This window comes from Dendrobium catenatum, unplaced genomic scaffold (genome assembly GCF_001605985.2).
Source record: "Dendrobium catenatum unplaced genomic scaffold, ASM160598v2 fragScaff_scaffold_1685, whole genome shotgun sequence".
In the NCBI taxonomy this organism is placed as follows: Eukaryota; Viridiplantae; Streptophyta; class Magnoliopsida; order Asparagales; family Orchidaceae; genus Dendrobium; species Dendrobium catenatum.
The window spans coordinates 1-65,697 of record NW_021320147.1 but is presented as its reverse complement, the minus strand read 5'-3'; the positions used below and the strand labels follow the sequence as shown (position 1 = coordinate 65,697).

The 65,697-nt window shown below is 34.6% G+C and overlaps 1 protein-coding gene across 3 annotated transcripts; it reads left to right on the top strand.

Moving 5' to 3' along the window:
• The first annotated feature begins 12,490 nt into the window (after positions 1 to 12,490).
• On the top strand, positions 12,491 to 54,629 carry LOC110106419 (protein GDAP2 homolog). Of its 3 annotated transcripts, XM_028701403.1 has the most exons (15): positions 12,491 to 12,806; positions 12,889 to 13,040; positions 13,150 to 13,227; positions 13,357 to 13,412; positions 23,855 to 23,974; positions 24,058 to 24,128; positions 24,296 to 24,389; positions 24,574 to 24,786; positions 36,843 to 37,094; positions 51,250 to 51,358; positions 52,731 to 52,798; positions 53,062 to 53,131; positions 53,261 to 53,335; positions 54,047 to 54,138; positions 54,228 to 54,629. In XM_028701403.1, exons 2-15 carry the CDS (start codon positions 12,933 to 12,935, stop codon positions 54,307 to 54,309), a joined length of 1,488 nt encoding a protein of 495 aa, XP_028557236.1. In that variant the 5' UTR covers positions 12,491 to 12,806; positions 12,889 to 12,932; the 3' UTR covers positions 54,310 to 54,629. The 3 variants fall into 3 exon arrangements, with proteins under 3 accessions (XP_028557236.1, XP_020691982.1, XP_020691981.1); XM_020836323.2 differs by having other exon boundaries at positions 12,492 to 13,040; positions 36,846 to 37,094; XM_020836322.2 differs by having other exon boundaries at positions 12,492 to 13,040.
• The last annotated feature ends 11,068 nt before the right edge of the window (positions 54,630 to 65,697 follow it).

Here is a 65,697-nt window from a genome sequence, read left to right as displayed (position 1 = left end):
GGAGAAAGAGTCGGACATGAGGAAGTCGTACCCGTACTTGTTTTGACTGAGTTCTGTTTGGGCAATGTCGAGGACGACATTTTTCTGAAGTTGGGGAGATTGTAACATTAAAATCTGCTCCAGGATCGTCCGGGCCGATCTGGATCGTCCCGGGACGATCAGTGCAATTTTTGTTCCAGTTTTCTGTCCAGAAGTTACAGGAAAATTTCCTGTATGGATCGTCCAGGCCGATCTGGGATCGTCCCGGGACGATCAGTGTACGGCAAAAGTCAGAGAGCAAATCGTCCTGGAAATTAATTATCGTCTTGAGAAATTGACCCAGGCCGATTGGATTTTGTTCAGATCGTCCAGGATGATCGTGCGATCGGCCGGGCCGATCAGTGTATTTTAAAGCTTAAATCAGCTCATTTTGAAGAGAGAGAAATAAAAAATAAATATCTTAAATATTTTGAGGAGAGAGAAAGTCGAGAGACAGTTTGGAAAAGTTGATTTTCGGGCAACGCTGGGCCGTTTTCGTCCGACAAGACTGTTCAAGAAAGTGTTGTACGCAAGATAAGGCACATTCCGCCTTTCTCAATTTTCAGAACGGTGCAATTTGAACGACTTTTCTGTCCGGATTTCGTTTTTGTTAGCGAATTTCGTCCGTATTTTCTGATTGGTTCAGTTTTTACCGTGTAACTTTTGGTATGTTTCTGAGGTGCCGAGTGTGCACATTTTGATTGTTTTTTGGAGAATTTTGACCGAGTATTTTTGATTCCGCGGTGTTTTCTTTCGACTACAATTTTTGATGATGTCTAAAAATATTGTGGCAGTAGAATAAAAGTCTTGCAATGTCGTTGTGAACATTCTGTGATAATTTGGAAATTTGTGATTTTTAGGAAATTTTGTGTAAATTCCGTATACTGCCGTTACGTTGCCGGATTTTCATATGAATTCTGAAATTGTCCGGATTTGTTCTAAAATGAATTGATATGATTGTGTACTATAAAAAGGGAGTTATAAGGGGTCAGGATCCTATGAGATCCTGTCTGTGTCAGGGAAAATCTGAAATGAGCTCTGAAGTCTGTTTCTGAATACAAGTTCCGGATTCGATGATAAGTTCTGTTCTGGTGCTATAAGCACATCTGTTCTGGTGCCGTGAGCACAAAGGGAGACATAAGGGGCTAGAATCCGTTGAGATTCTGTCAGTGTCAGGGAATCTGTTCTGACTTCTGATATGTTCTGAATTGATATGATTTCTGATTTCTGATTTGTATTCTAATTCTGATATATGATTTTGTTCTGATGTGATCTGACTCTGATTTCCGTACGGTTCTGTCTGTTCTGATATGACTTCTGATTTGATACGATTTTAATTTGATTTCTGATTTCTGTACATTCTGTCAGTTCTGATGTGATGTATTTCTGTTCTGTTCTGGTTCTGTTCTGATTTGATCTGATCTATACGATTCTAATTCTGTTCTGATTTGATATACGATTCTGTTCCGATTTCTGTTCGGATTTCTGTCTGATGTGTTTGATGTGGACTCTAAGGATTTTGATTGGAGGTTTGATGTCTTGCTGGGCTGTTGTAGCTCATCCTTGTTTTCTGCGTGGTTTTTAGGTTCTGGGAAGGGGAAGGAAGTCCAGGAGTAGAGTTCAGAGTCTGATTCAGTATAGGTATTTTGTACTTTTGATTTTTTGTACAGTCATGGCTTTCCTGTTCTGTCTTTCTTTCTGTTTAAAAGCCATGACCTGTATTTGTACATGATTCTTTTGAAGAAGAAAAATATAGATGATCTGTTCCGCTGCATTTGATGTTTATAGTAGCTCTGTGTGTGTGTCTGTCTCTGTGTGTAATGTTTGGAAGAAAGTTCTGAAACAAATTCCAAAGCCAGATCCTGGAATCAGTTCAGTCAGTCTGAAAGTTCAGGCACTCACGACCCGGTGCGAGCGGGACCCGTCCCTGTCGGGTTGGGTCGTGATAGTACTTGTGCCACACAACTTTCTAATGCAATGTATTTAGCTTCAACAGTAGATAGGGCCACTGAATTTTATTTTCTATTGGACCAAGAGACTAAAGAATTTCCAAGAAACTTATATATTACAGAAGTGCTCTTTCTATCAATCCTATAACCTGCAAAGTAAGAATCTGAAAAATCAATTATTTCAAATGAAGAGCTAAACCTAGGATACCAAATTCCTAAGTTCTGAGTTACTAACTGATATCTTGAAATCATTTTTACTGCTGTCAAATGTGATTCTTTTGAATATGATTGAAATATAGCACACAAATAAACACTAAACATGATATCGAGCTCGCTAGCTATCAAGTAAAGCAAAGATCCAATTATCCCTCTAAATTTCTTTTGATCAACAGATTTTCCCTTAGGGTCCTTACCCAACTGAACTGAGGAACTCATAGGTGTACTATCAGGTTTAGCATTATCCATTTTATTCTCTTTGAGGATGTCCTTAACATAGTTTGACTGACTAAAAAATGTACCCTCCTCAATTTGCTTAATGCTAAAGCCTAGAAAGTAGCTTAAATCTCCCATTAGATTCATTTTAAATTCACTACTCATTATTTTAGAAAAATTATCACAAAAATTCTTTTTTAAAGATCCAAAGATGATGTCATCAACATAAATTTGTACAATGAGTATATCCTTTTCAATTTTTTTCAAAAAGAGAGTTATATCCACACTTCCTTTTTCAAATGATCTTTCAAGTAAGAAGGTACTCAATCTCTCATATCAAGCCCTAGGTGCCTGTTTCAATCCATATAATGTCTTTTTCAATTTGAAAATATGCTTTGAGTGTTTAGAATTTTTAAAACCTGGAGGTTGTTCTACAAAAATATTCTCTTAAATTATCCCATTTAAAAAGACACTTTTTACATCCATTTTGTACAGTTTAAATCCTCTAAAATAGGTAAAGGTTAACAAAACTCTAAATGCTTCAAGTCTAGCTACAGGGGCAAAAGTCTCCTCAAAATCAATCCCTTCAATTTGATTATACCCCTTAGCAACTAATCTAGCCTTATTTCAAATGACTACTCTTTAGTCATTTATTTTACTTTTGAATACCCACTTAGTTCCAACTACACTTTGATCCTTTGGCCTTACAGTTAATTCCCAAATTTTATTTATTACAATTTGATTTAACTCTTCTTGCATAGCTAAAATCCAAAATTCATCCGAAAGTGCTTGATCAATATTTGTGGATTCTATTATTGAAATGAAGGCTGAATGATTGACTTCTTTGTTTAGTCCACGCCTAATCCTTACACCCTTATTAGGTTCACCTATAATCAATTCCTTTGGCTGGTTTTTAGAAAATCTCAATTCTCTAGGTGAACGGTTTTCTATCTCCAAATTTTCTTCCAAATTTATTTTATCAATCTTTTGGGAGTTAATCTCAATTTCATCTTCTACAATATTTGGCTCTTCCAAAATTCCAAATTCATCAAATACAATATGTGTGGTTTCCTCAATTATCAAAGTTCTTTTATTGAATAATCTATAAGATTTTTTAACACTTGAGTATCCTATAAAAATTCCTTCATCTGATTTTGGATCAAATTTTTCAAAGGCAGATTTTTCATTGTTATGAATAAACACCTTGCATCCAAAAACATGCAAATATAACAAATTAGGTGTTCTTCCTTTTAGCAACTCATATGATATTTTATTTAATTTTTATCTTACATTCACTCTATTCAGAACATAACATGCAGTGCTAACTGCCTCAGCCCAAAAATATTTAGGAAGTGAATATTCTGCCAACATGGCTCGAGCGGCTTCTATTAATATTCTGTTTTTTCTTTTGATTATCCTATTCTGCTGAGGGGTTGTAGGTGCAGAAAAGTTATGAACAATCCCTTTCTCTTTACAAAAATTTTTAAATTTTTCATTCTCAAATTCTCCTCCATGGTCACTTTGAATAGTCATAATTTCACATCCTAGCTTTCTTTGAATCCAAGTCTAAAAGTTTCTAAATTTCTCAAATGATTCACTCTTATGAAATAAAAATCTAACACATGTGAATCTTGAGTAATCATCCACTATCATAAATCCGTATACCTTCTCTCATAGACTTACAGTTCCAACTAGTCCAAAAAGATCCATATGCAAAATCTCCAATGGTTTACTAGTTCTAAGATCCTTATTGGATTGAAAAGATGACTTCACCTGTTTTCCTAATTGACATGCATCACAAAGGTGATCCTTAAGAAAGTCTAGTTTTAGTATACCTCTCACTAGGTTCTTTTGGGTAATCCTCCTAAAATTTTTCATACTAGAGTGATAAAGTCTCCTATACCAAGGCCATGACTCATCAGAAATAGTTTTTAAACAAAAAGTATTAGGAGTTTTAATGCAATTCAAGTCTAGCATATACACATTATTTACCCTTATACCATTCAAAACATCATTTCCATTTAGGCTTAATATGCAGCTATTAGGAAAATTTTTTACACAGTATCCTTTATCAATAGCTGGCTTATACTTAACAAATTATGCTTTAAACCTTCTACTAATAACACATTTTTAATAAAAAAATTCTTAAAATTTCCAATCATACCTGACCCAACCACCTTCCTTATGGTGTTATCTCCAAGTGTAACCTTGCCTCCACTCTTGGCTCCAGCGATATGAATTGAGCAGTATCTCCAGCATATCATATGCTTTGAGCATCTGATATCTAGGTATCATATGCTCTCACGAGGTCTTGTGTGAGAGCAACCCTACAAAATTATCAAACGTTAGACCTAAAAATTCAAACAAGTTTGTGTTCTCCTTTTGGTAATTTATAAATAGATGCATGTATTATATATCTAGGTTTATGCATCTTAGGTTTTCACACCAAATAAGCTTTCTTCTTCAAAGTATAGGTGTGAGCTATATATCCAACTAATACACAATTATTAATTACATTTGACTTTTGGAAATGGATTCCTAAGTCTTCTACTATTCATCTATCTATTAAGGGATTGCATAAATTTATGATTTAAAATAGGATTAGTGAAATCTTCAAGTTTATGGGGTATCCTATTATCCTCGAGAGCTTTTATCTTTAATCTGTAAAATGAATTCATATCTTTCAAAATTGGATTTGTATAATTGATTATATATATTTTGCTCTCCAATTCATCCTTATTATTCTTGATTTTAATTTGAAGTTCTACAAAGGATGTCTTTAATATTTCATGATTTTTATTCAAGTTATCAAACTCTTCAAGTAATTTCATATGATTGTCATCAATTAAAGCATGATCTTTCTTAAGGATTTTATGTTGCTTTTATAGTTCTTAAAATTCTGAGCTTAGATTAGTATGCATTTTATTTAATTTCATGTATGCATTATGCATGTGTTCAGAAACTTTAAAAAGTTCATTGTAAGTTAAGTCACATACCTCTTCCTAATCTGATTGATCAAGATTATCATCCATTAAGCACAGATTAATGACTTCCTCTTCCTTTTCCATCTCCGATGAGTCCGAAGCTGAGTCCGCCTAGAAAGCTCTTTTGAATTTCTTCTTGCCCTTCTTTATAATTGGTTTTTCCTCTACCTTCTCCTTGTTATGAGTAGCTTTGAGTTTTAGGCAGTCTATCTTAATATATCCAGATTTCCTGCACTCATAGCAAATAATATCATTTGAAATATTGGCATTTCTATTAAATTTACCTCAATTCTATTGCTGGCGTCTCTTCTGCTTCCTCTTCAAAAAGCTTCTGAATTATCTAGTCATCAGTGCGATGTTGTCTTTATCCCCAGGTTGTGAGTGTTCACACTTTGACTCCTCCACTTTTAGTGCTATGTTCTTCTTCCTTCGTGTTCCACCTACATCAATCTTTTTTTGGCTAACTCCTTGCTGGTAAGCAATTAGCGAATCAAGAAGATTGTCAATAGAGTAAATATTTAGATCTTTAGACTCTATAATTACAGTAATTTTAGCATCATAAGCAGTAGGCAAATAACGAAGTATCTTATTAACCATTTCAGTATTCATTAGTTCTCTACCCAATGCATGTAAAGATGTGACTATTTATGTGAATCTTGTGTACATATCAGAAATGGATTCATTTGGTTTCATGCAAAATAGTTCATAATCATGCAACAAGATAATAAGTCATGATTGCTTAACCTCATTAGTCCCCTCATAAGTTATATAAAGTCTATCCCATATGTCCTTTCTACTCTTGTAAGTAGAAACCCGCATGTAATCTTCTGATTTAAGAGCACAAAAGAAACTATTCAAGTATTTGGCGTTTAGTTGTGCTAAGTCATGTTCTTCTATTATCTAGTCCACAAAATGTGTTTCAACTCTAACTCCGTTAACTAATCTAGTTGGTTTTGTATACCCTTCATGAACTAAGATCCACATACAGTAATCAAGTGACTGTAAAAATGTAGACATGCGTGTTTTCCAAAAATCAAAATGAATATTATCGAATAATAGAGGTCTAGTTATAGAGTAACCCTCATATGTATTTCAGTTTCCAAATGTAGCCATATACGTTAATCAAAAAGTAGTCTAAACTTATGATTTGGAAATAAAGCTCTAATACCACTTATTGAAACTTGTTCAATATGAATTAGGTTGTTAGACATAAGTTTATGTCTTAATGGCTAATCAAGAGGGGGTGAATTGGTAATTAAAAAATTTATCCCTCTTTTTGAAATTAAAAACTGAGAATTACTTTAGTGAATTTTATAGAAAATATTTTTCAACCATAAATTAAAAAGCTAATAATAAAAGCAGTGGAAAATAAAAGACACAAGATTTATAGTTGTTCGGTCAAACACGGCCTACATCCACTCCCCGGAGCCACCCTCCGAGTATTGCACTAATACCACTAGTGACTCTCCTTTTGCAACCACAGTAAGGTGGAGAAGCCTTTACAAAACTCTCTTCCATCACTAGCCGCACAAAGAACCATCATCCTTTTATACTCTTTAAGTATTGGCAGAGAACCATCGTCCTTTTACACTCTCCAAGTGTTGGCAAAGAATCGCACGTCCTTTCATACTCTCCTAGTGTAGGTAGAGAACCCTTCAGTTGTTCACACTCTCTAAGTGTAGGCAGAGAACCCTTCGGCTATTCACACTCTCTAAGTATCGGTAAAGAACCCTTCAGCTATTCACACTCTCCAAGTGTCGGCAGATAACCGGATCTTTTTGACAGATCTTCTCACAATAAATCTAGAAGGACGAGAGAAAAGAGTGAAGAAATCACAAATCACAAGTGGAGATTCTTACCTTTGAGTACCAAGTGAATCCTTCACGCTCTAGTAGTAAGAATCCTCCTTCAAATACTCTCTGACACTCTCTCATTCACTCTCCCTTCAGTTAACATGAAGATTAGTAGGCAAAAAGATTAAGAGGCAGCTTTAATTGGACTTTATATAGGAAAGACACAAAAAATCGTCCAAAAACTACTGATTTTTAAGTATGTACATAGTGGATCGTCCCGTACGATCGTTAGATCGTCATGTACGAATATACTTAAATTAGTTGCATACGAACCCAATGTATATTGGTACAAACTGACTTCATACCCGATCATCTTCCCATACGAACTAAGTTTGTCCGGTACGAACAATTATATCATGGGTTAGTTTAGATGAACTGCAGGACATTCTCAAAATTTCAAGAGACAGAATAATTCATCCTGGTACGAATAAGAGTTCGTCTGGATGAAAATTTTCTAGAGAGTTTCGTCCTAAAACAAATATAGGATTTTGTCTGGTCGAAAATTTTCCAGAGAGTTTTCTCCTGGGACGAATATAGGATTTCGTCTAGATAAAATTTTTCTAGAGAGTTTCGTCCTAGGATTAATATAGGATTTCATATGGACAAAAATTTTCTAGAGATTTTCATCTTGGGACGAATATAGGATTTCGTATGAAAGAAAATTTTCCAGAGAGTTTCATCCTGGCACAAACAAGATGAATCATTTGGACTATCATCACAAAGTGAGAATCCAGAGCAGATCATCCCGGGCTGAATTAGGAAATTCGTCTGGACGATCAGGACTTAAAAAATTATCTCACTTCACGTTTGTTCCATTGCTATTCCAAGGGGATTAACTGACTTGATCGTCCCGTACGAACATGGTTCATCCCGTACGAACATGGTTCGTCCCGTACGATCAGTGTGATTTTTAAAGATCTCCCCAAATGTGTGTGTGCTAGGCTATTTAATTAAAATCATATTTTTTAAAACTTAATTACAATAAAAATTACAAACTTCAATTTATAAACTATCTCATGCTGAATTTGATTTGAAGTCTTTGTTAGTCTGGAGTTCGATTATCCAGAAATGTTAGTCCATACAACTGCAAAGACAATTCTTCTAAAAAGTGTTAGGAGAAAATAAAAATTTAAAATAATAATATTTGGAATCATCAAAACTATACAAGTTACAATAAGATAAAACATGCAAATAGTAACTCTCTCAATACGGGCAATGGAATTCTTATTCTTGACAGAGCAATTTGATCCCTTACCTTGACTGTAATTTGAATGGCATGCATATAGAGCTGTGATACCATGAAAGAACCAAAGAATAAGAGGAGAACCGAAGGGAAGAAACCAGAGGAAGAAAAGAAGAAACGTAGCAGATAAGAAAAAGAAATAAATGTGATGTATTTGATCTATGCAAGGTGTTAAGAGAGTTGCTACTTAACTTTTGCATGTTTTATATTCTTGCAACTTGTTATTTTGATGATTCAAATTATTATTATATTGATTATTAATTTCTCCTAACATATTTTGGAAGAAATGTTTTTGGCTCTTATGTGTACTAACATTTCAGGGAAATCATACTCCATATTATTGAAGACTTCAAATAAAGATCTGATTATAATATTTTATAATTTGGACTATGTATTTTATTTATCTTTGAGTCAGAGAGTGTGATTATAATTGAGTAACTTACCATACACACACTGGAGGAGATCTTTAAAAGTCAAAATTTTCTTATACTAATCGTACGGAACGAATCAAGTTCGTACGAGACGATCAGGTAAGTTATACTCCTTGGAGAGCAATGGAACGAACAGAAAGTGAGAAAAATTTTCTAAGTCCTGATCGTCCAGATGAATTTACCCAGTTCATCCCTGGACGATGTCCTATAATTTCTCACTTCGTACTGTTCATCCAGATGAATTGCCCAATTCATCCCTGAACGATGTTATATGATTTCTCATTTCATACTGTTCGTCCAGACAAATTATCTTATTCGTCCCTAGATGATTTCCTTTGTATTCTCAACTTAAACAGTTCGTCCAAATGATTTTGCCCATTTCATCCCAGGGCGATGTCCTCTGGACCCATGACTTGAACTAATCATCCAAACGATTTTACCCTGTTTGTCCCTGGACGATGTTCTCTGGACTCATGCTTCATACTGTTCGTCCAGACGAACTTATACATTCGTCCCCGGATGATGTTCTATGTTCCTTAAATATATGGATTGTCCTGCAATTTTGTTTCAACGAAGATTGGAAAAAACCATTCGTACCGGACGAACTATGTTCTTACGGGATGATGATCGAGTATGAAGTCATTTCATACCAATGCATATGGAGTTCGTACGCAACAGTTTTTACACTGTTCGTACGTACGAATTTTGATCATATGGGATGATCGAGTATGTACAAATTTGAAAAATTATAGTTTTTGGACAGTTTTTCATGTCTTTCTTATAAAATGTTCACTTAAAACTGTCTTATAATCTTTTTGTTCACTGGTCTTCGTGCAAATTGAAGAGAGATTGAAGGAGAGAGTGTGAGAGAGTGTTTGAAGGAGATTTCTTACTACTGGAGTGTGAAGGGTTCACTTGGTACTCAAATGTAAGGATCTTCATTTGTGAAATGTGTTTACTTCACTCTTTTCTCTTGTCTTTCCAGATTTTTCGTGAGAAGATATTGTCAAGAAGTTTCGGTTCTCTACTGACACTCGAGGAGTGTGAACAGCGGGAGGGTTCTCTGCTTATACTTGGAGAAGTGTGAAAGGACGAAGGGTTCTCTGCCTACACTTGAAGAGTGTGAACAGCGGAAAGGTTCTTTGTCTATACTTGGAGAGTGTGAACAGTGAGAGGTACTCTGCCTACACTTGGAAGGTTTAAAAGGATGACGGTTCTGTGACGCACCAAGTAGTGATGGAAGAGAGTTTTTGTAAAGGCTTCTCCGCCTTGCTGAGGGGGCAAAAGGAGAGACACTAAGTGGTAATAGTGCAATACCTGAAGTGGGAGACTTCAGGAAGTGGATGCAAGTCGTGTTTGACAGAACCACTATAAATCTTGTGTCTTTTTATTTTTTTACTGTTTTTTACTTTACTGTTTCTATTTGATTTGTGGTTAAAAAGTATTTTTAGAAAATTTCATTAAAAAGTTTGAATCAGTTTAAAATTATAAAAGGGAAAATTTTAAATTATCAATTAACCCCCCCTCTTGGTTAGCCGCTGGGACATAAGCTTAGGTCTAACAAGCTAATTCATATTTAACAAATTCAACATAAGGGTGAGTGTTGACCTCGATTTTCGCTCAAATATCCTCGAGCATCCTCAATCGATTCAATTAGACCTCGTCAAGCCCAATTTGAACTCGGATATGTCCGAATTAATTTAAATTAGACTCGACTTTTAAGATCGATGTCAATTTTGAATTCAATTCGCATTTTAAATTCATAGCACTGGCTCGAACCCGAACTGACTCGAATTGAATCAAAATTGGACTCAAGTCTAACTCAATCTCATCCAAATTTGTCCTGATTCAGCACAATTTAGTTCCACTAAAATCCATCTGGCTTTCTAAATAGTTTGAATCTTTTTTTTTTTTGATCCGGAATGGCCTTGACGGTCTTGATCTTTCCGAAATTCGGATTCTGTCGTGGCTGCAAGCTCCTGTCGCACAAGTCCTCAAACGAGCAGTGAATTCGAACAACTTTAGGTAAGAACAGAGCGTCGCAGTGCCGTTTTGAGCTTTTGAACAGAGTAAAGCGTCGGTAGACGTTAGAAGGCGAGGAGGAAGGGTTAGGTTGGCTGATTCTAACGGATGTCCCGGACTCTCCCCCCCTCCTCTGGGCTCGATCTTTCGTTCTCACGCCCTCTCTCTCTCAGACTCTCTCCCGCACTCACGCTCTCTCCCTCTCTGTCGCTCTCGGTCGGCACCGGCAAGAGGAGCCGAAGCCCCTTTGGCGTTGGCGAGCCCCAGCCCTACACCAAGCCTCCTCTTCCTCACGACAACTCACTCTCCCTCTCTCAGGCCGGTTCCGCCCAGCTCTCGGGCTTCTGCACAAGACCCCCTCTCCAGCTCTCGATCCCGACTCCATCTCCCACTTCCGATCTCTCCCCTTCTCGCTCTGAATCGCGCCCTCTCAGTTCCAAGAGCTGAAGCCCCTCTTTCTCTCTCGCTCTCCCTAGTGTTCGCGGAATCCAGCCAAGGCCGAACCTCTCTTACACTCCAGCTCCCTCTCTTGCTCTTGGGCTCCTTCTCTCTCGGTCTCTCGGCGACGAAGCCCAAGAGAGGTTGGAACCTCCGACCCCCTCCTCTCTCATGAGCGCCGGAGCCTGACGCCATCCTTGCTCATTCCCCTTTGGTCGTGAGCTCCAGGCGAAGTCCGACCCGTCGCCGTGTTCGACGCCTACCCGAGATCACTGCTTCCAGGTGAATCTTGCTTCCACTCGCAGCCGAGTTCCATATCAGTCCGAGACTGCCTTCTTTAGCCAACTGACGCCTCCTCTACTTTTTCTTTAGGGCAGGTAACCTCTTCCATTTCTCCTCTCCCTCTCATTTCCTCTCAGTTTTCTATTCTTCTCCTTGGTCTATCTCTTTCCCCTCTTCTCCTTCAAGAGTGGCAACGGTTGAATGAATATCTCATGGAATGAAGTTATGTTAAAGTTGTTTTTCTTCCTATTATCTCTCTGTTATAATGTCTTTTTCTCATATGGCTCTTGTGAATAGAGTTTTCCACTCATGAATACTTCATTTGGGAAAGGTGAACTAAATGGTTTTATAAAATGTGGGTGTACCTTATAGCAAGGACTATGTTGTTCAAGTTTTTCTTACACACAATCTGTAGGGATTCATGCTTGTTGATGGTTGGAATGAGAGATTTGTTGTTGTTTTTTTTTTATTATATGGTATATTTATTATTTTAAAATTAATTATATATAAAAATAATAAAAAAATCTTTTAATTTCTTTAAAAATTAAAAAATAGAGCTCAACAATCGAGAGCTTTTCAAACAAAACAATCAAGTCAAACTCGTACCTATAAATTTTATAACAGTTGAGGTTGAACTTAGTAAATAAGCTTGATCTCAATAATAACAATATAAATTGATTAGGCAGATTTTTGGCTTGGACTTTTTAACAACCCTAACCCTATTCACACTCCAAAATCTTCTGGTACAAAAATTTTACTCCTATCCGTGGGCCCCGATAGTCACGTGCTTGTCTAGCCCACCTCCTTGACCATTCGTTTGCAATCTTTGCTCGTTTCATCCTGGCTTCGGAACCCAGTTTTAGGCTTTTCGTTCCCCTTCATTCTAAGCAGATATGTATTCCAAGGCCTTAGGGTTTCTTTCTTCTCCAAAATCTTGATGCCCATTTATGACTTCAACTTGAGATTAATTCAACGTGCGGGTTCTGTTGATTCTGTGTTAGAAAGCTGGCTGTCACCTGAAAAATTGGATCTTTTTAGGTTTCCGTCTGTTGGATCGAGCGGAATCTATTGGTTTCGATATGTATCGGAGCGTGGCTACGCGCGGTGGGATGCCAACAGACAGCGGTGAAAGTGGCGTGGTGACGCTCGATCAGGTACCCAGTTGGAATGACACTGATCAGCGATCTTCTTTCCTTTATGGACCAGGAGATTCTTCCACGCCGTTATATTTCTCAGATCCTCTGACTTCTTCTTCTGGATTGAATTCGGGAATTGATGGCATGGTGTCGAGGTTTCCGGTTGACCAAGATATCAATGGAAGGATATATCTATGGCGTGGCAACCCTTGGAATCTTGAGGTCGATGCTGTTGTTAATTCCACCAATGAGGTGAGCGTGCTTTTATGTATGTTTGTAGTCATTTGTCCCGTGGTAATGGAATTTTTTTTTTTCTTTTAGGTACTTCAATGGTTTAATTTTTTGTTTATTTGTTTGCAAGAGTTTGGATGAAGCACATAGCAGTCCCGGTTTGCATACTGCTGCTGGACCAGGTCTTGCAGAGGAGTGTTCTGCATTGGTATGCTTTTTTTTTTTTTTTCTGTAAATTTCTTTGGGGAGTGCGCCTTTACTGTTAATTTAATCTAATTTTGTGTTATGTAGGTATACATGATTTTGAATATAGAGTTTCTCACAATATTTGTTGCAGGGTGGCTGTCGGACTGGAATGGCAAAAATGACTAATGCTTATGATCTCCCAGCCAGGTATGTGCTGAAAGTTCATCATTTTGATTGCTATACCGATTTATATGTTACAGACTTTTTCTCACATCCAATCTTATTTTATTTTGATCAGTTTTATTAGTCTAAACTGAAACGACATTTGTTTATATATTTGATATGCTGAAAGGACTATTGTTTGTATATTTGATGTGTGAAAATACAATGTTGCCCCTCCTACAGCTCCAAATATGTCAGAGAGGGAGGGACGGGCTTATTTTGGGTTGTGGGTGGGATGGTGTGCTATTACTCTCGATATGCTGGTAGCACATTTTTTGTAAGGGATGACGCTCGTGCCGTGAACAGCATGGTTCTTGTGTTTTAGTTATGGATTTAGGAAGATAATTATGATTGTCAAAGGTCTTCATAGATTTGCACTGGGGAAAACTCCTTTCCAACCGGCATAGCAAGAAAATTATGCTGCCTGGTAGGTTATTTTTGGTTACGTGCTTCCTATTACTAAGAAACATCATTCATTATGTTTATATATTCTTTTCATACATTCATTGTTTAAGATGACACAATATAAGGCTCGTCTTGAGGCCCACCTCATTGTAACTCCAGTGAAAAATATCTCGAGGCTTATGCTTCAGACTTTTTTTATGAGGCTTGCACCTTAGCTTGACTGATGCCCGCCTTGAGGGGCACCTCTCCTTGCTTGTGTGAAGTGTACGCCTCTCCTATATATATATATTACTAAAACTTACCTGAATCCTAAACTAAAGCCCTAAAATAAATCACACATTCATGCACCCTCGAGCTGCAACAACTTCCTCTCGATTGCCTCAACCTCTAGCTTGCCGCCTATGCTGCAGCCACCACTATCTTAGCCCCGAGGATCACTTGAAAGCTGTACACCGCCACCTCTAAAAATTTTGGTTTTTACTCTCATCCATGACAAATATTTATGAAATAGGAAGATGAATTAAACAAATGAAGAAGAAGTAGATTGAGAAGCATTGGACTCCACAGGATGAGATAAGGGTGTCAAAACCGGGTAACGGGTCGGGTTCGGGTCAAACCTAGAACTGACCCGGGTTCAAACTGGTCAACCCTAACCCAACCTGGGCAGGTAAACGGGTCAGAAATCCGAACCCGACCCCGACCCGACACGGGAAGCAGACGCAGGTGCGCGAGTAGAACGCCGGCAGCTGGGCAGGCAAGAGCGCGAGCGGGCGGTCTCGACAAGCGTACGGGTGTCCTCGGTAGGCGTGCGGGCTGCCTCGGCTGTCGAGCGGGTGGATCGCTGCTGACGTTGTTGCGCGGGCAGCTAGGCGGGCAGGGCGAGGGCAACGGGGGCAAGAGCGGGGGCAACCTGGGCAGATGCGGGCAATGCATGTTAAACGGGTTGGCGGGTTGGCCCAGCAACCCATCGGGTCAACCCGAACCCGACCCTTTTTTCAAACGAGTCGAATCCGTGAACTCGAACCCGACTCGTTTTGAAATCGGGTCGGGTCAAACCTGAACTTTCAGAGTCGGGTTCGGTCGGGTTTTCGTGTCATGTAAAATATTAACACCCTTAGGATGAGGCGGGGGAGAAAATAATTTGTTATGGGAAGGGGAGACGGTCTAGAGAGAGAAGCTTCAAGATTCTAGAGAGAGAAAGTCATCGTTTTCAAATTTTTTTTCCCGGTTCTCTTTTTCGTTCTTCGCGGAATTGGCGGGGAAGGAGTTTATGGATGGCCGTCGGCCTTCTACGGCGACGGTAGGTAATGGTAATGCCAAAGGATTTGGTAAGATACAAATCCTTGCGGCTAAAGGAGTTCAGGATGGAGTCTCTGGTTTTAAGAAATTAGATGGATTGATGAACAATCGATTGAAAGGTCAGTTGATTATAAGGGAACCTATTGAAGATAATTCCAAGAAGGTCTTTGATGCTGAAGGCAAAGGTAAGGAGGTTGAGCTGGAAGGAATGATAGGTTCTTCGGAAGCTGCTTAGGTTTTTCGTAATCTTGATTCGAATGTTCTTTCAGCCTCTTCCTCTGATATGAAAATTTTCGTTAATAGGTTTGGGATGTCAAATGCTATCCCTGGTCACACAGGGATAAATGCGACTACTCGTAATTCTATTTTGGAAAATTCTCATATCAGTGGTTATTTGGGTTCGGAAGATGATCAAGTTGAAGGTAAGATGAATGAGGTATTGACAGATAGCAATGAAGTGAGAGGTGTTGAGAATCCCTGGAAGAAGAAACCGTACATCAAGTTGGATTTTAAGGATGATGATTTGGTGATGTCTGAAGACGGTGTGGCTGTCAAACTAAGGGATGATATGGAGATTTTGAATTCCAATAAACATAGGAATTCATTGGTTATTAAGGTGTTTGAGAAGGAGATCCCTTCACATCTGGTTGCTTGGGATGTGAGGCGGCAGTGGAAGTTGTTTGGCAATTTTCATTTTACTACTCTTGGAAGAGGATGGTTTTTATGTTCTTTTTGTTCAGCAGAGATGATGGAAGGTGTTTTAATGGGAGGTCCGTGGTTTGTAAATGGCCACATAATTGGAATGGAACGTTGGACAGCTGAATTCTCTACCTTTTCTTTGAAAGGGCTGACCTCTCCAATCTGGATTAAATTACCTCATCTACCATTACAATGTTGGGATGAAGTCAACATGGCAAGGATAGCTGCAATGGTTGGAAGACCTCTTATGTTGGATGGAAACTTATTCCAATGGGGTAAGAGGGAATTTGCCTGAGTTTGCGTTTGGGTCAAGCTTGATCAAAGCCTCCCTACTGGAGTTTGGGTAGAAAGCATTTCGGGAAGATTTTTCCAAAGAGTTGAATATGAGCGAATTTCATCCTTTTGTTATGATTGTAGGATGGTGGGGCACTTAAAAGTTGACTGTAAAAGAAGAAGTTCAACGGCTATGGACAGTAATGTTATTAATGATAATGTCAAGGAAATGCAAGGGGTGGATATGCAGACTGAAGAAAACAATGGTTCTAAGTATGGGCCTTGGATTATGGTAAACAGGAAAAACTTTAGAAAACAACCTTTGGTGAAAAGAATATGGAAGAAATCTGATAATAATCAGGTTTTTAAAAAGAAGATAGTGGAAAGGGAAATTTCTAAAGCTGGCTTTGAAGACCAGGATGACATTGTTCCTATTAAGAAGCAGATAAAGAAGGTGGAAAATCAGCTTGAAGAAGGTGAGATTGATACAGAAATGGAAATTATGGGAGACAATAAGGAGCTGGAGGGTTCAGAACTCAATCTGGATCTAATTGACAATGAAGTTGACAAGGACGTCCTAAATACGGGTATGGTTTCTCTCAACTCTAATCCTTGTCAAATTAGTGAAAACATATTTCAGATTTTGGTAAATGAAGATATGGATGGAGAGGTTCTATTTGTCAAATCTGGGAAACCCGCTGTTGATGAAATTATTTGTAAAAATGGGGCAAATGCCAGGGAAGATGTTGTGGTATCTTAAGGAATTTTGAATAATTCTGTTTGTGAAGGTAGCTGTATTCGGGGTGTGAAGACCAATAGTGGTAATGGGGATGTGGTTAAGAGCAAGCTGGCTAAAGAAATTAGATATTTGGGTCCAATTTCGGTTAATTCAAGAGGAAGGATTGGTGATGGAGGTAGTAGGAAGAAGGTTGGGGGTTCTTCCCCTAAAAAAGTTTAATGGGATCTTTAGCCTTTTGGAATTGTTGAGGGGCTAGAAAGAGAGAAGCCTCTCTCTATTTGAAGGAGTTTATTAAAAATTACAAGGTGTTTTTTGTTGGATTGGTGGAGACAAAAATCAATTCTTTTGATAAGAATGATTTTATGAAGCTTATGGGTCCTGCTTGGGATTTCTTTTTAGTTCCTTCTGAAGGTCTATCAGGAGGAATTATGATTTTGTGGAAGAGTGATATGGCATCTTTTTCAGTGATTAAAGCATTGGATCAATGTGTTATTGGTGATCTCAATGTCTTTAATAAGGGTATTTGGATGATTACTACTGTGTATGGGAGTAAGGATGTTCAGAAGAGAAGGAAGTTGTGGGAATGCATTGGGGAACAGTCACATAGAGATCTTCCTTCGGTTATTGGGGGAGACTTTAATTGCATTTTATCTCAAGAAGATAAGAAGGGTGGTAGGAAGTTTGTTTTTTTCTCAAGGCCCCTTGGAAATGTCTACCTTTATGTATGAGAATGATTATCATGATGTTAGGGTGGTTGGCCCTAGATATACTTGGTGTAATAATAAGGTTGGTGGTGGGAGAATCCTTGAAAGGTTGGATAGGTGTTTGCTGAACTCTTTGGCTTCAGATCTTGTGCATCTTGGGGTGGAGATACATTTAGCAAGAGTGGCTTCTGATCAAGGGGATGCTAATACAAAATTCTTTCATGCCTTTGCTAATGGGAGAAGAAATGCTAAGTGGATCTACCAAGTGAAGACTGATAATGGAGAGATTTCTGAAGACCCAAGGGTTGTGGAAGAAATTTTTCTCAGATTTTTCCAAAGTAAATGGAGGCATAGAAGTTGCAGTTTGTCTAGCTGGCCAAAACCATGGACTGTTCTGGATGATGAAGAGAAGTTTTTGCTAGAAAAAGAAATTTCGGTGGAAGAAGTTAAGGTGGTTGTTATGGGGTTGGGAAACAACAAATCTCCTGGATATGATGGGTTGACTCATTCCTTTTTCAAAGGTTATTGGGAGATTATTGAGAAGGATGTTTACAAGGAGGTTAGTTTATTCTTCTCCTCGGGAAGGATGTGCAAAGAGTGGAAAGACACTTTAGTTGTGCTGATTCCTAAGTATTCTAATCCTCTTTCTCCTTCTGGATTTAGACCTATTAGTTTATGCAATTATATTTATAAAAATGTTGCTAAAGTGATTTTGAATAGAATGCTAATGGTGATTCCCAAGATTATCTCAGAAGAACAGGTTGCTTTTGTGAAGGGGAGATCCATCTCTGATCATCTGTTATTAGCTCAAGAGGTCTTCAACAAGTTCAGATTTTCTAAGGCAAGCAATGGATATGTGGCTATTAAATTGGATATGGAACAAGCATACGATAGTATGTATTGGCTAACCCTATAGAAAATTATCGTGGAATTAAGATTCCCGAACAGATTTATTGGGTTGGTGATGGATTGTGTTTCTAATCCTAGATTCTCTATTGTAATCAATGGAAATAATTCATTGTGGATTGATGGTTTGAGTGGATTTCGACAGGGATGTCCCCTTTCTCCAATCTTGTTTATTATGTGCTCATAATTATTATCTAATGCCTTTTTTGAAAATGGACCTAATTTGGGAGTCAAAATCTGTGCTAAAGCCCCCAAGATCACTCATATGTTGTATGCTGTTATTTTCAGTTGCTAAAATGAAGAATATTAAGAAGATGTGGAACATTGTAGGTGACTATTGTATGTGGGCTGGACAGGCTATTAACCAGCAGAAATTTGCTTTGATTTGCGGGAAGGCGGTTCGTAGAAGGAGGAAGAGGAAAATTTCAAAACTACTGGGTATCAAATTGGAAGAAGAACTGGAGTATCTAGGGGTTAAAATGGCTTTGAGAAGGTTAAGGAAGGCTGACTTCCAAATGCTTATGGATAAATCCTTGAAACGGCTTAATGCTTGGGGGAATAGGTTTGTTTCCCTTGCCTGTAAACTCGTGCTGGTGAAATGTGTTCTTCTTGCACTTCCAGTTTTTTTGATTACACATTCTCTAGTTCCCAAGAGAATCCTATTTGAGCTGGAAAGACATTGTAGAGACTTTATTTGGCATAAGATGGATGGAGGCCGTGGCTTGCACTATGTGAGCTGGGAAGTTTTATGTCGACCCAAACAGTGTGGTGGTTGGGGTGTTCAATCTGTTTTGGATAGAATGGGACCGCTTCGAGTTAAATTTGCTTGGAATTCAATTGAGAATCCTAATTCTCTGTTTTATAGAAACTTTATTGCCAAATATGGGGAGAGCTGGTGGAAAATGGAGAGAACTAGAAGTGGTTCTAATTCTTGGAAGATTATGATGAGTGGATGGGAAGTTCTTAATAATTTCCTAAGATGGAAGGTGGTTAATGGTGAGAACATTGATGTCCTAAAGGATGCTTGGATTATGGAGAAAAGCTTATTGAAATGGCATACGTTTGTGGGAAATTTAGAAGATGAAGACATGAAGTTGAACTATTTCATTGAGAATGGTAACTGGGTTAATTCTAAACTCAGAATTTGCTTTGGGGAGGACTTGGTTAAGCTGATTGAAGATGTTCAGATTTTCAATTCTTTGTATGAAGATCAAATGGAACTAAGGCTGCAATTAACGGGTAAATCCTTATCTGCTTTATTAATTGAAAGTAGATATAAATATTTACTTGAAAATGCTGATACAACCTGGATGCATAAACTGAAGTTAAATGCCAAAGTTAAGTTGTTTCTTTGGCGAGTTTGTAAAGATGCAGTTCCAACAGAATTTTTTCTGTTTAAGAGAAGGATTTCAGGGAGCTTTCTTTGTCCAATGGGTTGTGATGAAACTGAAAATCTAGATCATATTACAACTTCATGTTAAACTCTGGTGAATGTAAACAATGTGCTTAGAAGCAGGGGATTTAAAATCCCTGTTTTCAGCACCTTTACAGAATGGATTCAGGGTATGCAAAATCTGTTTGTGCAGAATGTATTATCAGCATAGGTTTATGCATTGAGTATGTGGTTTGTCTGGAACAATAGATGCAAGGTGAAACATGGAAATTCTGGGTGTAGTGCTGAGGTGATTGCAGCTTTTGTTATTAGCTTTTTCAGTTCTTCTAATCAAGATGTGTATCGCTCAGATAACTAGGGTGCTAACCGGTCCGATGGACTGCTCTCAGATTTTTGGCATCCCACTCCACCTGAGTGGTTAAAAGCTTAATTGGATGCTTCTCTTAAAGAGAACTATGATGCGGGGTTAGGAGGAGTTTTAAGAGATGACAAAGGGAGATTTTTTTTTTCTTTTGGAAGGAAATGTAGACATTGGGACATTGACCGTATGGAGCTATCTTCTTTTAAATCTGTTAAAGACATGATGCAAGAGTGGATTTATATAGCTAAAGGGATTATAATAGAGCTGAACATAGGGAGTTTTAAGGGCTACAGAAAGGCTATACGGAGAAAAATAAAAATACATACAACGCTGCACGCTAACCTATGACACATATTGCCTCTTGGTTGGGTACAAGAGGCAAAGTCAACGGACGAGTGAGCATAGAGGGGCTAGTAGATGTAGGGCGAGTTCTTGGTAGAGTCCTAAGAGGAGATGGACCCATAGCTAGCTAGTCGTCTCATCTAGTTGGAGAATGACATAGGGAGCTCGAGGTTGCCATGTCATGAAAGGCAAGCAGTGGTGTTTGCGGGGATGAATAGTCTTTGAGTATGGTAGTGGTAGCTGAATGGAGTGTGGAACCCCTAAGATTGATGCTCTCATGTAGTTGAGTCTGACAGGCTCGAAGGAAGAGGATCTGATTGAGATGAGTGATGATTTGGTTGCTTTGTGAGGAATTTCATGGTCTCCCACCATAGGGTGACCTCCTTGGCAGATGTGGGCGAGCGACGCCTGCCATTCTCCTTGAGCAAGTTTCTCTCTAGTCCCTGACTAGTCCTTTAAGGGATCTTCTCCTGAGAGGGAAGACCCTCATCACAACCCAGTCGCTACCTATCAAAGCACTTGAGAAGGTGATCATGGGTATACAGGTACAATGAGAAAAAAATTAAATAGCGTTGGTTGGGCTTCTTTTTTGCATGAAATGATTTAGCTTTTAATACTTTGTCTTCTAATTTTAAAATAGGAGATATAATGAATTTTTAATTTTATACTGTCATTTAAATTTCAAAATAAGAAACCTGAAAATATACTTGCATTTGCATTCCAACATAATAATTTGAATAAAAAAATATGTGGATGAATTAATTCAAATTTACTCTCTGAATTTATCATTTAAATTAGAAAACATTTATAAGAATTTAGTATGAATGTGCTGACACCAGTTAAGGTGATGTTGGATCAAAGAAAATATTTTAAATAAAATATTTACTTACCTTTTAGGATTGAATATGGTGCTAATAAGGAATAATGCTAATTGATTTTGAGTGATTTAAATGAGGATTTTTTTAGGAATGACATTAACATAAAAACTATAAATTGGAAAACATTTTAAACAACTCTGGTAAGTTTTAAAAATTAATGCAAGGCTATAGAATAATTTCATAAATAGATTTAATTAAATTTGGACATAAATTGAAAGCAATTAATGGGAAAATTGGGAGACAATGTTTTTAGGACCCCCCGAGCTTCCAAAGGCACAACAGATGTACTGCATTATATCTCGTTAGTTCTCTAAGGTTCAATTTTGGGGAAATAAGAAGGGCTTTCCCTAGTGTTTTATCTAATAAATTTTGAAATAATACTGACGACTGTTGTATTTTTTTTGCCTACTCTTAATTTGAAGGAAGTAATTTGAGAGGAGGGCAAGCGATGTTTCCTTTCAGATCCACTAGGAGTACTCGGTTAAAAAAATAATGCTTGGCTGGAGAATAATTCTTTAAACAAACAAATTGAAATTCTAATATAAATTGAAAGAAACTTATGGGGTAAATTTCAAATGGGACAATTTATGTAAAGAGTATTGAAAAGCACAGAAAACATGAAGAGAAATTAGAGTAAATTGAGAAATAAAATTTGATTAAAGGTAAAATATTGGAAAGAATATCACCCATTTGAAATCACAAGATTTGATTTGAAAAGTATTTTATAGATTCGAACAACAAAGCCACACAAAGGTTTCCTACACACAACCAAAATAAATCATGAAGTTCAATGTTTATAGTTTTTAAATTTAAATAATAATATTTACTAATTTTAAATATACAACAATAACAACAATAACAACATCAAGCCTTTATACCACTATGTGGGGTCGGCTACATGAATCTTTTATTTTTTTTCCATTGTGCCATGTTAAAGCATGGTTTAAAATTGCGCAATATGAGGCTCGCCTTTGCGCAATTCCAGTAAAAAATGCCTCGATGCTTATAATAATAATAATAATAATAATAATAATAATAATAATAATAATAATAATAATAATAATAATAATAATAATAATAATAATAATAATAATAATAATAATAATAATAATAATAATAATAATAATAATAATAATAATAATAATAATAATAATAATAATAATAATAATAATAATAATAATAATAATAATAATAATAATAATAATAATAATAATAATAATAATAATAATAATAAATTATTAGATTTAAATGATTTTAAATAGAAAGAATAAAATTTTTTAATTTTTTTTACCTAAAATGATAAAGGCTTGGTTAGAAAGTATTAGAAATGACATTTCATTTATTATTTTTAAATTAGAATTTGACTTTTAACTAGACACAATAGAGAAAAAAGATTCATGTAGCTTACCCCATATAATGGGATAAAGGCTTGATGTTGTTGTTGTATATCTGAAATGATATTCTGGATTCAACAGTAATGGAAATGAGTGCAAATTTAGGCAAAATGAAATAGTTATTTGTTTAATTATATGAAAAGTGTGATTAATTGAAAATAAAATTATAAGTTGTTAAAAAAGTCTTCCCTTTTTGATTGTCCTTTATTTTGTAGTTACAAAGCTTGACTTTTTGTCTTTCGCATCATTCCATGTTCATTGTACTTTTTAGGCTCTTGAATCTAAATTTATCTGTGGGCGAAGCCTGATCTTACTTGCAAGATTTACTGCAAAAAGTAGAGAACCAAAAAGAAAGAGAGAGGGAGAGAATATGAGAGAAGCATTGTGATTTCATTGCCCGATAGTAGAGAGGTTGAGACCAATAAGTTGTTGTATGTGTTCTTAGGCTTGACTTCTGACCCTCTATTTATAGGTGAGAGTAGAAGCAATGATATATAAAAAAAATTACAAAAAAGGTAAATAAATGAATGATATAACATGTCTAATAAAATCTTACAACTAAAAGGAGATATGTTAATTATATCTCTTTGGTTACATATGCATTAGAGCTTTTCAGATATAAGATAAGCCCCCCACATGTAGCTACTAATTGGTCTGGTTTGATCTGATTGAACTGTGAGATTAACTTCTTTTAGCATGAGCAACTTGGGGTATAAACTATTTACTGCAAAAAATATCAATTTCTATTGATGAGTAAGATTTTTATTTGGAAATATATGTAGCCATCTTAAATTATTCTATTGGATATCTCATGTATTTGTTTGAACTATATGGTTCATTTTCTTATTGGTATTTGGCAAGTGGGAATGGATAACTCTAACTAATGCTTTATTGTTGTCAGTTAGTACCAGTCTGTACCAGCTTCCATGTGGGAACTGCTATGAAGCATTTACTAACTTCTGTTTACTTACAGTCTTCCTGTGGCACTCATAATTTGGTGTCGTAGCATTAATTTAAATTAACTGTCATTGCAGGAAAATTATCCACACTGTTGGCCCAAAATATGCTGTCAAGTATCATACTGCTGCCGAAAATGCTTTGAGCCATTGTTATCGTTCTTGCTTGGAACTTCTTATTGAAAACGGTCTTCAGAGGTTGGTATCATCAAATTATGCAGATGCCAAAATGTTTGATAGTTTCTCCTATGAATATTGGCAATAATATTTGTGTGATGCAGCATTGCAATGGGATGTATATACACTGAAGCAAAAGGTTATCCTCGAGAACCTGCTGCCCATGTTGCAATAAGTGAGTAGTGGAAGTAATTTGAATAAAAGTTCCAGTTACTATTCTTTCTAGATTTGCTACCTTTAATTATACATCGGTGTGCACTTGCATAAATTACCTAGCAATGTTGTTGCACATTCTCTTTTCTTTTTTGCTTCTCAACTGAGTTGTCATCTGATAATGGCCAGGGACTGTCAGGCGTTTCCTGGAAAAGCAAAAGGATAAAATAACTGCTGTTGTTTTTTGTACTTCTAATTCATCTGATACAGAGATATATAAGAGGTTTGTGTCTTCGGCATCCTAAATTATCCTAAATGAGTTATATTGTACATATAAAAAAGTTGTAATTTAGACGTGCTTCAAGCATGAATCATAGATTAGCTTTCAAAACCTCCTTGGAGTATGATAAAAGACATTTGTTTTTCTACTGTTATTTAATTTCTTAATTTCCAAATATGTTTTGCAGATTGCTTCCTTTATACTTTCCCAGGGATAAACATGAAGAAGAGGTTGCTATATCAAAGCTTCCGGCAGATGTTGGGGATGAAAATGGTGAAACTGTAATAGATGAGCGAAAAATAAGGATTAAACCCTTACCAGTGCTGTCATCAACTACAACGAATGCATCTACAACCTCGGTTGATATTCCTATCAATGATTCTGATTCAACTTTAAGACGGTTAGTTGAGACTCCAAACTAGTTCCAAATTTCAGTGTTTCCTTTTTTTTTTCATTTGGTGTATGTGTGCTGTTCTTCACCACATAAAAGTTCCAAGCAAAGAAACTGAAGCCACGAAGGAACTAGGAATTATAATACTTTACTTCTGCTTCAAATAAGGAACCTGCTGCCCTTATTTCAAGTCCTTGTTCAGATCTTTTTTCGAGAATATTCATAATTCTCTTTCATTATTTCATAATAATTTATCTAACGTATTGTACAAAAAGTGTGTTCTAGTTATTGGTTTATGTTTCAAGAACTAGGAGGTCTAATAGTGATAATTATTTTTTCATACTTCAAATAAGCCATGCTAGATTTTCTGATGTGGAAAGAGACATATAAGGTGCTTTTAGGCTTGCTCGATTGATAACGTCTAGATTTTTCTTTGCAAGCAGAGTTTTTTTTTTTGGTACTAAGTTTTGGAATGTTTTCAGGGCATGAAATTCTGTTCCACTTCAAAAAGCACAGTTTTTAATTTCATGATGAATGATCATAAAGCGCTATGGTAAGGTATTGATGCAAGTATAGTATATTAGCTTTTGTGCACACGATTGCCATGAAATATTTTACAAGTATAGTATATTAGTTAATCTCATACTTATTCTAGAGTAATCTTAGGGTTGCAATCAACTCTTTCTAGTGTTCTTGAGCTCATCATTATTTGTGAATATTTTATGACTTGGTGGATCTACAGTTTAATATCTTAATAAGAGACAATTGATATGAAAGAAACAAGTTAAAGGCTATAAATTCTCATACCTTTGGGTTATGGCCACCTAAAGTTTAATGAAGCTAATAATTTGTCATTTTATTGAATTTCTTAGATCATGATGCAAGTTGTGCTTATATTTAGGTTTTTCTAATGCAGTTATAATGTAATTCACAAAATTATGCTTATAAGATTAATATTTGTAATCCACAACATCACTTTAAATCAATATTCATCTATTTTGATAACTTTAAAATATGCAAAATTTACACTAAGAATATTTTAATGGCTGTCTAAATAGAAATTTAGAATAAATGGAAACCTCACATCCTCAAAATTCAAATTTTAATTAGATAAATAGGATTGTGTGAGTTTTGACCAAACAGTAACCACTCATGTTGGCATTCCATGCAAAAAATCTTCTATGGAAAGGGAAATAATTTGGCCTGAAACAGTAACCACTCAACTCTCTCCCATTTGGGGCAGTGACTAGACAATCTTGACCCCTATGCAACTAGGGATTTATCCTATGAATGTAGGAGTTAGACATTGACTTTATAGGAAGATATACTAAGTGGATCGGTTGACTTGGCTAGCATGTGTTCGTTGAGAAGGCAACGTTGAATGTCGGACAGAAGAAAACTCCGATTTATGGAGTCTTCACCAAGAAACTGGCGTCAAGTGCCAAGGATTGATCCATTTGGGCAAAAGTCATCTACTGATGTAGACATAGGGGGGGTCAACTCAGGTCCAAAATAAATCAATTTTGGCCTCCCTCGAGTTTACAAGCTTAATCAATTTGAGCCGAAATTTTAGCTCATTTATGAGCTGGTCTTTAGTTCATTTATTGAACTAAGGGTTAGCTCATTATTAGCTAAGTTTTAGCTCATAATTATCTTTTATTTAATGTACTTTTTATTATAGTTTTTAATATTTTCATTTAAGTTGTCTCTTGGGTTTCCAAAAGGGCTTTTGGAATCCCAAGATTGATGTTTTATTTTCCCATGTGTGGCTCCTTGAATTACACCATGGTTTGCTAGTTTTCTTTTGTGCCTTTGCCCCTTGGAATTCATGCCGGCCGCTGGTTTTCTTCGCCTGGGCTCTTTCCCGTGGCTGTGGCGCCTTGGTTCCGGGCGGTCTCCTTGGTTCCCGTGGTTGCCTCTTCGGTTCCTTGGCTTGGGCTGTTTTTTAAAAAAAGCATTTGGGTTTAATGCTAAGTCTTTTAGAATTCCTATGGGAATTTATTAGGAGTTTCTTTGTATTCCCCTTTCATACCTATATATATGGGGGGTATTGTATTGCTTTAAAAAGTTGAATGATATGTGATTTTTGGAAATGTAAACCTGTGGGTTTCATGGAAAAACTTGCGAGCTTTGTCCGTCTTCTTTCTCATCCCCTCTGGAAATCCTGCGGGCTCTTTCCACCCTTCTTCTTGGCTTCTAATCTCTTCGTCTCTCCGCAAGTGCCACTCCACCTGTATCATTCTTCTCAAAGTAAAGCAACTTTAGGGTGTCTTTGGTTTATGAGTCAAAGTTTGTAAGTCATTGAAATTTTGTGTTTTGTAATTTCTTCTTTTTAGTTTTATTGTAAGAGTTTGTTCTTCCCCTTCTTCTTCATCGTTTCGGTTTTTATCTCCGGTGTGCGCGAGGGGTATAGGCTCCCCTATATTTCTTGCCCCCACCATCTACCAGTTCCAAAGACTAATGAGATGAGGTTATGGTCCAAAGACTAATGAGATGGCGTTTGGGAAGATGGCGCTTGCTGAGAAGTTGTTGGCTACCAAGATTAGGGGTGTCAAAAAATTACCTGATTTGCCAACCTTAGGTTCGGGTTGACCTATATAATAAACAGATAGGGTTTGGGTATGGAATTCTGACCAGTTTATTAAATTGGTCGAGTTTGAGTTGAACAAATTACATGATCTGTCAACTCTATTTTGATCGGTTTAAAAAAATTTTCCTTAATTTTTGTATTTGTTGGTATGATTGTCTTATTTTTTTCAATTACTTTAAAATCTATTGCTTAAAAAATATAAAATAAAAAATGGGTTATTGGGTTGGGTTCGGGTCATTTAGGTTGCTAACGTGTCTGGTTTGAGTCCATATTTTTTACCCGTGTATTAAAATGGTTGGGTTTGGGTTGAACAAATTCAGGTTGGGTCAATTTCGAATTGAACCCGAATCCGACCCGTTGACCCATTTTGACAACCTATAATCAAGATGTTTTTGATCGGTTCTAGAAGCATTGGTCAAGTAGAAAGGATGCTAACCTACTAAGGAGATGGTGCTCGAAGGAAGAGCTGATAGATCAAGGCGGTGCCAATTTGTTGCTGGACAGTTTATAGAATATTGGAGAAAGATCGACTCAAGGCAAGATTTATGTGTTTTCTAGACCTACGAAAGCTTATGAAATGGGCTAATTCAGGTTTATAGGGGAAACCAAGTAATTCTTGGTTTGGGTGGACTAAATGTTTGGTCCTAGGGTGATATTGTAGATTCTTTTAGGGTCTAGGATGATTGCGGCCAAGGCTCAATCTCAAATTTTGTATAGGGAGCCAATGATGGACATTCAAATCAAGAGATCTCATGGTGCCAAAGGAGTGGTCAACTTGCTATAAATTAGGTAATGATGTTCTATCAAATCAATAACATGTTGTATGTATTTAAGGTGTCAGTTTATTAGGGAGATCCTCAAGATATAGTTCTTTAAAGTTAATTAACAATAGACAAACATTCTTAGATATATTGACTTTTAGGCATAAATTTTTTCAATTTTATAGCCATCAAAGCACATATCAATCATTTTTTAGTGTTTTCTTTTTGAAAGTATGTTGGCTTGACCATATTTATAGATTTCCTTAGTTCACTAAGACCATTTGATTCTTTTGCATATGACAGAGGTAATCTTAGGCTTATTAGGTTTTAACACTATTGTCCTCGAATTGCTTTTAACTACATAATTGTTAAAGCTCTCTAAGTGAGTCTTATCTAAATCATATAACTACGATTAGGATGCATGGGTACCAACACAAGGACCTGGACATGATATTGGCATGGGACATGCCTATTATTAAAAATATAGGACAAATATACGCATTGGATAAATAATTATAATTTTTATATATTTTAAATTAAAAATAAATCAGAAGAATTAAATAGATAGATATTAAGATTAAGAAAGAAATGATAAGCCTTTAATTTTAATTTTAACATGAACATAAGCTTAAGCTTTAAACCAAGTTAACTTTCTCATAAAAGTTGAAAACTTAAGCTTAAGCTTTACAATTTATCTTAAAAGAAAGATATAACTATATTAAAATCTATTGAAATTTCATTCAAATTTTATGATTTTCTGGTGAAAAAACAAGCTTTATCTAAAAATTGAAAAATGCACTCAATTTTGGTCAAAATTCATGAAATTAGTCGAGATAAAAAAAATAAACCTACTTAGGCTTGATTTCATAAAAAAAAAAATTTAAATTGAATCAAATCTAACTTAATTTTTCAAACCTTAAGACTTGCTTTCACGCATTGATTTAGCTCAAATTTTAAAAATAAAGTGGTACTCACCAAGTCATCATAGATGCGTTGCGACCACATTGAGAGAAAGGGGAGTTGAAATTCTAGTCGTGAGCTTTGACGTCAACAAAGGAGATGGTGTTGAGAGGGGGACTAATCCTAATCATGAGCTTTGTTGTCAAGAGAGGATATTCCTTTTTGTTTTGGGGGGGGGGGGGGGGGGGGGGGGAGGTGTGGGTTTTCCTTGAGATGAGAGATGGCATTGACGTTGAGAGTGCGATGAGTGTGTGACTGGGGAGGAAACTCTAAAATTCTAGAATGAGGGAGAGTCGAGAGATGGGCGTGTTAGTGCAGTGGAAAGTAAAAGGTTTTTTGGTAAGTTCATGTCCAATACCTATTAGACATTGCATATTTCGTGAGAAGTGTTGGTGCATCATAAGACCACAGTCTACCCAAAAAGAGGTGTGATTCATAAGCAAGATGTCACACCAGATATTATTATTATATTTAGTAAGTTAAATGGACGTTGAGAGTGCGATGAGTGTGTGACTGGGGAGGAAACTCTAAAATTCTAGAATGGGGGAGAGTCGAGAGATGGGCGTGTTAGTGCAGTGGAAAGTAAAATGTTTTTTGGTAAGTTCATGTCCAATAACTATTAGACATTGCATATTTCGTGAGAAGTGTTGGTGCATCATAAGACCACAGTCTACCCAAAAAGACGTGTGATTCATAAGCAAGATGTCACACCAGATATTATTATTATATTTAGTAAGTTAAATGGACCCAATATTTTTGTATCATGTAAATTGTAGTTTTATATATCCAAGCTACTTTATATGGCCTTGATAGAGGTTCAGGTTTTAAATCCATGCGATCTATAGTCGATTTAACCGCTACATTATACAAGTCCTATCTTGAATGATGAGTTTGTAATGGTTATCACCCTATTAAATAGGTTTTAAAAATTGAATTTTTGTTCCCATTTGATTTAGTTTTAGGTGTGTGACAATGATGCATTGCAGAACATCTAAAGAATTTGAATTAATAAATTCTTAAGAAAAAAAAATTGAATTAAAGCATGATTATAAACACTAATTTCTTATGAAATTCATGATTCCCTCATTAATTTCAACGTTCTCATATTCTACATTAATAGTTTAGTTCCAACTAGGACCTTTATTTGTGTGGTGACTAGTTTTTTGATGTTTAAAATCAAATTTAGCAGAAATTTTAGAGCTAGATGCAGTAACAACATATTTCTTCTTGGTCTCTTTGTTTACATAAAAGTTGAAGCTAAGATTAGAGAGAGTCGCCTTAGATGGTTTGGTCACATAAAATGGCGGCCTTCCGATGACCCGGTTAGGAAAGTAGTATTAGATTTTACTTATGTTAAGAAAGATTGAGGTAGACCTAAAAAGACTTGGTTAAAAAATATTAGAAACGATATTTCTTTATTAGATTTAAACTAGAATTTGACTTTTAACAGGATACAATAGAGAAAAAGGATTCATGCAGCCAACCCCACGTAGTGGGACAAAGGCTTGATGTTGATGTTGTTGTTGTTGTTGTTGTTATGGCCTCTTTGTTTACAATAGAACCACTTTCTTTGGAGGGTGGCCGCAACAAATTGAGCGGCTATTTTGATGAAAGACAAAGTTCTAATATATGTAATAGCTCTCTTACAATTGGACGTTTAAACATTTACTCAAAATCTAATGGAAGTTGAAAAACATAAGCGATTAAATCTAATGTGGTATCATCTCTCCTCTAATTTTAGGACTTAATTCACAGATATAAACCTCAGAAAACAATGTTTTTATATCATTAGCTATTTTAGAATGCAATCACAAGTCCTCAAATGTATTCATGTATTCGGTGGTTATTTTTGTTCATTGTCTTAATGTGTTAAAATTCATCATTATATGATAAAGACTTATTATACTTCCAATAATTTTCTCGTCTCAAGTGATGTCATGTCCAATCTTTTTCATACTCACCCAATACATTTTAGTTTGTTACTTTTTATTTTGCAATCATTGATGTTCTCTCAATCTTATTTGCTATTCTACGAAAATACCTGTCTTTTATTAAGATAAAATCTTAGTGTCTACTTTTCCATAAAATACAAACAGCTCAATTTTAATTTTCTTAGTTTTCTTATAATTCGTTCAATAAATTTGATGTTTATGATTAACATAAGCTTCTTGTCATACACCATATTATTTATCTTGATTTCTTCCTCTGTGTTGATTTATTTTTGGTGTTCTAATCATAGTAACATTTGGATGAAAGAGTTCATCATTATGATTAGAATCAACTATTGTACTAGGTTGATTTAATTGATTAGCTTTTAAAGTTTTAATTTGCTCTTTAACTTAATTTATGTCTCCAATCATTTGATTTTACTTATTTTGTTGTCAATCAAATTGTTTTGTATGGTTAACTTGTTGAAAAAGAAGAAGAAGAAAATGGAGAGACATCTCGTTTCACAAAGTACACCATTCTTTGGCTTTACCAAAAAAAAAAAAAAAAACGAACAGAAAAACTTATCCTCATTTCCGCCTGTTTGCTTGTTCCGTCCGTTCCCACTCCTCTGCTCCCACTCGCGGTCTGCCTAGTGCTCATGGCCTACTGTCCTCTCTTCGATACGCGATCTCTTTTGTGCACCTGACTCGCTGCCATCGCACTCCTTATGCGGCCCATCTTCGCTCCGTTGACCTTACCCTGCTATCGCCTTACGCCCACTTGCAACATCGCTCCGCCTTACTCCTTACCCATGCCTTTCGCTTGTGCGACTCAGCCCGCCTTCGTCTAGCCTATTTTGTTGAATGTGGCCTATCGTATCTTTGATCTGACCTACCAGATTGAAATACAAGTGCCTTCTCAACCTTCCTTTGCGGGGAGGAGATGTTAGGAGGTTGCCAAATTAAAAAAAAATATATATTTAAATTAAAATTTTGTTTTTGGAGAAAGCAATTTGAGTCTATTATTAAATTTAAACATTGTTTTTAAAATTAAAATAATCCTAATTTGATTTTATTTAAATTAAAATTTTAATCAGTTTAATTAAATGATAGTAATAAGAAATACTAAAATTTTTAATTAGTAATTAAAATTTTCTTTTAATTAATTAATTAATTATTTATTTTGAAATAAACACAACAACAATAACAACTAGCCTTTATCCCACTATATGGGGTCGGCTACTTGTATCTTTTTTCTCCATTGTATCATGTTAAGAGTCAAATTCTCATTTAAATCTAATCAAGGAAGGTCATTTCTAATAATTTCTCTTATGATAAAATCACTTTTTGATCTTCATCCTTAATGCACTTTACTTGCATTAAATCCTAACTACAATCTCTTTATTTGGCTAACTTATATATACATCTTTTACCATCTTTTATATCTAATATATTATATAAATCATTAAAAATTAAAATCTTTGCATCGCATATTATTTTCTTAGACTCTTTATGAATATCTTTATATCTTTCCCAATTATCAAAATTTTTTACTTTTAAACCAATTTTCATCACAAAGCTTCTTATTATTGATATTTTCTTGCACATTTTGATTCCACCATAAACTATTTTTACTATTAGGAGCTTTTTCCCCTTTATTATTCCAAGTACATGCTTTGTTACTTTTTTAATTTTTTTAGCAGCTTTTTGCACATAATATTAGCTTTCTCATGCACGGACAAAATCTTAAGATCTAGAATTTTACTCTCAAAAATATTTTTGTTAGTATTCTTTAAATGCCCCTATCAATCCTTGAAAAATGTTTTACTTTTTTTTTATTCTTCCCCTTCATCTTAAAGTTCAAAACTAATTAACGAAGTTGAATACATAAACTTTCACTCGGAATAACTTTATAATCTTCGGAAGTTAAACGATCTATTTTTTCTATAAGAAATAATCAATTCGAGTTTACTATATCCATTCTTACAGGATTTCTCTCTCTTTTCTTAAATAAGGTATTAGCAATTATAAAATTATTAGCTATAGCAAAATGAAATATGATCTTACTACCATCATTAGTTGCTCCAGCTCCATAGCCAGCATGAATATTTTTAAAACCATCTATCTCTTTACCAACATGTATATTTAAATCTCCTCCAATAAATTTTTTTTTCAAGATATATCTTTTGTATTAATTCTTTTAAATAATTTCAAAACTTTAATTTTGAACACATATCCAAACCTATTTTAGAAGCATGATCACTTATAATATTAATAATCTTAATATCAACAATAATCTTGAAAACTATAATTCTATCTCCAATTCTATTAATTTTTACAATATTATCCTTCAAACTTTTATTTATAATCATTCCTACACCATTTCTAGCATGACTCTTATCAGAATACCATAGTTTTAATCATAAATTATTAATCTTCTTAGCCTTCTCTTACAGGGAACGCCTTAGTATTAACATAATGTATTAAATGATTCATGTTATTTGACAAGTTTTATGCTGACTGTCGACTATCTAACGCAACCCTCTATTTTTTTTCATCCAGGATTTGGGATCAGACAACGACAATGTTAATTTGAAAAAAAAACACAATAAATTAAAATTTTTTAGTTAATTAATTAATTTAAAACACGATGAATTAATTAATTAATTAACTTAAAAGGTAATAAACTAAATTAAAAAAAAGAGGAAATGTTTACACTAAAATACTCTAAATACAACCAGTCCAACTAATACAACAGCCAACTCAGTACAAAAAAACTCCAAACAAACTAAACATCTACAACAACAAAAAAAAAAAATAAAGACTAAACCAAACTGGCAAGTGGTGCGGGCTACTAATACCTGCAAGCAAATAAACGATCTCAAATTAGATAAGAACAGAACGATGCTAAAAGCAAAAGGAAAATATTGTAACTAAAAACAGCAACTTTTGAAGAAAGAGAAAAATAAAAACAAAGTAACTATTCCTAAGTTCAGCAAACATAAATTAACAGGCTACTTCTAAATGAGACAGTAAAACTTATTCCTAAATTAAATTTTTCAGACTACTTCTCGAAGGAGCGGTATGACCTATTCTTAACCAATTTATTTGGGCAACTTCCAAGTGGAGTAGATAACCCTAAAACTAAGTTAATAGGTGACTTCAAAGTGAAGCAATAAATCCTATCTTAACTAATTTATTAGGGAGCTTTTAAGTGAACCAAGGAACCTAAAGCAAACTAATAGACTCCTTTTAAATGAAGCAGTAAGACTTATTCTTAATCAATTTATTAGGGAAGCTTCTTTGTGAAGTAATGAATCATAAACGAAGTCAAATCGGACAACTTTTAATTGAACCCAGAAGCCCCAATCCAAAAGAAAATCCATAAGACAACTTCTAATTGAAGTTATAAGCTCTATTCTAAACTAAATTTACAGGCAACTTTTAAGTGAAGTCATTAGTCCTATCCTATATCAAATTTACCAGGTAACTTCTAATTAAAGTCATTAGTCCTATCCTAAATCAAATATGTAATAAACTTCTAAGTAAAGCCATAAGTCCTATACTAAACAAAATAATGGGAAACTTCTAAGCGGGCCATAAGCCCCATCCCAAAGAAATCTAATGGGCAACTCCTAAAAGGAACTATAAGCTCCAAACTAAACAACTAGGAAACTCATGAGCGTAGTCGTAAGCCCTATTCTAAAAAATCTAACTGGCAACTCCTAAGCGGAACCGTAAGCCCTATTCCAATTAGACTACTCAATAACTCCTAAGTAGAGCTATAAGCCCTATTCTAAATTAAACTATCGGGCACCTTCTAAAAGAAGCCATAAGCCTCAAACTAAATAAACTAATTGACATTGTAATAGATATAAGTCCCAAAACTCAAACCACAACCTCTAATTACTTCACTCTGCTCGGGATCTCTGAGATGAGGCAACCCATGGCTACTAATCAGACTCCCTGAATGTTGCAACCAATAGTTTGTTAGTATTGGTAGACTGAAATCCACATTATTCCCAGGATGACGGAACAATGTGATCTTGATCGGGTCTACTTTTGTCCCCTAAAAATGAGACTAAAACTTAAAATTTTGAAGCTATGCTAGACTGCTCTTCCAAGAAGTGGGAGGGATAATTAACTATAAGGGCTTGTGTTAATAGGAAGAACCCAAATTTGAATAATCCCATATATGATCCTCGGGGGAATCAGATTAATTAAAAAATCAATCTACCTTAAGGAAAATTGAACTGTAAGCCTGGAAAGCGGGTTTCGTGCCTAAAACCATTTTTCTTGAGCGAACATAACACTTTCCTTTGATGATTTGTTGATTGATTTTGATATTGAGCCTCACTTCTAGTTCTTGCTGATGTAACTTTAACATTCGATATCAAATTTGATGGATGTCATTTTAAGGTATAGCATTTTCTAATATATTTATATAATGTAATGTATTAAGTCATATAAAAATGATCAAAAATTGCTGTTCATAGACCTTCAATTTAAACAAATATCTATTTTTTGATGAAAAGAAGAAAACATTCAGAATTTGTGCAAACAAAATTTAATGATCACCTAAATACAAATTTAACATATAAATTCCAGATCAATGAAAACCACGTCACTTCATAATCACACCTTCATCAGATAACCCATATTTTTTATGAGTTTTGACTAAATCTAATCACATAGGCAGACTAATAATTAAAATTTAGAAAAGGAAAATGATAAAAAGAAATCACCCAAAGAAAAGATTCAAGTCTCATGTTAGCACGAGAAGATTGCTTCCTTTAAAAGTTTGTAAACACTAGCCATCACTTGCATCTAGTTTGAAAATTCACATTCAATCAACACTCAGATCACATTGAGATTGCAAAAATATTTAAACGAAACTAGTATTGGAACTTGTCTCTTAAATATTTCTGACATAACTTTTTATAATCACATGATTTCCCCTTAATTTTAATTTAATTGAGTTGGCCTCTTAAGGCACAGATTGCACGGAATAATCACAGCCAGCACCTGCGGAAGTACCGCAAAGGAATTATTATCAACTGATGGAACAACAAAACACGTAAAAGTAGCTGCAAATTTTACCGTGGTTGGTTCAGTGTTGCTTTTCTATAGTACTCAAGGAGCAGAATTAATAGGGTTAATTCATAGTCCAGCAGGGATAAAACCGAACAGCAATTGACCCATTAAAACCAAACTAAGAACCATGACTATAACCAAACTGAAAGCAAAATAGTAAACAGATGGCTGAAGCGAACCAAACCAGCACAGGGAACCAAATTCAACTATAGAGGATAAAGGTTAGAACATTAAAGAACACAACTTGTTCTCATAACGGTCATCATGGCATGTTTAAAGAGAAACACTGAACTACTAAAGCAGCCTCATCTAAATTCAAATAAAAACTCAGCATGCCGATTAACACGTCTCAATGCACCATCTTGCGTTTTGGATGAACATGAACTTTGATTTTTATATCAGATCATTTGGTTATAGTTGAGCTAATTGAGTCTTTCTTTGGTAGTACATTTTAGCTGCTTTTTTTAGCAACTTGCAAATTTACTGCATGTGCACTGGCATGAATCGACCAAAGGGCAACTTTGCAAATTTTTGGAGATTAGCGTCAATCTTATTTTGCACCAATAACCAAACGATGCTGGCATACTTAATTTCATCCTAGCATCTTTTTTATTGCAGTTCCCAAGTGTGTAAAATTTGTTTTGATTTGTTGTTGGAGTTCCCAAGTGCTGATTATGCCATGCTGATGATAAATATTTACAGAAGCAAGCTAATTTGATTTAAATTCTGTAGCAGTTCATTTCATGTGGATGCATATCTAGATCCTGCGTTCATGTCATTGATGAAGGACCCGGACCAGCGTAGGAAGGAGCAATGGGAAAAAGCTGCCCAAGCTCAAAATGGCTTTGATTTTGCTAAGTTGCTTGGTTTTGGAGATTTAGGTGGTCCTCCATTGAGTGCTGCTGAGGAATATTCACTTCACTCCAGATATTTTGCAAAAGCGAATTCTCTCAACCTATCAGAAATTGCTGAAATGAAAATTGTGTAAGAATCTATTTCTGTTTGTGCTTAAATAATTTTAGAGTTTCCATTTGCACATCATCTCTCATATTAATGTAGAATTATAGCTCAGGACATGCTACCTTTTGTAGGATTGAATATGTGGTCGTGCAATCAATTTTTTTAGCATTCTTGTTTATAAAATTTATTCTTGTTTTCATTAATCTTATTTTCAGTAGTCTAGGTGAAGTGACTAGTGTGGAGGGCATTATAATTGTATGATCTTTATGATATGCCAGGCCTGGGAGTTATTATTTATTATGTAAAGAATTATGGGGGAACTGTTTAGGAAGATTTCTAATCAAGGAGTTGTTTAGGAACGTTCCTAATTAAGGGGGATTTTTTAGGAAGGTTTCTAATCAAAGGGGGATTGTTTAAGAAATTTCCTAATTAAGTGAAATTATTTAGGAAGGTTCTTAATCAAGGAGGAGTTGTTTAGGAATGTTTCCTAATTGTGTTTATGCTATTTTGGAAGTGTTTTAAAAAAAAAGTGTTTAATTGTTGAGGAATGTTTCCTAAAATATGTTTTATTGTTTAGGAAGGTTTCCTAAATCATGTTTAATTGTTTAGGAAGGTTTCCAAATATATGTTTAATTGTTTAGGAATGTTTGCTAAATCATATTTAATTGTTTATGAATGTTTCCTAAATTATTTTTATGTTGGTTAGGATGCTTCTATTTATTTAGAAATGTTTTCTAAATTATGTTTATGTTGATTAGGAAGATTCTAATTGTATTATTGTGTTCTAGGGCTATTTAAGGAGGACTTTGTTTATGGTTTGGGGAGGAGATTGCTGAGTTTATTTTCCTAGTGTTTGTTGCGAGTTCCTAATGGCGTCTAGGGTTTGTGGGAGAGTTGATCTACCTCTCGAATAGTAGATCAATTGTATCTTGCTTTATTATCGTAGGAAAAATAAAAAAATCAGTCCTATCCTTGTGTTCCTATGTTTTCTACTTTCTTCTCTTTTATTTGCTGTTTTTACTTCCAAGACGCATCAAATTGGTATTAGAGCGAGGTTTTTGGAGAGATGACAACAAAGAAAGTGGATGCATTGAAAGGAAAAATAGGGTAATTTAAATCCGTTATGAAGGAGAAGTTTTTAACTATGGAGAATCAAATGGAGAGATAATTTGGAGGGATAGAAGAGATGTTAAGGAAGCTCATGAAGATGTAATCCAAAACTTCATCGGTGGTTCCAATTGCTAACCCTAACCCGTAGTCGATCGGGATTCCCTTTTCTGAATCTAAGTGAAAAGAAATCAGATGGGAAGAATTTGATAAGGAGAGTTGCTTTCATCAAGAACCACCTATTTGGGCTCCGATAAGAGGCATATTAGGAGTTCTAGATTGGGGGACAGTAAGAAGAGAGTTTTATGGTGGAGGTTGTGGAGTGAACAACTACTATGGGAGGCTATTTGGGCAAAGTTAGTGGACTACCAGAGGAGGGGGATGGGCCGAACCATGGGGATAGGTTCATTTTAGACATGGTGAGATTCCCACCCTCGATACATGGGAGAAACATGGAGGGATCATGACAACTGTTACACTTGAGGAGGAAGAAGCTATTGGGGTGGTTGCGATCCTAGGGTCACTGCATCCCAGTCGTTATGTGAAACAAACTGAATATCTTGTAGCAAGAGCTGCACCTATTCATCCCAGTTCTCAAGAATTTAGTTCGCATGGTTGAAGAATGGATGTAGATCCACATGTTTTACCCATTCTTGGCAGTTCTCAATATGGAAGACCACATTCACCTTCAATTTTAGGAGCTCCAAGGCGGAATATTGATGATATCATCATACTCAAGGGTCAAACATTGTTTATGGCGTGAGTTTTACCCTCAGGGCATGATTATTTGTCAAGGAAAGACATTTATGGTTCTGCTGGAACTGACTACCAAGGGAGCATTTTTTCACATGACCATTTAAATCTTGGAGTCCCAATAATTACTTAACAGAAGGATGATAGAGATGCTTTTTGTCAAGAACTTGATATACGCTAAGAGGAGCGCCATTGGGATATGTTGCGGAAGAGGGAACCAGAGAATGAACGTGAAAGGGATTATCAGTCCATAAATAAGAGATTTCCTGGGTTATCACTATCTCCTGAATTTACAAAGAATCAATTGTTGCGGGCTATGGACTTGAGGCTCACTGCTTTGACGGAAGAGCTAGTTGCTTCTTTCAATTATGCTACTGGTGCTAATTGTTGTACCAACCATATTTCTGATTTAGCATCTCAGCATTTTGGAGCAGTGGAATTAAGCAACTTATTATTTGTGTTCCTGGAGTTGTGCCCAAATAACATGCACTTCAACACTGCAAAGAAGCAACATACATCCTTGAATGATTCAAGAAATATTAACCAAGCAGCAAAAGGAAATTTTTTCCCTCAGTGCAAAATATGATGTCGTTAATCTCGTAGCAACCATCGTTTCTTCTACTAAAGTAGCCCGAGCTGAGCGGCATAACTCATTCGAGAGTAAGGATTCCTCAGATTTTAAGTGATTGAGATAGCCCTAATGGTGTACGAAGTTGGCCAGTTGTAAGATCTGCAACATCTAGAAGATCTATTTCACCAATGCGGCTGATCCAGGTAGGTAGATCTGGTTCTCGTGGGTCTGTTGCAATTACTATTAAGAGCCTCAATTATTTTTTGGACAGAGAAAAAACTACAACAAATAGAGATGTTGATCCAATCGAGAGTGGGGATGATGAAATGGAACATCTACTAAAGAAGCCTGAAAATAATGTCACTTGAATGAGTGTTCAAGAGCTATCAACCTTTTTGAGCGCAAACAAAAGGATGAAAATGTAGATATTAAAAATACGAAAACTTCAAAGGCATCCGTTAATGCCACCAAATCTGTCTTATGAAGATGTAGTGTGGGAATGGGTGGTTCCTTTAAGTATTCTACACGGAAAAAAATTCAGATTCTTGCCATCAGATTGCTTCGGGTAACTTGGACTATGAAGTACAGGAGAAAAAAGAAGATGAGGTGAAGGCCAAGCCTTCAAATCTAGAAAGTGTTCAAGTTGTTATGTTTGAAGAGATCGTCACGGTATAACCACTGCAAGGTGATCCTCCTACTGAACCTGTGGTTACTTCCATTGATATGGAGGGCAAAGATTGTACATCGGCTAAATGGAATCAGTAGCAAGTGGCAGAGTTGAATGACATGCTTATAAAATTGATGGAAAGCAGCAAGGCTGGTAAATACCTTGATGCCAAAGTTGGTATTGATGGTTTGTTACAAACTTCTATAGATTAAAAAGGGGGATTTTATAGCTAATATAGAGAGAGAAGGAATGATAAACTTCGAGCTGAGAATGCTAGAAACCATGCAGCAAAACAAGAACAACTTAAGGTGATGCATGAGACGCTGGAGCAGAACAAAGCAGTAATGGCATCCAAATCCATTAAGGCTATGATGAGGAAAGAATCTACAAGTTTCTCTCAAAGATCAAGGAGAAATTCATCTCTACCTATTATGTTGAAGGAACTTTCTAAGCCAACCAGTTCAAAGAATGTCTCGCCTAAATCATCTTCTCCAAAGATTGAGAGCACTTTGCAATCAGGCCCTCTGAAGAGAAAGAATGAAACACCACCAGCTAAAAGCTCTTATGTGGTTTCTTCTAGTAGCATTTCAAGCTATCAAAGACCCCAGCCATCAAATTCTTCACGTCAGCCAAGGCCGAAGTCTAAGAAGCCACTAAGGCGTGCAATAGGGGATCACACACCGTCTACACTGCCCTTGACTTTGATAGGAGACATATAATTTTGGAGCCCCTGGAAGTAGAAGGGTGCGCCGAGGGGAAATAGGAACACAGAGGATACTTATCAAGTGAAAGGATTTGGAGTATGTAGCCACATGGGACCCATATGAGATGATTTAGAGCCAGTCTCATCATTCCACCTTGAGGACAAGGTGCGTCTTTTGTGGGAGTGGGGGGGAGTAACCCCCGGGGGGCCTAGAGCTAGGCCGGGGGAGCTATTATTTATTATGTAAGGAATTAAGGGGAGCTATTTAGGAAGGTTCCTATTTAAAGGGGAATTGTTTAGTAAGGTTTCTAACAAAGGGTGAATTGTTTAGGAAAGTTCTTAATTAAGTGAAATTATTTTGGAAGTTTTCTAATCAAGAGAAAAATGTTTAGGAAAGTTTTCTAATTGTGTTTATGCTATTTTATTTTATTTTATCGAGGAAATGCAAATTGCATTAATGCATAGAAAGAAGATACAAAGAAATCTAAGTGATAGCTAATCTATCACTATCCTTCCTTATCAAGTCAACGACACTTGATGGAAGTTCACCAACAATAAAATCCTCCGAATAAAAGTCACCTAAAAGGGGATAATGGGCACAAAAATCCGCCACACTATTGCCCTCTCTAGAAACAAAATGAAAAATAACATTATGAATGACATCTAAAAAAGAAAAATCCATGCTATGAATACTGTTATTCCGGTTAGTCTTCATCACCGTCTTTTGCAAAAGCTTAACTATATTGATGTTGTCTCCTTCAATAATAATGCCTTGCTGCTCTATCATCCAATCTTGTATTTCTTTCTTGAAGTCGAAAAAGCAATTAGTTCCAATAAAGAGATGTCTCAATGCAATAATTTCCTTCTATACGCAAGCAAAAATCTACCTTTGTGATCTCGTAACACTCCTGCTATGCTTGCTTTATTAGACTGCAACAATGAAGCATCGACATTCAATTTAATCCAATATGTAGGAGGGGGAAATCGTTTTTTTTGACAGCACCAAATGCCGATTAGTATCTAGTTCTTGCAAATTGGAAGAAAAATAGGTTGCACTGAAAAAGACAGAATTTGAGCTGCTAATGTAACCGCATGAGGAACCTTAGATCCATGCATAAAGCAATTCCTAGCTCTCCAATTATAATATAGGGAGGAGAAATACAATCTTACTGCACCAGGATTAGACAATGCCATCTTCTCCAAGTTCTTTAAGCATTGAGACAGATTATTTAACTTTGGTAAATAAATACCCCATATAGTCAACATATCAAATATTTCACTTAACATTTTACAATTAACAACAATGTGATTACCATCTTCTGTTTCCAAACAACCCCTCAGACAACAACAAGAATCCCGAAGCTTTCTATTATTCAACTGACAATATGTAGGTAGTGAATTATTAATCAATCTCCACTAGAATAATGATTCCTTAGGAGTAACTCTTAGCTTCCTTATCTAGTTTACATGAATACCTTCTATATTACGCCCTACAAACGCCTGAAATGCCATTGCAGAAATAAACTTCCCAGAATTACCAGCCAACAGCTCTAATGTATGTTCATTTGAATAAGGACATATAGGAATTCCATAAATAATATTTACTAGATCTTCAAAAAACATGTTCTTTAGCAAAGAATTGTTCTAGCTCCCATCTTTATTTAGAAGAAACGAAACAAATTTGTTGTACAACTCCCTTATATTACACTTAGTTGGCCATTTATTCAAACTTTTATCAAGAATCCAATTATCATTTAAAATATTGATTCTATCCCCATTCGAAACTTGCTAATCTAGTAATCAGTTTTAAAAACTGAGCTCCATCCTTTAAAATACTCCACGTCGGAGACAAGCATCTTCTAACTTTATCGTTCCAAACATCGTTACCATATTTTGCTACAATAATCTTGTTAATAAGAACATTATGATTATTGATAAAGTTCCACACAATACGAGCTCTTAAAGGACCTTGTGTGTCAGCCATGGTTTAAAATTGCGCAATATGAGGCTCGCCTTGAGGCCTGCCTTTGCGCAATTCCAGTAAAAAACGCCTCGATGCTTACGCCTCAAGTTTTTGTTATGAGGCTTGCGCCTCAACTTGGTTGAGGTCCGCCTCGCCTCACGCTATATATATTAAAACTTATATAAATCTTGAAGTAAATGCCCGACATTGGACTCTATAGGAGAGGAGGAAGGGGAGAGAGCAGTTCATCATAATGATGATTCAAATGAAGAACCCCTTAGTGTTGACAGTGCTGATGATTTATGAGTTCTTATGATATGTCATCGCTATTTATTTTTAGAAATTGGAATTATATGTTAATGAAAAGAATACTAGGATTTTGGAAAGATAGCATTTTGAGTTGAACTATATTTCATGTTGTCTTATTATTGAGATATTTTGATTTCACTTTATATCTTATGCTTTTTTATGTTTTATATTATTCACTCAATAGTATTTAAAAAATTTATCATTTTATGTTTACGCAATCTTTTGATTTTGAGGCTTACGCCTCAAAACGCCTTGAGGCTTACGCCTCGCCTCACGAATGAAAAACGCCTCAATACCCGAATACGCAATTTTAAACATTGGTGTCAGCAGCACCTTGAATACCAAATCCTCCCTGATTAATTGATTTACACAATGTTTCCCATGAGATATAATGCATTCCCCTCCTTCCTTGATCCTTGTGCCATAAAAAATTCCTATAGAACTTATCCAACTCATATAAAATACTTATTGGAACCAAAGAATGAGTCATAATAAATGAAGGAATAGAAGAATATACAGTTTTTATCAACACAATTCTCCTTGCCAAAGACAGAGACCGGGAGGCCCACGTATTGAGCCTATCTGTAGCCTTATTCAATATGAAATTCAAATATGCAGACTTTAACCTTCTAAGAGCCATCATAACTCCAAGATACTTAAATTCATGAACAATTCTATAAGAAACAATTTTATTTATTTTTCTTCGTCTTCTAAGCGTGATAGATTTACCATACAACACCATGAATTTTTGTTTATTAATCTTTTGTCTAGTCCAGCTGCAATAATCTGCAAGAATCCTAGAAATAAACTTTGAATTATTCCGAGACGCTTCAGCCGCTACCATAACATTATCTGCATAAACAAGTGTGAAACTTTAGCAGTGTTAGGAGCAATTCTTATACCAAGATTACTACCCTCTATCATGAATAGCTTTTGGCAATAACTCAGAACAGAGAATAAAAAGGCTTGGAGATAACAAACTTCCAACCCACATTTAGCATTAATCCAACTACTTCTCCCATTAATAATAATAGAAAATTTTGGGTGGCTAACACATTGGATGATTAGATTTATAAACATCTTCTGGAACCCGACATCAATAAGAATCTTATGTAAAGTTTCTCAACACATACTATCATATGCTTGCCCCATATCGAGTGTAAGTTACATATAACTCGGTTTAGCTTTTGAGAATCTCAACATATTTAGCATCTCATGAGCCAATAAATAATTGTCTGAAATCTACCTTCCCATTACAAACACTCCTTGTTGCTCATAAATAATTCTTGGTAGACATGTCTTCAATCTATTCAAAATCTTACCAGCCACCATTTTATAGATAGTTTGATATAAACTAATAAGTCTAAACTTATTCACTTCAGAAGCATTAGGAACTTTACGAATCAAAACAACCAACTTTTTTTTCCATCTTTCCGGCATTAATCCCGTCTTAAAGAAATTCTTAATATCATTCCACAATTCAACATTAACATTACTCTAATAAAATTTGAAAAAATAAGAATTCATTCCATCATTACCCAGAGATTTGTTGTTGTCCATCTTCATGACAATAGAAACCAGCTCCTATTTCAGAAAATATGCAGTTAACATTTTCTTTTGGTCATCTTTCAACATATGCTCTGGAAAGAACGCCGGCCAATTGGAAATGGAGCACTGCCTTTTTTTCCATTTGTTCATAAAATTTTTTTCAAAAACAGATTGAATCTCCTCATAATCTGTCACAAAACTTCCATCCAAACCATTAATATGGTTAATCATATTACCATTCCTTCTAGTAGAAGCAAAAGCATGAACAAAATGAGAATTCCGATTACCTTCCTCCATCCAATGTGATTTAGAACATTGTCTTCACCATGTAGATAGTCTTGCATGAGTAACATTCAACTCATGAATTTTCTTCTTCAATTCTAACAACATCTCCGGGTTTAGACCATGATAGCTCTCCTCTTCTTGTAAAGACAAAATATCCTTTTACAGTTCACCCTTTAAATGATTCAATTCTTTTAGTTTATTCTTACTCCAAAAAAATAAGTTTTTGAGAGACCTGTTAACCTTCCTTTAAAGAATATCAGAGGCATTACCGAAGTCATGTTTCCTCCAAGCATTTTTAATCACTCCTCACGAGGCTTCATAAGAACACCATACATTCTCAAATTTGACAGATTTTCTGATTATAAGCAAAAGAATTGAAAAGATTAAGGAGAAGAGGACAGTGATCAGAAGCAACTCTAGGAAAATGCTTTATAACCACAAAAGGAATGTGACTTAAAGCTTTAAAATTCAGACAAATTATGCCAATCTCTCCAAAACATGAGCAAGTCCTTTATTATTGCACCATGTGCATTTAGGACCAATGGACCCAATATCTTGGTAATCATTCCTAGATAGAAAATCCTTCATCTCTTGAGGTCCTTGTTAGAACATGAATCTCGTACCCCTTTTTTTCCCATTTAGAGAGGATACAATTAAAATCCCCTCCAATAAAGCATGGTTTATCATTAGAAGAGTAATCTTCAATCAGCTTCCACAACTTTCTTCTCTCATGCTTGTCCTTATTTCCATAAACAATAGAAATATTCCAAGCAATATCATTAGGAGCTTTTAAATCACCAATAATATATTGATTAAAAGAATTTAATATGGTAAAAGATGCAATATCATTTATCCACAAAGCAAGAATACCACCTGACATTCCTTTAGCATAAAAATGAAAAAAATCCCAATCACTTCCAATAATTCTTTTAACTTCATTATTATCCATAGAGTCTAATTTAGTTTCCCTTATACCTATAAAAACACCCCATTATCAGCAGTCAAACTCCGCAAGTAATGGGAAGCTTCTTTCTTCTTAGGTCCCCTACAATTCCAAAAAAGTAAAGAAATTAAGAAACCAATGGGCCCCCAGCACCATCTATATTATCATCACCTCTTCTACCTCTAAGGCTTTCTTTGATAGGATCGAATCTACTAAAATTTTTCTTCTGTTGCCCAGAATTTGATCAAGTGTAATTCTTAGGAACATTAGCATGAGAAATTGAACAATTATTACTAACCGAATCAAAATTAGAATTAGAAGATGAATAGGCTACCTTCGCCTTGCTAGGAATTTAGTTGTTAATGAAAGAGGATTACACAGGATATCTTCAACAACTGCATCAATTGCACTACCTTGTTCTATAGGAACATCTGCAATAATACTTTCAGTATTGATATCAGAACTCCCATTAGCACTCCTGACTTCCTTTTCAAATAAAGGAAGAACATCAACTGAATCGCTATTCCCTTTTTCGTTCAACACTATATTTGTTGCCTCCTTATCATTAAGATCTACTATCTCCACTCTTTTATCATCTTCAACACTCATAGCTGGAGTTTTTTCAGAACCGGAAACAGCATGAGCATTCACAGTTACCTCATCATTTAACTCATAAACACTTTTTTTTCAGAGAATTCAGAAATAGCAGATGGCTTTACAGGATTTCCAAAATTTTCCTTTTTAGTAACAGCTCAAATAGAAACAATAGGTGGAATAGAAATAGCTGATAAAGGTTTATCACCCAAACCAACCTTAGGCTTATAAAAACTAGGGGTGTCAATATTTGACACGACACGACAACCCGACCCGGAAAATCCGGGTTGGACCCGACCCGTTTGATAAACGGGTCGGGTTCGGGTTCACAGATTTGACCCGTTTGATAAAACGGGTCGGGTCGTGTTGACCCGGCGGGTTACCGGGTCAACCCGAAAACCCGTTTAATTTAAAAAAATAAAAAAAAAATGTTTCTGTACAAATGAGTTCCCCGCGGGTCCGGGTTGAAATGTCCGACCCGTTTGTAAAAACGGGTCGGGTTCGGGTTGACCCGTTTAGATACGGGTCGGGTCGGGTTCGACCCGAACCCGGCGGGTTGACCCGAATTGACACCCCTAATAAAAACCTGCTTTAGTCTTGACTGTATATTTACCAACATGAGAATTAGCAACAGATTTTGATCTATAACCTGAGTAGAATATCTTCCTCCCATAACTCACATGAATTCAGGGACCATAATTTTCAACATCCATAGACTCCTTCGATGCACATGACTCGGATATTGATATTGATACAGGACACATATGAAACTATGATTTAGATAAGGATTTTGCACGCTTGATGATTAAGAGCAAGTTAACTAAAGCTTGATGTTGATTTAGACAATGAAATAAAACACAAGAGCAATAACAAAAGCTTAGGCCAAGTCACTTGCAAAAAGTAAAAATCACATAACAATCAATTACTCTTGACATTACAAATGAAATGGATTTCAACAAGAAATCCCTAATCTAACAATAAGAGTAGTGCTATGCAAGTTCTCTCACTCAACTCCTAATAAATACTAGGCTTTAGCGGGAAGAATTAACACAACTTTTCATGAGTCAATTAATAACTACAATTGAGAGTGACTAAAAGATAAAAGAGTAGGAGGAAAGTTCACCCAAATAAACACGACAAACAAGGCTCCAGTGTGGTGTTTATGGAAGTAGACAGCAACCTTTGATTCTTCTTTGTCTTTGGACAGCAATCTGATTTTAAAACCAGCGGAACAGCAATAGGAGATGGTTACGAATGCTGGGACAGCAACTTTGACACTTGAAAAATTCTGGACAGCAATCTCCAACACTTGTATAAACCTTGGGCAGCTGTTATTAGGCTGTTAGAGGCTTTTGAACAGCAATTTCAGACCTCCCAGGGTGCAGGACAGCAGTTGGTAATGGCATGGACAGCAAGATGAAAATCTGGAATTTCCTGGGCAATGCAGATTGTGCCCAGAAATCTGGATAGCACTCAGAAATCCAGTAGAGGAAGAAAACCAAGAGGTGGAAGTCTTGGGGAAGACAGCTAGGGTTGAGGAGAGTTACGGGATTGATTGGGGAATTAATTTTAGGGAAATTAATGGGATAGGAGAAAGGTAGGGGGGCGGCTAGATGATTGGAGCTTGATTGGATTCAAATTAGGGAAGGGTTTTAATGGGAAAGGGGAGGAAAAGGGGGAAGGCCGGCCATGCATGAGAAAATTAATTGGGATTTGAATTCTTTTCCATCATAGGTGATTAAATTTGGAAAGAGATTTAAAGGGAAACCTCTAATTAAATTCAGATTTGGGATAATAGGAAAGTTTCCAAATTGAATCCTTCTTAATTTAGGAAAGGATTCAAATTTAAATAAATTTGAATTTGGAGTTTGAAAACTTAAATTTAAGAGGATCTAAATTAGGTAAGCTTCCAATTCTTTCCTTAGAGGAGTCTTGGGAGAGAAAAGGAAGGTAGATGGGAAAGGGGCCAGCGGCATGGGGGGGCAATGGAGAGTTTATGGAAGCATTTAATGCCTTCTTGATTTAAGGAATTAAATTTGGGAAGAAATATCTCATCCCAATTTAATTTCAAATTCAAATAGGAAGGGATTTGAAAACTTTTCTAAAATAGGATTTATATTTTAGGTAATAATTTCAAATTCAAATAGGTTTGAATTTGTAATTATTTGAGTTACCTAAAATATGTAGAGCTAATTTAGGAAAGTTGTAATGGCTATTGATGTGGGAGGGGAAAGGAAAGTGGTGACAGGCGGTTTGGAATAGGGTTTAGTTAGGATTTGTGGGTTGAATGGTTGGTGGGGGGAGTTGGCCGGCGACAAGGTGGATTGTGGTTAGGGCATCCGGCAGCTAGGAGGTTGAGGATTGGATGGGGATGTTGGTGGCTTAATGGGGAAGGAGGAAGGGAAAGAAAAAGGAACAGAAGAAAGGTAAAGGAAGAAGAACCACGAATCTGGCCATCTCCAAGGTTGGTGGGTGATCCGATTTCCCTCCCTAGGGATTTCTCCGAATCTCTCTCCTAGAACTCTCACAACTCTCCAAAGAACTCATGTGCAGGAATTTTCTTAGATTTCATTCATTGATTCTCAAAGAAGAAGATGGGGGCTTTATATAACCTATACAATGATAAAATAAAAAGTACTACAATGCCCCTAGGGCTTACACATACTTAAGCCCTTAAGGGCAAAAAAAGGAAAAGCATAATAAACTTCATAAAATAAAAAAATAATACATCAATCATAAATATGAAAATCACAAGTAGCGTGATGTAATCGTGGCTGTTGATCGACGACCACGTCTCTAGTAGATTTTTCCATGTCTTGATGTCCTCATCAGATATCCCCGCTCCATTAACATGATTCTGAATATTTCCTTGTTCCGCAATACCTTCCTTAACCAATTCCCCATTAGAAACTTGTTGATTATCAACCTTATTACAACTTTGTTGATCATGCCCAACTCTACTAAATTTATAACAAAACGAGGCAATTTTTTCATATTGAATTTTTTGATAAAATCTTCCATAGCTACCTTCCACCCAGATACTTTAAGAAAGTTTCTCATCAAGCTTAATATGAACACAGGCCCTCACAAATTCTCTTCTACCCTAGTTAAACATGTTACCATCCAAATACATAGGAGTACCAACCATAGATGCTATTCTAGTAATATTAATCTCATCCCAACATAATAATGAGAGATGTGAAAAACAAATCCACATAGGAGAAAACAAATTCTTCATAGTTACTGGGGAGATTTTAGGACTCCAATTTTCCATGCCAATAATATGACCTCCTACAAACCAATGTCCCCCACTAAGCACAACATCTTTAACTTCAGGCGAATGGATTGAACACATTTGCTACTCCATTCCTAAGTTAGTAAGATGGAAAGCACTCAAATGACTCTATTGTCTCCTTAATTCAATACTAATAACCGAAAAAGAAATATAATTTCCAAACACTTTGATTACCACATAATTGCGGAGTCTATGAATATTTGATTTTTCATTTTCAAGATGCAACTTGGCTGCAACACCATCTTCAGACATGCACATTTTTCTCCGGGTTGTCAATCTTGATATTTGGTAGTTTCCTCAAGGCATTCGATGAATCCATATAAAAAGAAGAATTTAGTGTTATCCACACAGTTGAATTACTCTTAAATTTTTCCGAATCATTCATCATATGAGCTTTATACACACACGACGAATCCATATTAATAATCTTCTTAGGTACAAAATCAACGTTGAGATCGTTTGTAAAACCAGAGGTTGAATTATGAACGGCTTGCACATAAGAAGAAGAATTTCCAATCACATTTAAACTTCCAAAGCCAGATTTAGAAAATCTGTTCATGATCAATTTTACGCCAGATGAAGACGAAGCCTCATAATCATTATATGAATTCTCAATTCATCAACATTGATTTTCTTTGAATGAAACATATCATCAGCAACAAGATCTTTGCCCATATCATCATACTCATCAATTTTCTGAACACCAGAAGAATTAGAAGCATAAGGAGCCTCTTTAATGATCAATGGAGATCCACTCAAAGATACCAGACGTGGATTTGAAGATTAAGACGGAGTGACGCCGGCGATAGCCGCCGATCATCCCCTGCCATAACCAAAAAAAGAGGAATTCAAAAGAAACAGGATTTTCTCTCTAGAAAATGGGGGAATTCAAAAAAGAGGGAATTCAAAATACTAAGAGAGTTTCCTAGTATATATTTAGGAAAGTTTAATTGTTTAGGAAAGTTTCCTAAAATATATTTAATTGTTTAGGAAGATTTCCTAAATCATATTTAATTGTTTAGGAAGGTCTTCTAAATCCTGTTTAATTGTTTAGGAAGGTTTCCTAAATTATGTTTATGTTGGTTAGCATTGTTCTATTTATTTAGAAAGGTTTCATATATTATTTTTTTGCTGATTAGGAAGGTTTTAATTGTGTTTTTGTGTTCTAGGGCTATTTAAGGAGGGCTTTGTTTATGGTTTAGGGAGGAGATTGTTGAGTTTATTTTCCTAGTGTTTGTTGCGAGTTCCTAGCGGCATCTAGGATTTGTGGAAGAGCTGATCTGCCTCTCAAATAGTAGATCAATTGTATCTTGCTTTATTATTGAAGGAAAAATAAAAAAATCAGTCCTATCTTTGTGTTCCTATTGCCTCTTCTCTTTTATTTTCTGTTTTTACTTCGAAGACGCATCACTTTATTCTCATCTTTGTGCATATTGTTCAGTTATCGAGGTGGAGTAGACAGCGAGGGGCGCCCAGTGATGGTTGTTGTGGGTGCTCACTTTTTACTTCGATGCCTCGATTTGGAGCGCTTTGTCCTTTATGTAGTAAAGGTACAATTTTATAAATTCAAAGCCATTATTTTAATTCAGTTAATATATAAATTTCTTTATTTGTAAGCTGTTAGAATCCCCTTTCATTTTATTCTATTGTCGAGGTGTATTACCTTTTTGAAGGTTGAGGCTGACATTAAATGTTGCATAGTATTGTTATTGTTAGTTACTTATTTTAGAAGTTTTCAATCACACCATTAAATTCTCCATCTCCCCATCTATACCAATTGCACTAAGAGAACTTTTTGATGCTATAAATTTTAATTCCCGTCAAGATCAATAGCATAATTTGATTTTGGCGTTTATTTTTCTCTTGGAGAGTGTGTGAGGTTCCATCTTATTTGTGATTTGTGAGTCTCTATGACATTGAGAGACTGAAACCTGACTAGTTTTTGTAAATTTCTTCACTATTTTGAAATAGGATAACCCCCTCCAATATCTTCAAATCTACTTCCAATACGCGTCACATGAAAACTTTGTATTAACATGAATTTTTCTATGCCTTATGGCCAAAATATCGTCTTGGCTCAAACATCAGCAACGACGAAGTCACACAGTGTAATCGCAATGAGCTTCGACAATCAGGTGGATGCATCTTTTTTCCAATTTTTAAAATCAAAGCTATGGTGAAGAAGGGTGAGAAGGCTGAGAGCCAAAGATGGGGACAATAAAATGGTAATTAAAAAAATGTGAAGGAAGCATGGCTGGAGAGGGAATGGTTGGCAGGTAGAGAATTTGTTGTTGATCTTCAACACCAGCAATTATGGTAATGGAGATAAGAGCAAGGGGAAGGAAATGGTATAGAAGTTAAAATTGTGGAATGATTGGGATGGGAAGAAATAAGATCATTTGTAGAATAGGGAGAGATCCATGTAGATAGGAAAAGTATGGCTAGAAGGGGTGGATGATAGGCAGACAACTGTTGATTTGGGTTTAGAGTTTAAGCTTTAACGAAGTTCATGTATTCAGGCCTTTGACTTTATTTACATAAGTTCATATATTTAATTCATAATATTTATTCACTTATGTAAATGTTACGTATACACAGAGAGGGAGAGAAGTCTGAAACGTAGACATTTGCAAATAACGGGTCTCATTAATATTCATAGCAAGGAGAGAGTCACGTGGGCAGGAAATTTATACAAAATTTTACAACACTTGCTTAAAGCTTAAACTCTTATGGAGCAACAGTTTTTTTCTCATAGAAAAAAATTAAATTTATACAAAATTTTACAACACTTGCTCAAATCCATGAATGCAGACATAAATGTGGGATGAAGATGTAACACTATTTCCATTTTTTTTTCTCTTTGGGCTGATAATGTGTGTTAAATCTATTTGTAACTTGCTGATGTTACTTTTTTATCAACAGGAGTTTGAGCCTCTGATTCAGAAGCCATACTCAATTGTGTATTTTCATTCTGCAGCATCCTTGCAAATGTAAGTGATTGACTATAAAACAAACCCAAATGAACTATATACAATAATTAATAAGATTACTTGCTATATCCATGCATCTACTATTCAATCATCAATATTTATTCTTACGCCCCTGTAGCTGACTAAATTGGATTGAATATACTTCTAAAAATGATTTTTTTTTTCTGATTAATTGTTCCTGTAAATTCAGGAAACAAGTGTTTGTATTTTGAATTCCTTCTCTCATACTTTCTCATTTTTAACTTAAAAATGGATATAAATAGGCGGCCTGATCTTGGTTGGATGAAGAAGCTACAGCAGGTACTTGGTCGGAAGCACAGGCGAAATCTACATGTTGGTTCTCATATCCTTTTTTTTGGATAAACTTCTCTAGTTGAAACTTTAAATATTGTAATCAGTCCAAATAGTTTTAAGGCTGTTAATGACAGTGATATATGACTTCGTGAAGTTCATATTTTGCAGGCTATTTATGTACTCCATCCAACCCTTGGACTGAGGGCAACTATTTTTGCTTTGCAGATATTTGTTGATGGAGAGGTTTTTTTTTTTAATCTTACTTTAGACAACGTTTAACATTCTTTAATATAGAAATGCATTCACAAATATACCTGCAGAAACCGTGTTGATACCTCTCTGATGCCTCGTGGTTAAATTTCGTTGTTCCTTTCTCAATTTTTTGAAATAGACAATAAGGAAAGCTACTTTATTTTAGTGTAGTACTGCATCAGGTGATTTATGCAATACGCATGGATTTATGTTTTCCCTGATAGAAAATTATGAGGGGGGGGGGGGTTTCATATATGTTACTGAATTCTTATGTATTTACTTATTTAACTTAATAGTTTTTAATATTTTGTTGAATAACATTCAAATCTTCAATTCACATTAAAAATATCACTAACATTAACTTATTGAAAAATAGCATACACCTTTTCAAGCATAAATTTTGAAATGATTTAAGCACTAGAGTTTATATAAATATAAAAATTTAACTATTAAATATTTGACTACATAAGAATTCAGAGATATGTATGTAAATCCTCTATTTTTATGATGCGTATATTTGCACACATTTAATAATATTCATTTATAGAGAACACAGGTTATTAAAATTCTTGTGGTAATACTAGTTACTTTTGCAAATTCATTCTTTCAATGTCACTTACGGTATTTGTGTAAAACTCGCTGCTGTCATTCTACAAACTTTCAATAGAAATTTTTAACAGCACAGGATTGCTTATCTGATAGGCTTGGCAAAAGGTTGTGTACATGGATCGGCTCTTGCAGCTCTTCAAATATGTTCCTCGTGAGCAATTGACCATCCCGGATTTTGTCTTCCAGTAAATTCATCTCTTGCAACCAATTATTTATTCTTTTAATCTGTTGGATATTTTTATTTTGAGATTAAAATAGTGCTAATAAATCACAGGCATGATCTTGAAGTTAATGGTGGAAAGGGAGTTATTGTTGATCCAAGAACAAAATATATCTATCAGAGGCCTTCAGCATGAATGATGCTTTCTTTTTAAGGTTATTTTGTTCTGCTGCTGCTATTTAATTATTCTGCTGCTATTTTGTTCAGTTGTCCTTTTTCGATGTGTGCATTATCTTTTTCTGTTGATTCTCAGACTGGAAATGAAAGCAATGCACCATTTCTTTTGTAAAGTTTCATGGCAATAAACATTCTGTTCATATAAAAAAAAATACTAAAAAAAAAATATTAGATATTGCTCATTTCTGCATGCTGAGAATTGTCTGAAGTGGTTGTTACTCCAGCAAGAACAGACTGATTATCAAAGCCTTTCTGAAAGAACATTTTTTCTCCTACTCAGAGTATGCTATCAAGATTACCAAATTTGTACGATATTATATTATTAGTTTATTACCCTTATGAGGCTGAGTTTGGTGTAGTGGTTTTGTTACTTTTTATATTATATTATAAAGAGTCAAATTGGGTTTGGGTCATTCGACCCAAATTTTCATTAGAATTTTTTTAAAATATTAGAATTTATTTTAAAATGTGTAATAAAAAAGAGTAATTAATCAACTTTTATATTATATTAATCTCAAAATTAATTTGATGCATTTTAAATTCATTCTGATTAAATTTAAATTTTAATATCTTGATTTTTTTCATCCCATTAAATTAACTTGATTTTTTCAATTTAATATATATATATATATCAATTAACATTAGCATTGTTAGATTTTGACTTAATATTTAGTTAAGAATGAGTTTAAAATAGAGGGTTGAGGAAAATGCAAATTATTTATTTTTAGAGTAAATTTTGATGTAAGTTTGTTTTAATAATTTATTATTTTGAATAATGTTGAATAAAAGTAAAATTTTCTTATTTTTTTGGGGAGAATTTGGGCATAGCCCGTATATTAAGCTAAAAAATGTTGCATGTAATCAAATTATAGAACACAGAAGGGCCCAAAACAAGCAGGGATTGCTCACCCGAGCATAAAAATTAGCTCAAATCAGATCAAGCAAAAATAAGGAAAATAAAAGTAGATACATAGAGTTCCCCACAGCATAAACACCTGGACTCAGATTTAGAGAAATTAGTCATTGAATCACATATCCCCTTGGTTGCTCGGAGACTATCCAAAGGGGAGCTTGCATAGGAGCTTCATTATCGTCCAGGCATTGCAAAATAAACATAGCAGGCTAGTAAATCACCCAGCCCACCGAACCAAAAATCCAAAACTCTTGGGACAGAGCTAAATAAGCATAATCCTGTTGCCAAAATACCATAATTCTCGGGACAACCAAACATGCAGATTCTTCAGCAATAATAACCCCACAAAATGCCAGCACCTAGATATAAATAAGGTATCTAGAGGAGTCCTTCCACTTAATAACCTTTTGAAAAGCAGCTTATCTAATGCAATGAGTGGTGGTAGAGCTGCTATTATAAGTGTTGTCAAACCTTCTATTGTTTCTTTCTTTTCAAATGTAATATGTACAGCAATTAAGTCAAAAGGAAATACAAAATTTTAACCGGCTGTGTGATATTAGTATCACCATTAATCCATTCAAGAAGTTGATGTTGGGCCGAAGAAGCAGGTGCTTAGAGCTGGGCATAAGATCCAGAAAAATATCATAAGAGTAAGAGCATTCGAAAAATATATGTGAGGTACTTTCACGAAATACATAGTAAAGAGAGCATGTATTAGGAATCATAATATTACGTTTCTGCAATGCTTCCGCTGTTTTAATACCTCCTACTAAAGCTAGCCAGGTGAAACAAGAATACCTCAAAGCATACTTAGAATGCCAAATCAACTTGTGCCAAGAGCAAGTAGGTGAATTTAAATGATAAGCATTAGTATAATCAATGAATCGACTATGTTTTTTATTATTCCAAATTAAGCAAGTGCTGGAGTTCACATTAATGGGAATACCTTGAATAGCATGAGTCACAGGCGATGGTATAGATTGAGGCAAGTTCCAATAGTTACCTTGAATAAAATCTCTAATAAGAGAGTTGGGAGCAGTTGCTTGAAGCACATAATAGCCATCCGAAATCCATCCATGTTATAGTTATAACACCAATGATCCCAATGTACAGAGATAGGGACAAAAGGAGTAATCATAAATGTGAATTTATCTTTTGCAGAAAAAAGTGAAAGCAATAATTGTACTCATGTTCGCGAGAGATTTTTCTCATTTAGGGGTTGCAAAATCAAAAGTTTGATATTCTCTCACTCAAAGTATTCTTCACATTTCTAAACTTTTTCTATTCTAATATCTTATACTACAATTGATATTATAGATTTTTATAATGGTTTATGTATAAAGCAACCAAAAGTTAAACCCTAAATAGCATTTTCTTAAAAATATGGGATATCGTACAATAAAAAAAAAGACACATCGTACAATAATTTTGTTATATTTTATTGTACAATTAGTTCAAATGATAAAATATCATAACAAGAAAATAATGCTTGATCCAGTACAACTGATATTATACTATATGATTTCTTGTTTCAAATTTGTATTTATTGCCCACTTAATTTTGGTATCTTAATTAAAATAATTTAGATATCTTTTTAGAAAGATAATCGTATGATTAATTTAAATTTTAAATTAATATAATTAGGGAAGTAATAAAAATTTTAAATTTCTTGAGATTAATTGATCTTATCATAATCATACAATATAATCAGAACTGTATTGTACAATTAGATTATAACGAGTCTGTATTTTTTTGATTTTTTTTAAATTGAGTCATTTTTTGTTTGATCTAATATATGTGCTTGTTGTTTCAGAATTTTTTTTTACTTAGAACAAACATTAAAAAAAAAAAAATTATACTTGACTCTTATCCCTTCTTGTTTGAATCAGCATTGCCTAGGTTTGATGATTTTAATCTTAACTAATTGATTTTTGTCCTCAGGGTTTTGATTCATGTCCACGTCTCTGCTTGGGTTATCTTAATTTTAGTTTCACCTATTTTATTTGAATTTAGTGGTTCCATACACCCACACTTGTTAGTTCTAATTAATGCATCTAGTGGATTAAGAAAATAATATAATAATGATAAAGCTAAATTATGTTTGTGATTATCAAAACATGTGTTATTAGTTAGGATCATGTATATTCATTGTTATATTTAAGGTAGACTACCTCCACTATAGATTTTGGGTGAAACCTTTTTGAAAGATTAATTAAAGAGTAAATTCATGTTGAATAATACTCTATAAAAAGAGCAGACAAAATTAGCTTATCAAAGACATATCTGGAAAAAAAAAATTAATTCAAAGATTTTGGAAGACTAGAGAACGGAAGAACTTAATTTATCCATAATCATCTTAAATTGAAATTGCTTTTACTGGAGATGGATATGATAAAGGCAATTTCAACAAATGAAAAAGTTGGGTTATAATTAATTTATCTACAGCCATGATTGAATAAAGGCTATCTGTATTGGAGATATCAAATATAGCCTTTTGAAATCTTTAGAGGAATAGGATGTCCTTGAGATGACCAATTGAGAGTTGGATCCATATGGAAAGAGATTTTACTATAGAGTTTGATGGAATTCACATTTTAAGGATTTTCAAAGAAGGAAATTAGATGAAAAGCTTAAATAAAGCACTTAAATCACAGTTATTCCTAGCGGGGAATAAAGGCTTGAGGTTTAAGGGTTTAGGATTTTAAGGGTTTTTTTTTTAAAGAAAAGTTCACAGACGGGCCTGCATATTTATTTAAAAGAAAATTACATGTCTTTAAAAAGGACATTCATTTTCTAATGCTCCAAGAGCTACATAAAAAGAAAAAAAGAAGAAGAAGTAATGAGGCTCAAACCAATTTTAAAAAAATTATATTAAAAAATTATAATTATTCATCTTGCTCTTTCCACCAACTTTGTTCATTATCCTTCCATCTTTAAAGCCTTGAAAATAAGACCAACAAATATTTAAAGCAATTAAAACAAACAAAATAATGGGAAAACAATTTGTTATCAGGATTAAATAAAAACCAATAAACAAAAATTGTAAATTTTAACTAAGGTGAACAGCTCGATATGCTTAGTATCATCATAAACCAAAGATTATAAATATTTAAATACCTTATGATCAATGAAGGCTCAAAATAATAGAGTATTTTTTTTTAATAAAACTTTAAACATTCATCTTAAACTTTGTCAAAATTCTAAAACTTCTAAAAGAAAATTATGCAAACTCCTTGAAATCCCATCTTGGATCAGTCAGACCAGATTTTGGCCCAATACAACTTTTAGATAAAGGAACACACAAAATTCCCCACATGTGTTAGAAGCCCACGTTGTTGAACTCAGATTTTTAATGTCTCAAAGCAGCAGATAATTCAACCCAATATATTCTAACCATCAAAACACTAAAATTTATTCCCTTATATATGAAATCTATGCAAAATATCAAATCTAAAACAGCATATTAATAATTTTTATACTCAATGATAATTGAGCCGAAATTCAAACATTTGCATAAAAAAATTTATAATCATTGATTAAAATTCTTACAATCTTTGCAAATTAACATTAGCCTTAAATAAAAACAAAATCCAATAAAATCAATCAGATATATGAAATAATAGAAAAAAACTTAATAATCCATATATTAGACCAATCCAAAGAAGTCTAAAAAATTCCAAGCACAAAACTTACTTCCTTATATAAGGTAATCTGATTTCTCCAAATTTAATTTTCCTCTCAAAAGCTAAGGAATATTTATATTTGTAAATATCTTAAATTCAGAAAAAGTCTAAACCTTTTTTTTTTTGAGAATTAGAAGCTGAATTTCCTTCTCTTCAAATATGAGAAATAGATAAATTGAATTGAGATAACAAATTTTTAATATTTTTTTAGCAAATAAGAAAATTTCTGCATTCTCAATGTTATATGAAGAAAAATTTAGCACCAACCTCAATCCAAATTCAAAAAATAAATCTATCAACACAAACGTTAAGAGCATAAGTTCAACACAAAATTAGCCATAAGTTCAGCACAAATAACTATGCAAGGAAGAAGATGACAAACAAAAGAAAAAATAACATTATCTTTATTCTCTTTCTAAACCCCCACAACCATAATTCAATCTAGACACTTAGCCATCAATATTCAATTTGATAATATTATCTATAGGTTTTTTCCAAAGAACAAATTTGGGATAAATATTTGATAATTCATCATTGAGTAATATACCCAAATTTTTGGCTATAAATTTACAATCTCTAAATTGATTATTATTTATAAGAATTGCTTTAAAAAAAGAAAGGATGTTTTCTTTTGTTCTAGCAATACTTCTTTTATGATTCATAGGAATATTCTATGTTATGCATCTTTTCTATCCATCCAAATAAATCATATAAATGTGATAGTAAAAAGAATTTTAATATGACCTTTAGCAGTATTGTTAAAACATAAACTATGAAGTTGATGAATTGATAAATTTCATTGAAAAACACTAGTATTAAATAGATCATTATTGTCGGCTCAAGAAAAATGGCACGAATGCACGAATCCCGCTTTGCAACTGTATGATTCAATTTCCCTTAAGTTAGATTGAAATTAACCAGATTTCCCCTGAGGGTAGTGTCAGGGTTTATAAATCTGGGGTTCTTACTTCCTATGAGCGCAAGCACTCATAGTTAATTACCCCTCTTACTATGTAAGAGAGAACTCTCGATTACGGATGAATAAATTTTAGATATTTTTAGTCTCAAATGGTGGGAAGATGGAGATAAACACGATCAAGATCCCATGGTTCCGTCATCCCGGGTATACCATAGATTTCAATCTACCAACACTAACAATCATTGACCATAATGTCCAGGGAATCTGATTAGCAGCCATGAGTTGCCTCCTCTCAAGGATCCCGAGTAGACTAAAGTGGTTAGATGTTAATTTTAGTTTTAATTTAATTTGAGTTGGGGCTTACTACTTCCTTAGAAGTTGCCCGTTAATTTATTTAGTTTGGGGCTTACGGCTCCAATTAGGAGTTGCCTGTTAATTTATTTAGTTTGGGGCTTACGGCTCCAATTAGGAGTTGCCCGGAGATTTAAATCTAGATTGGGATTTATGACTTTCGTAGAAAGTAACCCAAGTATTTGATTTAAATTGTAACTTATGGCTTTTCGGATCCAGAATTTTCATTTAAAATGCTCACATATTTTTTTATTTTATTTTTTGAATTTCAAATGCTTTCGGATTTAAGAACTTTCAAAATTTAAAAAAGTTCTCTGTTTTAGAAAACTGCAGCGATTGTATTTTTCTAATGTTTTTTCTTCTCCCAACCAATCAATATTTTTTTTTTTAGATTTTATTTGTTGAGGGCCTTTTTTAGTATGATGTAGCTATTTCTTATAATATATAGTGATCTGTGCATCAAAGATTTTTTCAATATTATATTTATTAGCAGCATGATATTCTTTGAAGGACTTAATTCTGTCGTAAGTGTCTCAATTTGGGCTAAAAATATGCACTTTGGTCTTTTTAGATTTGTTTCTGCATAATTGTTCTTTGAATGATAGCAATAATTATAATTCTTAGGCTTTGTCTGCCCTAGCTAATTTTTTGCTTGCTTTGTCGGTTCACTTACAAACAGAAAATCTGCTGAAATGGGTTTTCTGCCTGTAGTTCAACCATTGCAAATAGATTATGCTATCTTGATAGTTTTTAAGAGTAGAAATCGTGATTAATTTATGTTATGTACTAGATAACTCCTATAGTCTTATTTGAAGCTGCAACAGAATTTATTTGATTCTTGTTTTAAGATGTACGTGATTTGTACATCTAGGAAAAGTGAATTTGTACATAGATTAGAGATTCATTCCAGCTATTAGGTAAATCACTAAATAACAGTAAACTGCTTTATCGAAGCAGCTTAGGAATAATATGGGTGAGCATAACATGGTTCTGAGAAAATGCCATAAACTCTATTCGAGATGCAACTAGCACTAAATATCAGAAATTTAATTTCATACAGTAAATATTACAAAAAATCTGTAAACTTTAAAATTTGACTGTTCGTAGCATCACATCCCCAAACGAAACGAAATGTCGGTCCGTGGCGTTTTGTTCCTATCTAATATCTCCATCATCTATCTCGTTCAACTCTCCCTCTATTTACCCTCTCCTACGCTCTTCTCCCTCTCCTCCTCTCGTTCGCACAACCTAGACGTTGTCTAAACCTTCGGCTATCGCTCTCTTGCGCGACCGAAAATATGTCAAACACAACAAAAATGCGCTCAATTAAAATAATATTAAAAAATTGAATACATGTATCATACATATTTTATTAAGAACTATTTCTAAATATTATATATTATATATATATATATATATATATATTAAAAAAAGTAATGATTAACTGACATTGGATTGGACGTTTGACATCAGGATTAAAAGAATATGATGGTTTTGGGTTAAAGCCGCCAGTAGTTAAAAAAACCGCCGGTGAATATAGGCTAACCGCCGGAAAAAACCGCCGGATTTCGGCGTTTTTCCTGTAGTGTTATAAGCTTCATAAACATGACTTTCTCTTCCAAGAAGATCCACTAAACAAGTATAATGTTCTTCATATAATTTGATTTGATATTCCTTAGCCATATATTTAAAATATTCCAATCTAGTTTTCACTAGTTCAACATGGCTGCAAGTTTCATGCATGGTGGAGGAAGAGTGATACAAATCTCACTTCTTATGCTCAAATATTTTGTTTCAATTTTTTTGATATTTTAGTGGTTGGAGCATTCATACTTTATATTTTTTTTTTATCATTTTAAATCAGTCAACAATCATGTCATATTCATATGTTAGCCGCAATTTTCCCATTCAGAAACACATGGTTTTTGTTTTCAATGTAAAAATAGCAAAAACTCTTTGGCGACAAATAAGAACCTTTTTTTCCAAAGTATAGAATCAATAATTCCTTAGAATTCTCAAAATAAGTACTGAATAAGAAGTTGGAATAGTATTACACCAAATCTTATTATAAACATCAGAGAAATCATTTTTATCTCTAATAAAATGCAACACATCATTAAAAATAAAAATTCCATTATAAGACAATTTAAAAAGATACAATCTTTCTTAGTACAATCAACATTTATATGCTTCATTTTATCATATAAGTTAATAGGAGCCATATCAAAAATCTTATTCTTATCCCAAAATTTATTATTTAGCAATTGCTTAACTTTAATGGCAGAAGTAGTATGAGTAGGAAGCATAGAATTAATAGAGCCCTCGAACAACAAATTATCTTGCCAAACAAATGAAGAACCAGAATTTATACCCCAAGATATTAATGATTCAGCTTTCCATTTTGTAGAACAAAGTCTCTTCCAAATTAAAGGATCTCCATGTTTGTAGTGGCATATAGAAGGATGTTTGCTCTTACAATATTTGAAATTAATAAATTTAGATCATAAACTATCATTCTTTCTAAAATTTCATCACAATTTATAAGAAGAAGCATTAATAGAATAAATAATGGTTCTACAACCAAGGCCACCTTCACATAAAGTACCACAAATATTATTCCATGTTGAACAATGCATTCTTTTACTATTGCTTCTTGAACCCCAAAAAAAATATATTAAGAAGTCTCTCAATTCTCAAAATAGTAACGTAAGAAGGCTTACAATTTGAATAAGATATTTTCAAGCACAGTCAATCTACCACCATGATATAGAAAATGGAATTCCCAAAAGGATATTATTTTTTGAATATTTTGAATAAGCTCATAAAAAAGATGAGAAGTTATAGTACCTTTAAAAATAAGAGAACCCAAATATTTAAAATGAAGATTCCAATGAATAAAGTTCATAATATCAGCAACTTTATTAAATCTAATATTAGAAAAAGAAGACAAAGTACAAAAAAGAACTTTTATTACTATTTATATGTAATATACTTTCTAATGCAAATTTGTTTAATTTTTTTTTTAATTTGACTAATATTTTGAATTCACCCATTACAAAAGACAATAAGATCATCTACAAAACATAAATGAGATGTAGGAAAACCATCTTTATTCCTATAAAACATACTAGGATGATTATTGAACATCTCATAAAACTTCTTGATAGATATTTTATAGCAATAATAAATAAAGTAGGAGATAAAGGATCTCATTGTTTAATACCGTGTGTAGATTGAAAAACCCATTAGAAGAACAATTCAATAATATTGAAACTAAACATTTTCAATAGTTTTTTAATTAAAATAAGAAATTTCTCAGAGAAATCAAACAACAATAAAACTTTGTATAAGAAATCCCAAGAATTATAATCATAAGACTTTGTAATATCTAATTTGAATAGCATGTCACCATATCTAACTTTAGTATATGAAACATGATTATGTTTTTGGGTTAGCAGAACAATACCAGTTATAAGTTTGCCTTTTAAAAATGCTGTTTGATTTAAAGATATTATTTTAAGAAGTAAAGGGGGAATTCTCTTAGTTAAAATTATAGAAGTTAATTTATTGAAAATTGTGCAAAGACTAATAGGACTAAAGCTCTTCCAAAATTAGGATAATCCTTTTTAGGAATTAAAACAATAGTTGTAGAAGAAAAGAAACTAAGAAATTTCTTTCTTGGAAAAAATTCTATGGGTTTAGGGTTTAGGGTTTAGGGGTTTAGGGTTTAGGGTTTTAGGGTTAAGGGTTTAGGGTTTAGGGTTTAGGTTTTAGGGTTTAGGGTTTAGGGTTTAGGGCTTAGGGTTTTGGGTTTACGGCATAGGGTATAAGGTATAGGGTATAGTGTATAAGGTTTAGGGTCTAAAATTTAGGGTTTAGGGTTTAGGGTCTAGGGTCTAGGGTCTAGGGTCTAGGGTCTAGGGTTTAGGGCTTAAGGTTTAGGGTTTAGGGCATAGGGTTTAGGGTTTAGGTTTTAGGGTTTTTTTTAGGGTGTGGGGTATAGGGTATAGGGTATAGGGTTTATGGTTTAGGGTTTCGGGTTTCGAGTTTCGGGTTTCGAGTTTCGGGTTTCGGGTTTAGGGTAAGTTTCGGGTTTATGGTTTAGGGTTTAGGGTTTAGAGTTTAGGGTTTAGGGTTTTAGGGTTTAGGTTGTAGGGTATAATGTATAGGGTATAGGGTATAGGGTTTGGGGTTTAGGGTTTGGGGTTTAAGGTTTTTAGGGTTCAGGATTTAGGGTATATGGTTTAGGGTTTAGGGTTTAGGGTTTAGGGTTTAGGGTTTAGGGTTTCGGGTTTAGGGTTTAGGTTTTTTTTTAGGGTTTCGGGTTTAGGGTTTAGGGTTTAGGATTTTTTAGGGTTTAGGTTTATTTAGGGTTTAGGGTTTAGTTTTTTTTAGGGTCTAGGGTTTAGGGTTTAGGGTTTAGGGTTTAGGGTTAGGGTTTAGGTTTAGGGTTTAGGGTTTGGGTTTTTTTTTTTTTTTTTTTGGTTAAAACCCACTGTAGGGGCTTACGCGTTTATTATAAAAAAGCGATTACAAAAAGTCCTTAAAAGAGACTAGAGGCTCTACTAAAATAAAAAGAAAATACATGAAAGAAAAGAAAATACAAAATTAAAAGGAGAATCTAATGAGCCTCATGTCTCTTTCTAAATACAATGAAAAAACATAAAACTAAAGACTTCATAAGCACAAGAAAAAACAGTAAGTGCTTAGTCCAAAGAAGAAATGCAGCCATCTCCAAACTTGAAATCTTCCACTTCCTTAAAATCTTTATAAGCTTTATCCAAATAGAAGTTCTGCAGCCATCTTCAATGATAGAAATCTCCAATCTCATAAAATCTGGATAATAATACTCAAGGCCAATTAAGTAACAATTATACAAATATTTTTTTTAAAAAAATTATGCAAGTATTAGAAATTATTTGGCTCAGGATTAAGAAATCTAAAATGGAAGAAATGAATACCAAAGATTCCAAAGTAATTTGACTGAAGCAAGATAGAAACCCAAACAGAGACAGATTTCGGATTAACCAATCCAACAGATCAAATAATTTTAGCCAATTAAGCAGAAACCATCCATCACATAACCTCCAAGCCATCTCAAGCCAAAAGAATACTAAGACAAAATAACAATTCCCCATACAACCAAATAGAAATGAATTGCAGAAACACCGTATCTGCTCAAAGTAAAAACCGGCCCCTTCACAGCTACCAAGTAAAACCGTCCCCTTCCAGCAACCCAACATCTTACCAATCAAATTTACAAAGAAAAATGGCAAACAAAATCTTCCAAAAAGATTTAAAAATCTAGACATCATAGCCAAATTAAATACGAATATAAGGCAAACCTGTTTTGTCAAGTTTGATTATTCCCTTTAGTAAAAAGGGAATATTATCATTGTTAAATGAAGTAAATTGATCCAAATGAGCTCCAGTTTTGGCTAAATAATCAGCAGCTGAATTTCCTTCTCTCCAAATATGAGA

What these genes read in the sequence shown, in the direction of transcription:
- LOC110106419 (XM_020836322.2), top strand. Translation starts at nt 12,732, where the DNA reads ATGTATCGGAGCGTGGCTACGCGCGGTGGGATGCCAACAGACAGCGGT. An exon ending in TTGTTAATTCCACCAATGAG is followed by an intron (nt 13,041 to 13,149) that starts GTGAGCGTGCTT and finishes TTTGTTTGCAAG; the next exon opens with AGTTTGGATGAAGCACATAG. An exon ending in ATTGCTGAAATGAAAATTGT is followed by an intron (nt 37,095 to 51,249) that starts GTAAGAATCTAT and finishes CATATTGTTCAG; the next exon opens with TTATCGAGGTGGAGTAGACA.